General features: G+C 45.1%; 4 protein-coding genes and 1 pseudogene across 4 annotated transcripts; 3 read left to right on the top strand and 2 right to left on the bottom strand.

Annotated features, from left to right (window-relative positions):
* Positions 1-13,966: 13,966 nt before the first annotated feature.
* Positions 13,967-14,336, top strand: LOC143957038 (histone H4). Its single transcript, XM_077467178.1, has one exon. It carries the CDS (start codon positions 13,982-13,984, stop codon positions 14,291-14,293), a length of 312 nt encoding a protein of 103 aa, XP_077323304.1. The 5' UTR covers positions 13,967-13,981; the 3' UTR covers positions 14,294-14,336.
* A 2,341-nt stretch (positions 14,337-16,677) lies between these two features.
* LOC143957074 (histone H2A.J-like) lies at positions 16,678-17,102 on the bottom strand. Its single transcript, XM_077467211.1, has one exon. The coding sequence runs from the start codon at positions 17,085-17,087 to the stop codon at positions 16,692-16,694; it is 396 nt and encodes a 131-aa protein (XP_077323337.1). The 5' UTR covers positions 17,088-17,102; the 3' UTR covers positions 16,678-16,691.
* Positions 17,103-17,405: 303 nt separating this feature from the next.
* On the top strand, positions 17,406-17,786 carry LOC143957193 (histone H2B 1.1-like). Its single transcript, XM_077467340.1, has one exon. It carries the CDS (start codon positions 17,406-17,408, stop codon positions 17,784-17,786), a length of 381 nt encoding a protein of 126 aa, XP_077323466.1.
* Positions 17,787-30,823: 13,037 nt separating this feature from the next.
* Positions 30,824-31,234, top strand: LOC143957191 (histone H3-like). The gene has a single exon (XM_077467339.1). The coding sequence runs from the start codon at positions 30,824-30,826 to the stop codon at positions 31,232-31,234; it is 411 nt and encodes a 136-aa protein (XP_077323465.1).
* Positions 31,235-32,814: 1,580 nt separating this feature from the next.
* LOC143957036 (histone H1B-like) lies at positions 32,815-33,494 on the bottom strand (annotated as a pseudogene).
* Between the last annotated feature and the right edge of the window lie 27,454 nt (positions 33,495-60,948).

Below are 60,948 nucleotides of genomic sequence, written 5' to 3'. Positions count from 1 at the left end.
GACGAACCAGACCATTGAAATGGAAAATTAGTCTTAAGAAGCGCCAAGGTGTCATCTGACAGTGATACATTAAGGGCTTTGGATTTTGTCTGATTAACTTCTAGGCCAGAGATTTTAGAGAATTTATCAAGGAGATTTATTAAATTAGGGATGGAAATGTGTGGAGAGGTGATAAACAATAGAGCGTCGTCAGCAAACAGGCATAGTTTATGGGTGGTAGAAGCAACCTCTAGTCCCCTAATATCCGGGTGTGCTCTAATCAAAGCGGCCAGGGGCTCTATTGCTAAAGCAAAGAGTTGTGGCAACAGGGGGCACCCCTGCCATGTCCCTCTTCGTATTGGAAAACTTTGGGAGTTAAACCCAGAGTATGTCACTGATGCTCGCGGGTCGGCATACAAAGACATGATCCACTGTAGGAAGTGGGGGCCAAAACCCCAGCGTTTCAAGATGAAGTGGAGATAGGACCACGAGACTGTATCAAACGCCTTTCTGATGTCTAAGGATAGGAGGTGCATGGGGATGGAGCGCGTCCTCGCAAGGTGTTGTAACAAGACTACTCGGCGAATGTTATCGCTAGCTTGCCTACGGGGGATAAAACCTACCTGGTCTTTGTGAACCAGATTTCCTATGATCAGATTGAGACGTAATGCCAAGATTTTAGATACAATTTTTATATCTACATTTAGTAGGGAAATGGGTCGATAGTTGGACCATTGGGTGTCATCTGAGTTGGGTTTAGGAATCATAACTATCTTAGCCATTAGAGAGTCTCTACCAAGAGGTTGCTGCCTCAATAGGGCGTTAAACGAATTTGCTAATAAGGGAGCTAGGATATCTGAGAATTTCTTATAATAATTGCTAGGTAAACCGTCCGGGCCTGGGCGTTTGTGTGGCTTGAGCGATTTTATAGCTACAAGTACTTCTTCTGTAGTGATTAAAGCATCAATGGAATCTCTGGCTGTGTGGGATAGTTCAAGTAAAGACAAGTTCTGAAGTAGGGATTCAGCATGCTGAGGGGAGAACTGGGTTTTGTCTGAGTAAAGGTCAGCCAACTTCTCGTGGAATTCGGCTAGAACTTTGATGGGGTTGCTTGTGATGGGAATTCTTAGCGATTTTAAGTCTAATCGGCTTACGGGTTTTATCTGGTTGTCTGAGGCGTAGGGCCATAAAGGTATCCGGTTTATTAGCTTTGGTGTATATCATGTGACTAGACTTACGAAGAATCTTGTCTGCTGATTCAGCTAACAAAAGATCCAGCTCCAATTTAGTTTTTTCAAGGATAAGCTTATGGGACTCTGTCGGTGAATTTTGGAACTGGAGAAAATGTGAGTGATATTCTTCTTCTAATTTTTGCTGTCTGGCCTGTCGGTCTTTCTTAATATGTGTGGCTAGGGAGATGCAACTGCCTCGAATTACCGGCTTATGAGCCTCCCAGAGTAGCACCGGGGAGATATCTGCGTTGGAATTATGTTGCAAATAGTCTGTAAGAGCATAACGAATATCAAAGCAGTATGATTGATCAGTAAGGTGTGCTTCGTTCATGCTCCACGACCTTTCCTTGGATCTAGGGATCAGTGAGGCAATAGAAGTGACTACACCACAGTGGTCAGTCCAGGGAATCAGACATATGTTAGACTGGAGTACAACTGGGAAGGAGGCCACTGGTGTCAGAATATGATCAATCCTAGAAAATGAATTGTGAGGATATGAATAAAACGTGTAATTTTTTTTCAAAGGATTACATTCCCTCCAGGTATCTAGGAGGGAAGCCGAAAGGAACTGTTTCCGAAGCTGAGCCGAAAGGGAATGACCCTCAGGCGTATACGGCGATTTATCTATATGTGGTTGTAGGGTTAGATTGGAGTCCCCACAAATAAAAAGTGTACCCCTACTGTGGGTCTTAATAACCTGTAAAAGGTGCGAAAAAAAAGGGTTAGGGTTACCATTCGGGGCATAATAAGAAACCAAAGTGGTTTCAGTATCCTGGAGTAGGCCTACCAATATGATATACCGCCCCTCTGGGTCTTTAATTTCTACTGTGGGCGTAAAAGGCAGAGAATGATGGAAAGCTATCAATACACCCCTTTGTTTAGTGTCTGCAGAGGTCGTAAAGACCTGAGGATAGCGGGAACTGAAAAACTTGGGTGTTTGGGAACCTGAAAAGTGCGTTTCCTGTAAGGCAACTATCCCAGCTTTCAGAGAATGAAAATTTCGGAAGGCCTTAACCCTCTTACCGGGGGAATTAAGGCCTTTGACATTAAGAGATAAGATATTCAGAGGGGCCATCAAGAAACAGGGTGAGAAATATTATAGAGTAATATGTAAGGAGTAGGAACCGACCGACCAAAAAGAGATAAAAGAAGTGGAATGGAGGGAGGAAAGAAAGAACAGAGAAAGAAGAGAGAGGAGAAGAGAGGAAATCTGTCTGCAGGGCAAACCATGAGATGACAGAAACAGTCTGATACCAAAACGGGTTGCTCGGCCAAACAATGCTCAGTCCCCGGGGTCCAACACAGGCGGCCCAGGAGAGAGCGCATTAAGAGAGAGGGGAGCAGTGGCTGTTCTCCACCACCGTCGGGACAGCAATTGTACATAAACACTGCAATTTACAGAACCAGTAAAAAACCAAAACGAAAAAGGAAATAATATAAAAAATGAACATTAGGACTCATCTCAATGGACATGACACCCAGAGGTGCCGGACATAATATTAGAATGGTATATAGCACTTCACCAGGACAGGAATACAGGGGTCTGTGGAGGTGCAGGTGTATGAGGGTGGGGAAGAGGGGGAAAGGGGGAGGGTTAGTCAGGATAGGGAAGGATAGGCTAGGGAAGAGGGGAGAGGGAAAGGGGAGGGACGGAGGGCATCAGGAAAATTGGGAAGGGATAGGAGCCAGAAAAGGTGAGAGCTGAGGGGGGAGGGATAATGGGGGGCTGGTAGGTATATAGTAGATAACTAAAAGGAGCTAACATCATCTACAAATGTAATTGTTAAATCATGTATACATAATAATTGTGGGTATAACCTTACATCACTGGACCTATATAGTGCAGGTGTAAGGCTCCTTTGGCACAGTAATAAAAAGATAATCACAATACAAAGGACCGGTATGAGAGTTAGACTCCATGAAGGCACAGAGCCCTAGATCAAAAGAAAAAACGGTTAAAAAGTCAAAAGGTTTCAATTTAGGGGTCATCAGAGCTGAAAAACTTGGAAAAATAAAAATAAAAAGAAGAACAAACAAGATCAAGTACGTACGGAACAGCGGGTCGAAAGGATTCGGTGGAAGAAGTCCTCCGGAGTAGGGGACATCATTCATCTTCCGCTCGGATGTCCGAATCCTAGAAACCTCACAAGGAAATATAAAAATTTAGCGAGAGAAAACTGAAAAAGAAGGGGGTGAAAATTTCCGAGCAGTTAGTTCAGCACGGCGGGCGAGATTTGGGAGTAGAAGCTATGTCATCCGGCAATCTGGCGGGGGTTCCTTTGCGGACAGAAAACGGGCCAGGCTGGTTACGGTGCGGCGTAGCCGAGTAGGGATGCGCTGCCGAACGTGCTGGAGTGCGGGGCAGGCTGGTCTCCGAGTGTGAGTCAGGACGAACTAGATGAAGGCTTTCCAGCAGGCGTTGCAACGATTCCGGGGACGAGCAAGTGTGTTGCTGTCCCTGATAGGAAAACTGTATAGCAAATGGGAACCTCCAGGTGTACTTCATTCGGTGATGAAGTAAGATCTGTAGCTGTGGCTTCATGGCCCGGCGCTTGGTGATGGTAAGGGGAGCCAAATCCGAAAAAAGCTGATAAGTGTGGCCCTGAAACTGCAACGATTCTTTATTGCGTGCTGCAGTGAGTAGTTGCTCTTTCGTGCGAAAAAAATGCAGCTTAACAATGATATCCCTGGGAGGTCCGTCCGCCTGTCTGCGAGTCAATGCCCTGTGGATTCTGTCGAATTCTAGGCGTTCGATTGGTATGCCCGGGGCTAATTCCTGAAACATAGCCGTTACGAAGGACTGAACATCGTCAACTGTCTCAGGGATACCTCTTATTCTTAGGTTGGCTCTACGAGAGCGATTCTCTGCATCTTCCCATCTTGAGAGGAGGGTGACATTCTCCTCTCGGAGGGCAATTTGTTCTTGGGCTTGCTCCTGTAAGGTGAGTTCAATGTCATCCATTCTGGACTCCAAGGCAGCAGTACGCTGACCAATGTCACGTATCTCCCGCGAGAGTCTGTCAGTGATCTGCTCCGAGGTAACTTTCAGGGCTTTCTGTAGCATGGCTTCCATGTGTTTAAGAAAGTCACTGGGAATCATACTTGATGGTAACGAGGAAGCATCCGTGGGATCATGTATGCTGTCCTCATGGTCATTATCGCTGTCCGAAGTTTCGCGGCTGGGGGCGGAGGAAGCCCGCTGGATAGCAAGGGCCTTAGCCGCCATTTTAGACGAGGCACGGGCGAGGGCCTCCTTGATGGGTTTGGGTTTGTTCTTACCTCTGTGACCCGTGAGCACCATACCGTTAGATGCCAGGGTTTGCGAGGTGGAGATACAGTCCAATAAGACGAATGTTGTGGGTCCGGTTCCGTAGTTAGGTCCCGAAACAGTGGTGGAGAGTGCGGAGCCTTAGCAGGATGCGACCGCCATGCTAGACTTCGCGCATGCGCCCCGTCACCCATGCATTTCAAAGGGAAATTTTGAATAAGAAGCCAATCTTTTTCCTATATGAATTCCATCTTGGCTCATCTAAGTTCCAGTTGTTTTATACTCAATGGACATCCTACTATATATGATAGTTCAATTTGACCTTAGTGAAGTGCTGGAAATAATATAATATGGCACCAAGCTGGTCAGCCTTCCACCTATGCATTTCAATGAGGAATTTTGAAGAAGAAGGAAAGCTATTCCTATATGAAATCCATCTTGGCTCACCCAAATTCCACTTGTTTTAAACTCATTGCACATCATACTATATAGAATAGTTCAATTTGGCCTGAGCCAAGTACTGTAAATCAAAAATCATGGCACCAAACTGGTCATCCTGTCACCCATGCATTTCAATGGGAAATTCTGATTAAGAAGACAAGCTATTCCTATATAAAATCCATCTTGGCTCACCCAAATTCCACTTGTTCTACACTCCTTGGGCATCCTACTATATAGCATAGTTCAATTTGGCCCCAGCCAGGTTATGCACATTGTAAAGTATGGCACCAATCTGGTCAGCCTTTCACCCATGCATTTCAAAGGGGAATTCTGAATAAGAAGCTAATCTATTCCTAAATGAAATAGAATTTGGCTCAGCCAAATTCCACTTGTTTTATACTCATTGGACATCCTACTATATAGAATACTTCAATTTGGCCTGAGCCAAGTGCTGGAAATCATAAAATGTGTTACCAAACATGGCACCATGACAGCCATGCATTTCAATGGGAAATTTTGAAAAAGAAACCAAACTAATCCTATAAGAAATTGATCTTGGCTCACCCAAATTCCACTTGTTTTATACTCACTGGGCATCCTACTATATAGGATAGTTCAATTTTGCCTGAGCCAAGTGCTGGAAATCAGAAAATATGACACCAAACATGGCACCATGACAGCCATGCATTTCATGGGGAATTCTGAATAAGAAAAAAAAAAAGTTATTCCTATATGAAATAGATCTTGGCTCACCCAAATTCCACTTGTTGTAAACTCATTGGGAATCCTAATATATAAGATAATTCAATTTGGCATGAGCCAAGTGCTGGAAATGAAATGATGGCACCAAACTTGTCATCCTGTCACCCATGCATTTCAATGGGAAATTTTGAATAAAAAGCCAATCTTTTCCTATATGAAATCCGTCTTTGCTCAGCCAAATTTCACTTGTTTTATACTCAATGGGCTTCCTACTATATAGCATAGTTCAATTTGGCCCCAGTCAGGTTATGCACATTGTAAAGTATGGCACCAATCTGGTCAGCATTTCACCCATGCATTTCAAAGGGAATTCTGAATAAGAAGCCAAGCTATTCCTAAATGAAATAGATCTTGGCTCAGCCAAATTCCACTTGTTTTATACTCATTGGACATCATACTATATAGTATACTTCAATATGGCCTGAGTCAAGTGCTGGAAATCATAAAATATGTTGCCAAACCTGGCACCATGACAGCCATGCATTTCAATGGGAATTCTGAATAAGAAAAAAAAAAGTTATTCCTATATGAAATAGATCTTGGCTCACCCAAATTCCACTTGTTGTAAACTCATTGGGAATCCTAATATATAAAATAATTCAATTTGGCATGAGCCAATTGCTGGAAATGAAAATATGGCACTAAACTTGTCACCCTGTCACCCATGCATTTCAAAGGGAAATTTTGAATAAGAAGCCAATTGGCTTTTTTCCTATATGAAATATATCTTGGCTCATCTAAGTTCCAGTTGTTTTATACTAAATGGGCATCCTACTATATATGATAGTTAAATTTGACCTGAGTCTAGTGCTGGAAATAATATAATATGGCACCAAGCTGGTCAGCCTTCCACCTATGCATTTCAATGAGGAATTTTGAAAAAGAAGGAAAGCTATTCCTATATGAAATCCATCTTGGCTCACCAGAATTTCAATTGTTTTAAACTCATTGCTCATCCTACTATATAGAATAGTTCAATTTGGCCTGAGTCAAGTGCTGTAAATCAAAAATCATGGCACCAAACTGGTCATCCTGTCACCCATGCATTTCAATGGGAAATTCTGATTAAGAAGACAAGCTATTCCTATATAAAATCCATCTTGGCTCACCCAAATTCCACTTGTTCTACACTCTTTGGGCATCCTACTATATAGCATAGTTCAATTTGGCCCCAGCCAGGTTATGCACATTGTAAAGTATGGCACCAATCTGGTCAGCCTTTCACCCATGCATTTCAAAGGGGAATTCTGAATAAGAAGCCAAGCTATTCCTAAATTAAATAGATCTTGGCTCAGCCAAATTCCACTTGTTTTATACTCATTGGACATCCTACTATATAGAATACTTCAATTTGGCCCGAGCCAAGTGCTGGAAATCATAAAATATGTTACCAAACATGGCACCATGACAGCCATGCATTTCAAAGAGAAATTCTGAATAAGAAACCAAGCTATTCCTATATGAAATAGATCTTGGCTCACCCAAATTCCACTTGTAAACTCATTGGGAATCCTACTATATAGGATAATTCAATTTGGCATGAGCCAAGTGCTGCAAATGAAATTATGGCACCAAACTTGTCACCCTGTCACCCATGCATTTTAAAGGGAAATTTTGAATAAGAAGCCAATCTTTTTCCTATATGAAATTCATCTTGGCTCATCTAAGTTCCAGTTGTTTTATACTCACTGGGCATCCTACTATATAGGATAGTTCAATTTGGCCCGAGCCAAGTGCTGGAAATCAGAAAATATGGCACCAAACATGGCACCATGACAGCCATGCATTTCATGGGGAATTCTGAATAAGATACCAAACTATTCCTATATGAAATTGATCTTGGCTCACCCAAATTCCACTTATTTTTATACTCATTGGGCATCCTACTATATAGGATAGTTCAATTTGCCCTGAGCCAAGCGCTAGAAATCAGAAAATATGGCACCAAACATGGCACCATGACAGCCATGCTTTTCATGGGGAATTCTGAATAAGAAAAAAAAAAATAAGTTATTCCTATATGAAATAGATCTTGGCTCACCCAAATTCCACTTGTTGTAAACTCATTGGGAATCCTAATATATAAGATAATTCAATTTGGCATGAGCCAAGTGCTGGAAATGAAAATATGTCACCAAACTTGTCAGCCTGTTACCCATGCATTTCAAAGGAGAAATTTTGAATTAGAAGCCAATATTTTCCTATATGAAATCCATCTTGGCTCAGCAAAGTTCCAGTTGTTTTATACTCATTGGGCACCCTACTATATAGGATAGTTCAATTTGGCCTGAGCCAAGTGCTGAAAATCAAATATCATGGCACCAAACTGATCATCCTGTCACCCATTCATTTCAATGGAAAATTCTGATTAAGATGCCAAGTTATTCCTATATTAAATACATCTTGGCTCACCCAGATTCAACTTGTTTTACACTCATTGGGCATCCTACTATATAGAATAGTTCAATTTGGCCCCAGGCAGGTTATGCAAATAATACAGTATGGCACCAAACTGGTCAGCCTTTCACCCATGCATTTCAGAGGGGAATTCTGAATAAGAAACCAAGCTATTCCTAAATGAAATAGATCTTGGCTCAATCAAATTCCACGTGTTTTATACTCATTAGACATCCTACTATATAGTATAGTTCAATTTGTCCTTAGCCAAGTGCTGGTAATCATAAAATATGTCACTAAACATGGCACCATGACAGCCATGCATTTCAAAGGGAAATTCTGAATAAGAAACCAAGCTATTCCTATATGAAATAGATCCTGTCTCACCCAAATTCCATTTGTTTTAAACTCATTTGGCATCCTACTATATAAGATAGTTCAATTTGGCCTGAGCCAAGTGCTGGAAATAATAAAATATGACACCAAACTGGTCAGCCTGTCACCCATGCATTTCAGTGGGAAATTCTGAATAAGAAGCCAAGCTTTTCCTATATTAAATCCATCTTTCCGCCGATCATTTAATGCCTGTGCTTGGCTGGCTGAACTCCAAAAGGAGTTGAACCTGCCCAAGAACCGCCTTATATGTGACATGCCCACCAGGTGGAACTCAACGTTGGCCATGCTGCAGCAGCTGCACACACAGCAGAGGGCCGTCAATGAGTACCTGTGCGACTACGGCACCAGGAGCTTGTTTTTTTTTTCTCACCATGCCAGTGGGGCATGATCAGGGATGCATGCACTGTCCTGTCACCATTTGAGGAGGCCACAAGGATGGTGAGCAGTGACAGTGCATGCATCAGTGACACTGAACAAGAGGTTCACCTGTTGGAGCATACGCTGCGTGGAATAATGGACAGGGCACTTGAGACAGAACAGAGGCAGGAAGAGGAGGACTTCCTTGCCTCTCAAGGCCCCCTTTATCCAGACAGTGTTCCTGCTGTCCCACCCATCACACAGGAAGAGGAGGAGGAGGAGGAGGAGGAGGATTGTGTCAGCATGGAGGTGGAGGCTGGCACTCAGCATCAGCAGCAGCAGCAGCAGTCTTGTAGGGATGATTTACAGTCCCAAGAAACCATGGACTTGTACGTGGCTGGGAGGAGGTAGCTGCGGATCATCTTGTCCTTAGTGACCCAGAGGACTTCGGAATGAATGCCTCAGCTAACCTAGGCTGCATGGCCTCCCTGGTCCTGCAAAGCCTGCGGAAGGATCCTCGTATTCTTTGGATCAAGGAATTACCCATGCCATTTTTCTCAATGATTTTCATCCATATTGCTGGAACCATATATTACATTTAAAACACAAGCAGTTTGAAATGACTTTTTTTCCGTAATGTAATTTTGTGCAGGGACTGTTCTAAACACGGGAAACACGTGGCACTTCACAGGCATACTATAGACACCCCCCAGGCATGATATTTAAAGGAATATTTCACTTTTATTTTCACTTTAACCACTTGCTTACTGGGCACTTAAACCCCCCTTAGTCCCAGACCAATTTTCAGCTTTCAGCGCTGATGCACTTTGAATGACAATTGTGCGGGCATACAACACTGTACCCAAATGAAATTATTATCATTTTTTCCCCACAAATAGAGCTTTCTTTTGGTGATATTTAGTTACAGCTCAGAGTTTTATTTTTTGCTAAACAAACAAAAAAAGATGTAAAAAAAAAAAAAATCATGTTTAATAGTTTGTTATAAAATTTTGCAAACGGGTCATTTTTCTCCTTCATTGAAGTGCGCTGATTAGGCGGCACTGATAGGCTGCACGGGTGGGCACTGATGGGCTGCATTGGTAGGCACTGATAGGCTGCACTGGTGGGCACTGATAGGCATAGTTAAGGTGGCACTAATAGGCACAGATAAGGCGGCACCGATGGGCACAGATAAGGCGGCACTGATGGGCAAAGATGGGCACAGATAAGATGACATGGATGAGTGGCACAGATGGGTGGCACGGATGGGTGGCATGGATGGGCACTGATAGGTACCACTGATAGATGGGACTGATGGGCACTGATAGGTGGCACTGATAGGTGGCTCTGATAGGTGGCACTGCTGGGCACTGATGGGTGGCACTGCTGGGCACTGGTAGATGACACTGATGGGCACGGATATGTGGCACTGGGGTGCAGCACCTTTGAGACAGACTGTGGGCACTGCTGGGTGGCACTGTGGGCACTGCTGGGTGGCACTGTGGGCACTGATGGGTGGCACTATGGGCACTGCTGGGTGGCACTGACAAGGGGCACTTACTTTTTATATATGTGGCACTGGCAGGGGGCAGGTGGGCACTGGCAGGGGGCAGATGGGCACTAGCAGGGCTGGATCGGCTTTTTTTTCTCCTCGCGCTGACAGCGCGAGGAGGAATAATAGCTGATTACCGGCTCCGTTATATCACATGATCAGCTGTCATTGGCTGACAGCTGATCACGTGATAAGGGGTCGGGATCGACCCCTTGCACGGATCGGTGATCAGGTGAGTCTCATGGACTCGCCGATCACAGAGCGCGCCGCGCACGCCCCTCGGGGGGGCGCGCAGGCCACTCGTGCACGGGACGACGTAGTCCCGGAAAAGGAGATCCGCGCTGTAGCCGTCATTTGGCTATAGCGCAGATCTCAAGTGGTTAATCATCATTAAAATCAGTGCTCCTGCCAAACGCCCATTTTTAAAAACATTTTAAGCATTGACCCATGTCCCCAGGGGCAGGAGACAGGTCTCCAAACCCTTTTTAGGACTGTATCTTACATATTATCCATTAAAATTAGCACTTTGTATTTCAAACATTCGAGTCCCATAGACTTCAATGGGGTTCTGAAGTTCGTACGAATTTTTGTTCCGTTCGAAAGTTCTGGTGCGAACCGAACCGGGGGTGTTCGGCTCATCCCTTCTGTATGGTATATAGCAGTGATGGCGAACCTTGGCACCCCAGATGTTTTGGAACTACATTTCCCATGATGCTCATCCACTCTGCAGTGTAGTGGAGCATCATGGGAAATGTAGTTTTAAAACATCTGGGGTGCCAAGGTTCGCCATCACTGGTATATAGTCATTTAGGATGTAATACATAGAAATGTATTGAATATATATATATATATATATATATATATATATATATATATATATATATATATATATATATATATATATATATATATATATATATATATATATATATATATATATATATATATATATATATATATACTAAGACATTCAGACACTGGAATGATTGGGAATAAAATGGTTCGCAGATTTGGATTGGAGATCATGTGTAAACTCATTATGGTGATAAACACGTCCAATGATTTAGGAAACATTTTTTTTTTTAGGACTGTGTGCTGCCCGGGGTGATATTGTGATCAGATTTGTATGTATCTGATACTTTGTACATGTGAATTATGTTTATTATTATTATTGTTAATTAGAACTATAAGTACACAGAATGAGCTCAACCCCCCCCCCCCCCCCCCCCCCTGTACATTGATCTGCTGTTGATTGAAATAGATACAAATAGACAAAGATTTGTCTGGGCTGATTGAGTAGATACAATGTTTTGTTGTTCTTGCTTGTTTCCTCCATTGTGTTGAGGGTTAGAACTCCACGATCTTCTCTTTTTGTGACTTCATGTAAAGTAACAATATAAGGCGGGATATTGTGAAGGATCTTTTATTGTAACAATGTGTGAGTGCGGCATAAGTGTTATTCAGCTCTGCCACCTTGTGGTCATTTCTGATAGAACACTGGGGTGTGTGTGCGCAGTACAAGGAGGTGAATAGGGGATGTATATACAGACAGAAAGTGGAGATGATCTCCGCGATAAATCTAGAATAAGGATGGGAATAGAAGGGAGGTTTATTCACCCCCTCCCCAGTCTGAGCGATCTACTCCGCGTCTAAAGATCAATATTATTATTATTTTAGCATTGCCTCACAAACATGCTCTATATAGAGCGGGACATTCCTGGTTTCTATTCCTATTCTTCAATTAAGTTATATATTATTAATACTGTCAGATAAAGTTCCCTGTAAAGGCAAAGCCTTTGTCTTCTTATCACACTCAGGCTTGTAATAGAGGTGAGGAGTAATGACAGGAAATGTGATCACAGTACATCATTCTCTCATCTCTTTTCATTCCAATCATTCTATGCTGATTGTCTACTCACCGCTAAACCCTCCAACCAAAACCATCCACCCCTCCTTACCCGTCCGTCCTAACAGTAATTCAGAGTTTCTATGATTTGTATCATTTATTAGAACGTATTTCATGTGAAGGAACGATGTGATCTCCTTACAGGGACTGCTTTTAATTGTCCTTTAAATCTGCTGAATATCTTCTGGGGCTCAGAGATCATTCAATATTCAATACCAAACAAACATCCCCCAGCTGAAAGGAACACAGATCTCAGATCCTCCTTCACACTCTTTGGGAGGAAAATGCATTTTATTATCTGAAGAAATTGCCCAGATTTGTGATTGATGCAACTATTAAACTGATTCATTCAATTGTCCCGCCAGAATATCATGGAACCTTCCAATGATCTCAGATGGAATAATCCGACACTAAAACCTGATATCTCTTCCTTCGGGAACATCGATCAACGCTTCTCTGAATTGTCGGGCAGTTTATCTAACCAAGAATAATAAATCAATTAGAAATATGAATGTTACCATTTCTTCTAATCTTTTTCTCGTACTTCACAATAGAGAATCCGCCCTGCTAGAGAATGTTTTCTATAGAAATCAATGAAAAGTCTATAGAACAAGTATTTTCTGGGTTGAAAACCAAAAAAGATCTCAGAACACATTTCTTTGAAATTTTCATCAGAAAGACATTAATGGCTGATGAAGGAAATGCCCAACAGCTTTAATTGGCTCATATTTCAAACTGCTACATTCAAACTTGCCCGCCAGAATTCTTTAGAATGTTACAGACAAATAATCAGCCCTATTATACCGCCAAATCCGACACTGAGATCATCAGATGAGACATTTATCCAAGAGATATCATTGATGCTTTATTTTCATCCATTAGTCCGGAATAAATAAAAATGGAGTCCGAAGATTATTGAATAATAATATAAAACATTTCCATATGTGCTCTTTTATTCCAAGTCCTCAGAATTCAGAAAACTAAATGGGGAACTGTAATATATCTATATATATATATATATATATATATATATATATATATATATATATATATATATATATATATATATTTTTTTTTTTCCTTCTCTCACTGTCTGATATATAATTTATACATATAGCAGATTGCACATATTTTACACTTCCTATCCAAAGATCGATAAATATGATATTATTGATAAAAATAGGTAATAATCATGACATGCCAGACAAATATGTACAATTAATCAATAAAGATAATGTTGTGCGTCTGATGGATCACATCAGTTTCCATTCAGCAAACTATTGAAAAGCTTCTAATTAAATGAAATTCTATGCTGGGTAATAAATGACTAGACCCGCCCATTCTCCTCCTGTCTCCCATCAGGTCCGCTCATCCTTAGGAAGGAGAGACGTCAGAAGCAATGTGTTTCTTTGTTTCGTTTTCAAAATTATGTTTTAGAAATATAAAATTACTATGAACAATTGGAACTGCTGATTGTTTTTCTGTTATGAAGTGTTAAAGATTCGCATTCTCCGTGCAATAGAATATATAGGAGCCTTATAAATGAATGACATTCCCTCTCTTTTGTTTTTTAATAATAAATGGGAATGACTCTATCACCGGAAGGTTTCCATCAGGTCCGCTCAGGCTGTATATAAGGAGGGCAGGCAGACGGCTGAGCTCCGTTTCTGTTTGTGCAGGAAATAGTCGTCATGTCTGGTCGCGGTAAAGGAGGGAAGGGTCTGGGGAAAGGAGGCGCCAAGCGGCACAGGAAGGTGCTCCGGGACAACATCCAGGGCATCACCAAACCCGCCATCCGACGTTTGGCCCGCAGAGGGGGTGTCAAGCGCATCTCCGGACTCATCTATGAGGAGACCCGCGGAGTGCTGAAGGTTTTCCTGGAGAATGTCATCCGCGATGCCGTCACCTACACCGAGCACGCCAAGAGGAAGACCGTCACCGCCATGGATGTCGTCTATGCTCTCAAACGCCAGGGGCGCACGCTTTATGGATTCGGAGGCTAAACCCTCATAGACACCTACCTACTTCATCTACACAAAGGCCCTTCTCAGGGCCACCCACCTTCTCGTACAAAGAACTACATACCACTATTTACGTTATCAGGAGAAGTAAATGAAATCTAAATGACGCGTCGTACACACTTCTGTAGCGGGAGGGTTTGTTCTGGGGGTTGGACACGTGACATTCGCCCTATATAGGCGATCTAAGTGTGATCACACTAGGAGATGAAAGGGGTGATTGCTTTTAATTGGCCTATTAAAGATTCAACGCAAACAGCCGTTTGGGTTTGTTGGGAAACGTCCAGAACTGGGATCGGATCAGCTTTAGCTGGACATTTCTCCCCTAAGTCTAAAGCCCCATACACACGATTCGATTTTCTGCAGATATTTCTCTTCAGATTTACCTAAACCACGCAGTGTAAGGGCCTGCCTGATTGTTTACAAATTGAAACTTGAGGTTGAATCTCTTATTATATGGTTTTGATAAACAATCGAATAGCGTGTATGGCTCCTAAGAACGTTCCATCCAGAGAACCAGATCTATTGTAGCGCCAAATCTCAGCAGGAAACGGATGGAGGATTTCTGTACAATTATCATCGGATTCGTTCATTTGTTAGGGTGGAAGAAGTTTTCATATTTCATCCGGAGTACAGATTGTACAGTCTTGAAGATCAACTCTCTACCCAATTGGATACAACATTGGATAGATCATTTTGTTGTGTTCTTACGACTCTTTGGTAAAGCAGATCTCACGTGTACCTGGAGATTACATGGAAAACATGAATCTTTAACACTCCCTAACACCAGTTCCAATATTTCATATTTATAAAGATTATTTTGAAAAGGAAACAAAGAAATGTATTTTATTCCTACATCTCTCCTTCCTGGGTGTAAAGCTGAGCGGAGATGAGAAGGGCGGCTCTATTCATTTTAGAAGCTTTTAAATATTTTGCTGAATGGAAACCGATGTAATTCATCAGAAGCGCAATATTGTCTGTATTGATTCATAGTACATATTTGTATCTTTTTTTCAGTTACATAATCCTATGCAGATCTGATTATGTATTGTACATACTGTTATATATCTGGCAGTGTCATGATTTCTACCAGTCCATTCACATTATATATATATTCTCTAAATGTAATATGGGGGAAATCTGTTACTGCTACATCTGATAGAGGCCAATCCCATGATCCTATACAGATCTCATGACAAACCTATTCTTCCAATTCTTTTTCGGAGAGAACACAAATCAACAGTTACTATTGTTAATATTTATAAAAGATTAGTAAATAAATGTTTCTAAGATAATTACTTAGAAACATTGTTAATATTTTGCTGATTTCTCGTTACAGTGGATAACGATCTGTTTGTTTTATTGATTCATTGTACATATGTATCTGGGAGTGTCATGTTTTCTACCAGTCCTTTCACTTTTTAGAAATCTAGTAACAGAGAACATATTTTACATCATTCAACAATCTTCTGAATCGATTTCTATTCCAGACTAATCGATGAATCAGTTTGGGAACAAAGCGCTGATGATATTTCTCAGATAATTGTCTCATCTGATGGTCTCAGTGTCGGATTTGGCGGTATAAAATGACCGATTATTTGTCTGTAACGTTCTAAAGAATTCTGGCGGGCAAATGGGGAATGTAGCAGTTTGAAATATGAGCCAATCAGAACTGTCGGCGTTTCCTTCATCAGCCAATGATGTTTTTGATGAGGAATCCAAAGAAATGTGTTCTGATCTTTCTCCGTTTTCAGCCCAGAAAATGCTTGTTCTGTAGACTTTTCATTGATCTCTATAGAAAACATTCTCTAGGATTCTGTAAACCCCGGGAAATATAATATGTCAGCGCGTTTATCAAGTGTCTGGAATGTTCCCCGGAAGAATTTAAATTTTGTTTCATTACATTTCTGTGTCAGGTTAGCCGATCTGAGATGATTGTGAGGTTCTATTTAAAATGAAGTGAAATCCGTTCCATACCCCGCCCGGCATAATAGGAACATTCTGAGATCTGTGTTCCCGATCAGTCGGAGGATGATTGTTTTACTACAATTTTCTGATCTGTATTAGATTCAGCAGAACTAGTTTGAAGGACAATGCCGATCAGTCCCTATAAGAGAACCAGGTCCTCCAATAATACATTGCAGGCTCTTTATATGTAGTAATTGTCCTCCCTGTACAGATCTCCTGTACTAGAAGTGTGAATAAATAAGAATGTATTTCCCGTGTAAAGCTATGCAGACAATTGAGGGCTGATTGCATGCGATGTGGTAGACACAATGAGGGGTGTGTGGGGGGCTCTTTGTAGAGAGATGTGGGGGGCTCTGAGAAGAGCCTTTGTGTTGTAGAAATGAATGGATTTGGGAGTAGAAAGGAGTTGTCGGGATTACTTGGATTTGGCAGCGGCCTTGTGGCTCTCGGTCTTCTTGGGCAGCAGCACGGCCTGGATGTTGGGCAGGACTCCTCCCTGGGCGATGGTGACGCCGCCCAGCAGCTTGTTGAGCTCCTCGTCGTTGCGGACGGCCAGCTGGAGGTGTCGGGGGATGATGCGGGTCTTCTTGTTGTCGCGGGCGGCGTTGCCGGCCAGCTCGAGGATCTCAGCCGTGAGATACTCGAGGACGGCGGCCAGATAGACGGGAGCTCCGGCCCCGACCCGCTCCGCATAGTTGCCCTTCCTGAGCAGACGGTGAACACGACCAACTGGGAACTGCAGACCAGCCCGGGATGATCGGGTCTTGGCCTTAGCCTGAACCTTGCCTCCTTGTTTTCCACGGCCAGACATTGTGAGATTCTTCTGTTACTCTGCTAAAGATCGCTCATTTCTGCAGCTTCCTTATGTTTATACAGTCAATGCTCTGACATCATACACTGTGGTTGGTTAATTTCCAAGCCAGCCAATTATGTTCTGACTTGTTTCTACACCAATCAGTAAACGAGCAAGGGAAGCAAAACACTCCTCCCCACCACATGACTGAATCCTCCAATAGAAGCGTGAGGAGGGAAGAGACTTCATTTGCATAGGACGCCTATAAAAGCAGCACATGAGGGCGGCTCCAGCACACATTCCCTCCACACAGCGGAGATCACATTAACCCTTATCATGCCTGAACCAGCCAAGTCCGCCCCGGCGCCCAAGAAGGGCTCCAAGAAAGCCGTGACCAAGAGCCAGAAGAAGGACGGCAAGAAGCGGAGGAAGAGCAGGAAGGAGAGTTATGCCATCTACGTGTACAAGGTGCTCAAGCAGGTCCACCCCGACACCGGCATCTCGTCCAAGGCCATGGGCATCATGAACTCCTTCGTCAATGACATCTTCGAGCGCATCGCCGGCGAATCTTCCCGCCTGGCTCATTACAACAAGCGCCGCACCATCACCTCCCGGGAGATCCAGACCGCCGTCCGCCTCCTCCTGCCCGTAGAGCTGGCCAAGCACGCCGTCTCCGAGGGCACCAAGGCCGTCACCAAGTACACCAGCGCCAAGTAATCCCCCATCATCATCATCCCAACACAAGACACAAAGGCTCTTCTAAGAGCCGCCCACCATTTCCATCAATGAGCTCTCATCACATTTTATCGCAATTAAAAATTCTAAATACATTAAATGAAAAATCAACCGATTATACCGATTGTAAAATCTAATGAATTTGGACATTTGAAGCTGTGTTATAGTAAGAAATACTATATATAATAATAATCCCAGTACAAACTGGTGTTGCAGATTCCCTTTATTCAGAAATTCCTGACATTTTATTTCCATCCAATCACATTGCATATCTTTCCATAGCTCCGTATAGAAGACATACATTTTCATAACCACTAGGTGTCAGTGTTGCTCCTCCTCAGAGAACACATGGGAACTTTATTTTTTTTTCGTAAATTGAAAGCGGATATCTATTTATATAAGGATGATGCGTATATAATCTTATTTTCCTGTCGCATCATGGCAGCATACACCTATGGGTTGTGGCTCCGCCCCCGCAACCTGATAGGACCGTTTAACTATTAAATCTTGAGAGGGCCCCTGCTTCAGCATTCTCCTTTTTTTCCTCACCTGAGAAGACCGGACATCACCCCTTACCGCTATCGCCCCAGCCAGGTTCAAGCCTCTCCTGGGTGGAAGTCCTACCTGTACAGCCTCTAAATGAGCTTAATGGAGGAATCCCCACTCTGATGGTCTCAGGGGTATCGTTATTTATCTTTACAAATCTTAAACAGATTTATTATGCAGCGGCCTCTAACCTGTGCTTTCTAGGTATTTTCTGTTCCTTTCCTGTCAAGCTCTGTAGAACCTTGCTCCTCGGGCGCCGATGATTGATCTCCTCTACGCATGCGCTGGCGTTCAGTGCCTCGTTGTATTGCCGGTTCGCCACTTTCCAAAATGGAGCCGAACGTCGTGGGACATTTCTGCGCATGTGCGGGATGACGTCGGCGTTACGACGGCATTAGCGCGGGGTTTAAAAATGGCATTTTTGCTTTGTGTACCGTGGCTGCTGCTTCACGACCAAGATCGTCTTCGTCATTCCGATCGTTTCTTACATATCGTTTCCTTCGGATCTCAGGTCAGTCTCTTCGTTTCTAAAGTTATTTTTCTGCAACTGGCATATCTCCCTACCTGTCTTTGCACACTGATTTCCGTTCGTTTTTAGGATTCACTCTTCTTGGAGGCCGCTGCCCCAGCAGACCATCGCCAGCCTATTAGGTAAGTGGGGTCAACATGGTAAGTACGAAGAGGAAAAAGAGAGCCTGTCACTAACGCTGTCTAAATTGCACAGCCCTATCAGGTCATCCAGATCGTCGCACTCAAGGCGCTCAAGAAGAAGCCGCTCAAGTCATAGACGGGACCGAGACCATAGCAGAAGCCGCTCAAGGCGCAGAGAGAGCGGAGATCACAGGAGGAGGCGATCAAGGTCCTACTCCCGACATGGACACTCCTACCACAGAAGATCCCCTACTAGCAGACACTCTTCTCGCGCTCAAAGTCTCCATCCCTCTGGAAACTCATGCTGGGTTTGTGGCGCAATAGCACTCCCAGATAAGCTGGCCTGTCGTTCATGCTTCAATGAAGCAACAAAAGACAGGGAATTAGATCCTAGTACTCCAGCTACTGAATTGCCCCTCCAAATCGCAGGACCGGAAACTAGCAGACCTTTGCAAGGCACCACATCTGCTGTTCCCTCCACTTCAAGGATGTCAGATCCTTTGTCAGATAATGATGACATTGACGCCTCTAACGGCTTCGACTTTGCACTAGTTGAACCCTTCATTAAATCAGTGAAGGAAGCGATCAATTGGGTGGAAGAAAAACAAACTCCTCAGAAGCTGAGGAAATATTTTCCAAATCTCAAGAAAGATCCTGAGACCTTCCCATTTATTGAGGAACTAGAGGATTTGATTAAAGAGGAATGGCAAAAGCCGGATAAGAAGATCAGTCTAACTAACAGGTTAGCAAAACTTTATCCCCTGAAGGAGCCTAGTGTCACTCCATTAGTGACCCCGCCAGTGGTGGATTCTTCTCTGATGCGTCTTGCCAGACATGTGACACTTCCAATCGAAGATGCGGTTACATTTAAAGATGTACTAGATAGGAAAATTGACCTAGATCTGAAAAGATCTTACCTATCAGCAGGAGGCGCATGCAGACCAGCTGTGGCCCTAGCAGCTGTGGGTAGAGCCATTTCCAACTGGTCCGCCAATACCGAGAGACTGGTGTCAGAAGGAGGGGAACAAGAGAAGGTAATCTCAGCCCTACAGGATCTCTCGCAGGCGACTTTGTCGCAGAAGCCTCTGTAGATATAATTAAATCTACATCTAGAGCAATGCTGAGCTCAGTAATGGCCAGAAGGGCACTTTGGCTGAAACCCTGGTCTGCAGACCCATCCTCGAAGACAAACTGGTGCAAGATTCCCTTTGACGGAGCAAATCTCTTTGGAGAAAAGCTAGATTCTGCGATTTCTAAAGTTACCGGGGGACAATGGACACCACACTTAAGGACATGTTAGTGTCCCTTCGATCTACGCTACATGCGGATATTATTTCTATGGCACAACAATTTAAATCTGAGGTGACTGCGGTGGCTAAGAGAGTCTCACACATAGAAGTGAAAATGGGCGAATTTGCTACCACTTTTAATGACCTGGTGGACGCTCACAATGACCGTGATGACGAGATAGCAAATATGAAGGCTAAAATCGCGGACCTCGAGGACAGGTCGAGACGCAATAATATTAAGGTGCGGGGCATTCCTGAGTCGATTGCCCCACAGGAGCTGCGGAGTTACTTTCTTAACTTAATGCGTGTGGCGCTCCCAGATACTCCAGCAGAGGAACTGGTGGTGGACCGTATCCACAGATTGCCAAGGCCCAAGAACATCCCGTCCCACCTGCCTAGAGACACTATCGTCCGAATACACTTTTATCACGTAAAGGAAAACTTTGTGATGGTGACGAGACAGAAGGAAAATCTGCTTACTGAATTTAAAGAATTGTCTTTCTTCACAGACCTTTCGGCCTACACCATGCAGCAACGCAGACAATTGGCTACCATCACAAAGCCTTTAAACAACCACCGTATCCCCTACAGATGGATACACCCAGCCAAACTACTTGTTACCTACGATGGGGAATCACACCTGATTAAGAATGTTGAAGAGGGCATCCGCATACTGGAATCATGGCAGATTCTTGGCCCACCGCCCGTGGACCAGGTGAATACAGGATCCAACACCTCCATACGTCCTAGTCTGTCAGCTGAAACAGGGTGACTAAACTTTACTTGCCTATTACCTGGATCGCTCGAACGCCTGGGAAAAATGGCCTTAAGTAATTTGCTTCAGTTTCGGTACTTTGAGTTATATCACTGACCACTCTCGCCCCCCGAGAGTTAGCGGTTTATACCAGCACAGATTCCATCAGGAATCGCAACATATTTTTTATACTTGTGTTTTTCTTTTTTCTTTTTCTTTGTTTGATCTGACTCCCTTAGTTGGGCCCTACATCTATCTTCCCCTCCCCTATCCAACTCTTGCAGTCTCAAGTTTATCTTGTTTTCTTCGTCTGGAGAAACAGTTGCTACTACGACCAATTGGTGCCCTGACCCACACGGTCGCCTACTTCACAACGAGTTATTTATCCCTGAACACAGCTCAGAGTAACGTACCATGTCCTTCTCTATTGCTTCACTGAACGTTAAAGGCCTTAATAGCCCCCAGAAACGCCAATTCGCATGGAGGGAAGCTGCGAATCTACGCTGCGACATCATATGCTTCCAAGAGACACACCTTATGCTGGATAGACATCCTCCCTTTTCCAATCGCAAATTCCCACATGTGTTCCTGGCATCGGGTCCCAAAAAGAAAGCAGGAGTAGCGATTGCTATTAAGGACTCTATCTCGTTCTCATGCATTGACACCTACCTAGACCCCTCGGGGAGATTTCTAATTCTTATTTGTGAAATAGATCAACAGAAATATACTATTGTCAATGTGTACCTTCCCAATGTTCACCAACTTAAGTTTATGCGGAAAATTTGGAAGAAGGTTTCTGGTTTGAGACAGGGCTATGTCCTTATCTGCGGTGACTTCAATGCAGTCCCTGGAGGTGAGCTGGATGTATCCGGCCCCCAGAGGAAGAAGTCCCGTAGATCCAACCTCAGGAACTTTCTATCCTCTTCTGATTTACATGATGCTTGGCGTTGTCAGCATGCTTCTGAAAAGGATTTTACTTTTTTTTCTAACGTTCACCACACTTACTCTCGTATAGATTTCTTTTTAGTAGACAAGTTTTTACTGCAAAAAGTAGTACGATCTGATATACATACCATTACTTGGTCGGATCATGCTCCGGTGTCCCTGAGGGTGGGGGGTCGTGGTGCCGAGACGCGAGCGAACAGATGGCGGAATGATATATCTATCATTTCTCAACCCACAAATTTGAAATTAATAAGGGACAAATTAACTGATTTCTTTGAGATCAATGCTCCTTCGGTATCGGACCCCTTCACCCTTTGGGGCGCCCACAAGGTTTACATGAGAGGTATACTGATACAATTAAGTGCACAAACTAAGAGACGGCGGGCGGAGCGGCTTAATTCTCTGCTACAAGACATAAATACCCTAGAAGAGTCTAATAAACAGTTGTCTACGCAGAGGACGAGGGATGCTTTGTTCTCTGCACGACAAGAGTTGCGTGCGCTTCTGGTCTCCCAACAGGTAAACCATTTTCGCATCTTGAAATCTAATAACTACCGCTATAATAATAAAGCAGGTAAATTACTAGCGAACCAGCTCAAAGACAAATTTTCCCACCAAAGGATTGGCAGCCTGTTCAATCCTATTACTCAGCAGAAAGTACATAACCCAAAAGACATTGCTGATGCTTTCAGTGATTATTATGAGTCTCTCTATAACCTTAAAGATGACCCGAACACGCATCAACCCCCAGATAATCTAATTACAAAGTTTTTGGAGGAGGTCGACCTTCCCAAAGTTTCCCAAGAAGACCTAGACGAGCTAAACCTACCTTTCACGATCCCTGAAATCCAATCAGTGCTTAAAGGTATGCCTCATAACAAGGCACCAGGCCCAGATGGGTATTCGTCAGAATATTACCAGTTATATCAGGTTGAGCTATCCCCATATCTTAAGCAGATTTTTGACGCCGCAATGTCCGCCGCCGCTTTTCCAAAAGAGATGCTGACGGCCTCAATTATTACCATTCCTAAAGCAGGTAAAGATACCTCCCTGCCACAGAACTATAGACCGATATCTTTACTGAATGTTGATGTTAAAGTGTATGCTAAACTAGTGGCCAACAGACTAGCAAAACTTATACCCAATCTTATTAATCACGACCAAGTGGGTTTTGTTCTGGGTCGTCAGGCTCAGGATGCCACTAGGAGACTGATTGATTTGGTTCACTCAGCTGAGCGGTCGAAGGAACCTTCTCTGCTTCTATCACTAGATGCAGAGAAGGCCTTCGACCGCATTCATTGGGGGTATATGACTCAAGTTTTACAGAAGTTTGGACTGATGGGGGGGATACGGAGGGCCATTTTGGCGCTCTACTCCTCCCCATCTGCATTTGTGTTTGCAGAAGGGATGTTCTCTAAGAATTTTGCTATAACAAATGGCACCAGGCAAGGCTGCCCGTTGTCCCCGATCGTCTTTGCCATGGTGATGGAACCTGTGGCGGAGATGATCAGGAGACACCCCGGTATTCAAGGCGTCCCCGCTCAGGGGGTGCAACACAAAATCTCGCTATTTGCGGATGACGTCATTTTGACGTTGTCCAACCCCTACCAATCTCTGACAGCAGCTCAGGAGGTACTGACTAAATTTGGTACAGTAGCATATTACAAGATTAATGAAAGTAAGTCATGTATCTTAGGTTTAGGAATCACTGCCCGTTTACAGACAAACTTACAAAGAGACTTCCCATATCCTTGGTCTTCTGACTATGTCCAATATCTAGGGACTCACATAACTCCCACCACGACGAAACTGTTTCACGCGAACTTTCCTCCATTGCTGGACACTTTCCATGGTGAAATGACTAAACTCCAGAAGCACTTTTTGTCCTGGCACGGTCGTTTAGCGGCCTATAAAATGCTGCTACTCCCCAAATTAACATACTTATTCAGAGCCTTACCGATAGTTATTCCCCCCTCTTTTTTCAAGACCCTTCAAAAACAAATGTTAAATTTCATTTGGGCGGGGAAAAAAGCGAGATTTACGTCTACTATGCAGGGCAAAAATAAACAGGTGGGAGGTATAGGTATCCCGGTTCTCCAAGACTATGCAACCGCAGCCGTGCTGGACCAGATAAGAAGCTGGATCTCTCTGGCAGATCCCAAACCTTGGTGTCAATTAGAGCAAGCATGGGTACACCCTAGAACATTGAACTCTCTTTTAATAGCTTCTAGTATTACCAAATCCAACATTGAGATAGATCACCCCACTATACAAGCCTCTCTACAAGCGTGGAGCAAGCTCCTAGCGCTGTCACACGATGCAGACAGACTAACGACGGTCCCCATTCCTTTAAAGACACTCCAATGGCTGATACCTAATATCTCCATGAAAGTATGGCTCAACAAAGAGATTAATACGGTCCAGGAACTCATGGTAGGAGACCGCATTCTTTCCTTCCACGACTGCTGCATTAAATATAACATCCCCCCGACTGAATTCCTGACCTACTCTCAAATTGCGTCTTGGTGGCATCAATCGGGCTCCACTAACTCCTTAATCCCCTCAAAGGCGTGGGAGTGTTTAAAGTCGACCAGCCCCAAACCTAGAGGCATCACTATATTGTATGACCTCCTGAATAACAAATCTTCTTTTGTTAAATTTGGACACTTGGTGAGATGGGAGTCAGATCTCGGGAAACAATTCACGGATAGACAATGGTTATCAGCAATTAAAGACAATATCCGATTCTCAAGGTGTTCGAACTATTGGGAACTAGCGATTAAACTCACAGCCAGATGGCACTTTACCCCCTATATCGTGGCTAAATTTTCAGAGGGACAATCCAATCTTTGTTGGAGAGGATGTGGCCAGGTAGGCACACTTATACACATGTGGTGGGCATGCCCACACTTGCGGAGCTTTTGGAATGAAGTGTTCAAACTGGTGGCGTCAATTACAGGAGTTCTTAACAGACCATCTCCCGAAAAAGCGTTGCTGAGCATAGATATGTCGGTCTATCCCGTACCACTGAGAGCCATAGCTATGAACATCATATTAGCAGCGAGATCCCTGATAGTACAAAGCTGGAAATCAAGGGACATACCCACAATGCGGGAATTGATTACAAAGGTCACTATTATTTCGGCATATGAAAAAATATTAGCGTATCGTGATGGTACAGGTGCGAAATACAGGGCATATTGGTCCGCCTGGAACTGTCGGTTCCATGATACTGGTTGAAAAGCATAACTGCAACTGATTGTAGGAATAATTTGGTACAGACTGCCTCTCTTCCATTCACTTTCTCCCTCCCTCCCCCCCCCACTCTCTTTACCCTCCCCTTCTTTTCCTGTTCTAAAATGTTATAGTTCTATATCTCTCGACCTAAGGATTGTGAAAGCTACTCTGATTATCTGGATCTCATTTCCATAACGCATTATGCAATGTAATAATAGGTCTCACAGAATTCAGTTTGCAAAGATTGTTATTTGGTTATTGGGTATCATTCTTACGACTTCTATATGTACGTAGTTATAACATTGTGCTATTGTTCCTAGGCAAATCTGTATTTCTGTACCCCCCTTTATTCTTATCAATAAAAATCTATTTGAGTAAAGTTACCGGGGGAAAATCGGGTCTGATCCCTTCAGATAGAAGATCTAAACAGCAAAGACCGTCAGCCCCCAGACGTAACCTCCCAGACAAATATAGGGAGGCAAGATCCTATAGACCTGGCAAGGAGTACAGGAGAAACTGGAAGAACCCTCAATCATCCTTCCTCAAGCTCCAGAAAGCCAAGACCCCTACTTCAGGGGATCAAAAGTCTTTTTGAAGGTGCGCCCGCCCAACCAGCTGTAGTAGGAGCCAGGCTAAGGTTGTTCAAGCAGGTATGGGCGGGGACAATAAAGGATCCATGGGCAGTGGCGACTGTCCAATTCGGACACGGATGGAGGTTCCGAAAGCACCCAAGGGACCATTTCCGAATAACAAGGATACCATCATCTCACCAAAAGAGAGTACTACTGAACGGATATGTTCAGGACCTAATCCAGAAGCAAGCTATAAGGGAAGTTCCTCTACCACAGAGAGGGAGAGGATTCTATTCTCCTCTATTTCTGGTAAAAAAGAAGACAGGAGACTTACGTCCTGTCATGGACTTAAAGAAACTCAATCACCGAATCCTGGTGGAGGCATTCAAAATGGAGAGTCTGCAGACAATCCTCCAGGCCATCAACATAGGAGATTGGATGCTCTCCATCGATTTACAAGACGCCTACCTGCACGTTCCCATTCACACCTCATTTCAGAAATTTCTCAGTTTTGTTGTAGGTCATCAACATTTCCAATTCCAAAGTTTCCCGTTCGGAATATCCACTGCTCCAAGAACATTTACAAAAGTGTTACTGCCAGTAATTGCCCTATTAAGGGAGCAAGGCCTGAGGGTGCACCACTACCTAGACGATATCCTTCTCCTGGCCGACAACCGAGATTCCCTCCTACTTCACCGCGCAATCCTAATTTCCACCCTGCAAAAATTTTGGTGGCTGATAAATTGGGGGAAGAGCAGTCTAAATCCCACACAGCGAATGATTTTTCTGGGGGCAGAGCTGGATACCCGACTCAATACAGTAGAACTCCCGGAGGAGAAAGTTCCCATCCTAATCCAGAAAGTAAAGAGGTTACTCGTGGCCACTACCATCCCCGCCAGGGAATGTCTCAGTATTTTAGGGTCATTCTCGGCGACTATCCCAATGGTACAATGGGCCCAGTGGAATGCCAGGCCTCTTCAAATATCATTCCTCAAACAATGGAACGGCGTGTCAATGACCCAGCCGATAGTGATCCGGGAAGAGGTGAAGCAATCGCTATCATGGTGGACAAAACCACACAATCTGAAGAGGTGTAAACGCTTAGTCCTTCTCTCTCAAGAAGTAATCACCTCGGATGCCAGCATGGAAGGATGGGGAGCACACTATCGTCACCACGCAGCCCAAGGTTGTTGGCCATTCAGGACACACGATGTGGTTTCCAACTTATTGGAGATGAAAGCAGCATTCCAGGCACTACTAGCCTTCAGCCCATTTCTGGAGGGAAAAGATGTCCTGCTAAAGATGGACAATCGAGTGGCTGTGGCCTATATCAACAGGCAAGGAGGCACCAGGAGTCGCTCCATGTTGCAAGAAGTCCAACCAGTCTTCCAATGGGCGCAACTGAATTTAACCAGTCTCAGGGCAACATACGTACCAGGTGTCCAGAATTAGATAGCAGACACCTTGAGTCGACAGTTCGTATGCAACCACGAATGGGCCCTAAGCAGTCAGGCCTTTTCTCTGATAACAAAGACTTGGGGGGTTCCGGATATCGATCTGGCAGCAACTCCAAACAACGCAAAGTGTCAGAGGTACCTGGCGAGAGTTCCCTTTCCTTCGGCGGAAGGCACGGATTGTTTACAACACAACTGGAATTTCCACCTAGGTTACGTGTTTCCACCAACTCCAATCATATCGAGGCTTCTACTCAGACTCAGGAAATCAAGTGCCACAGTTTTAGCAGTCCTGCCCTTTTGGCAGAGGAGGCCGTGGTTCACGACCCTACTCCAATTGAGTACAGCAGAACCATTGCCGCTCCCTGTGACAGCGGATCTACTCTCTCAAGGTCAATTCCTCCATCCATGCCCAGAGAAGTTACACCTAACAGCATGGAGACTGAAAGGGCTAGGTTCATAGCTCACGGATGTTCCCACAAAGTGATAAACACCCTTCTCCAAGCCAGAAGGTTTACCACTAATAACACTTACAAGAGAATCTGGGATAAGTTCCTCTCGGTCGCACAACAACAAGCCTGGGACCCTTCATCCCCTACATTTGCTCAGGTCCTAGAGTTCCTTCAGCTAGGTCTTGACAAAGGTCTTGGTTCAAGCACCTTGAAAGTACACGTATCAGCTCTATCTGCCATTACGGGGGTGAAATGGGCTCAAGAACCTCTTATTTCTCAATTCCAGAAGGCTTGTCTAAGATTGAGACCTCCCAGAAAGCCCTCATTTCCAACTTGGGATCTTTCGATAGTACTGGACTTCCTATCCCATGACCCATTCTTTCCAGTTGAAAAAGCTTCCCTTTGGAATCTAACCCTCAAAATCACCTTTCTGATAGCGATTACATCAGCCAAGAGGGTGTCGGAAATGCATGCACTAATGGCAAAGGAACCATACCTTACCATCTACCCAGACAAGGTAGTTCTGAAACCTTCAGACCGCTTCGTCCCCAAAGTGGCTTCCTCCTTTCATTTTAATCAGGAAATATGCCTTCCCACTCTTTCTACAGAGCAGGGCGGCCCTCATCCACTGGATGTAAAATCTAACTTACTGGCCTACCTCTCGAAGACCAGTGACTTCAGGAAAGTGGAAAACCTCCTAGTCATCCCTCATGGCTCCAGAAGAGGACAGGCAGCTACTTCCCGCACCATCGCAGCATGGCTTGTGAAAATCATAAAGAAATCCTACTCTTCTAATCAAGCTCAGATACCTGAGGGCTTAAAGGCACACTCTACAAGGGCAATGGCAACCTCCTGGGCAGCCTTCTGCAAAGTGTCCTCAGAAACCATCTGCAAGGCAGCCACATGGTCTTCAAAAAGTACTTTTATATCCCACTACAAAGTGGACTCCGCTAGGTTGTCCACGGTGGATTTTGGTAGAGCGATTATTCAGTCCAATTCCTCCATTCCTTGTAAATAAACTTTTTCTGCTTAGACCCACCCAGTTTTGCGAGTTATTCCCCATAGGTGTATGCTGCCATGATGCGACAGGAAAACGGAAAATTGTATACTCACCTTTCTGTAATTTTCCTTTCCTGTTGCATCTCATGGCAGCATACAGATGCCCACCCGTCTAAGGTGAGGTATCTATATATTGAGAATGCTGAAGCAGGGGCCCTCTCAAGATTTAATAGTTAAACGGTCTTATCAGGTTGCGGGGGCGGAGCCACAACCCATAGGTGTATGCTGCCATGAGATGCAACAGGAAAGGAAAATTACGGAAAGGTGAGTATACAATTTTCCGTTTTGTATACATCATTTTCACCTACACGTTTACTTTTTTGTTTTATGGACTATGTAAGACTGTACAAGGCATGCTAATGTCTGCAGAGACACATAAAAGGGGATGCTTACTTTTACGACATCGTTTAGGGATCATCTGCTTAGAAATATTACTTATACATCACATTGTGTTTGATTCAAATGTGTCATATAGCATTTATTTTCTTCATGGGAGTCCAACTATTATACATGATCATCTCACCTTAGATGGGTGGGGGATTTAGATCATCAGCTGGGCACACATTGACTTTCCTGTTGTGTATCTCTCTATGTATATAAGTATGTGTGTGTGTGTGTGTGTGTGTGTGTGTGTGTGTGTGTGTGTGTGTGTGTGTGTGTGTGTGTGTGTGTGTGTGTGTGTGTGTGTGTGTGTGTGTGTGTGTGTGTCTTTTCTCTAATAAAAAAAAAAAGGAGTATTTGGTAAATATCAGGTGCCTCAGATTACAATACTCAGATTGGAAAGTGACGGTTACAGGGAACATTTAACCCTCTTAACTCCCTCCCTCTGTCATCTAATTTGCTGAGATATGGGCAAACATAATGCAATCTCAATGTTTCTAAAGCTTACACTGATAAGGATTTCTAATCTTTCATTATAAAAACATTTCTTTAGATTGTAAACTCCATGAGCAGGGTCCCTCCTATTACTTGTGTATTGAAATCTATTGTGATTGAACTATCACCATTTTTATTGTAAAGAGTTGTGTAAACAGTTGGCATTATATATATATATATATATATATATATATATTCTGTATTATATTAATGTTAGAATAATTCGTATTAAAGTCGAACACACCAGCGCCAAGTAATTCCCCGACACCCCCCATCATCCCAACAGGACAAAAAGGTTCTTGTAGAACACATACACCATATCAGAGCTGCGATTTCATTGTAAAGTAAACATGATGAAGATATGGTGAGCAATATGGTTCAAATAATGTTTTTAGTGAATTTTCTGACAAAACCTTAATGCAAATTCATCAGATTAATTATGCAATCTAGATGTCGCCCGTGTCCATTCCCTCCAATTTCCCGGTATGAGTTCTAATTCTGTTCCCAAAGATCACGTTGTAATCATCTATTTTTCCTATAAGTGGGATTCGGAAAGAAAACAATGAAATCTTATTGTAGCGCTTTCTAGATCCCAGCACAGAAGCCATTTCTCTTGTCACCAGCAGATGTCAGTGTTGCTCTTCCATAGAGGATACATTGGAGCCGATTAGTTGAATTGTATCCACATGGATCTGATGGAAACCAATGGGAACACCAACCGATCCAAGATGTGCTGGGGGGACACGATTCATTGTCTGCTCAGCGATCTGTCCCTTCATGTTAGTACAGAATTGTGCTGGACGGAACAAGCTGTACAAGTCACCTTTCTACTTGTTATTCACTAAGAACGGAATAATCCGATCAGTGAGAATTTTCTGTCATCTCATTTATTATGGAGACAAGCAGTCCAATGTCAGAGCTCCTAATTCTTACACATTGTATGATGTGGAGGAACTCCCCTCCCCCACCCCACACAAAGAAGGTAACTCTACTAACACAGATAACAGACAGATCATGGCGGACATTTTAAAAATGCCGCTTTTAAAAAAAAAAGTAAACCAATCATGAAAAGGGGTGTGTTTTAGTTGTCCAATCAGAAGGCAGTGATGTATATAGACGCCGCACAGCCTGTGTTCTCACACTTGTAATGTATTCCTTGTGGAAATTGGAAGCATTGATCGGCCATGGCAAGGACCAAGCAGACCGCTCGTAAGTCCACCGGAGGGAAAGCTCCCCGCAAGCAGCTGGCCACCAAAGCCGCCCGCAAGAGCGCCCCGGCCACCGGCGGAGTGAAGAAGCCTCACCACTACAGGCCCGGCACTGTGGCTCTCCGAGAGATCCGCCGCTACCAGAAATCCACCGAGCTGCTCATCCGCAAGCTGCCCTTCCAGCGCCTCGTCCGAGAGATCGCCCAGGACTTCAAGACCGACCTGCGCTTCCAGAGCTCCGCCGTCATGGCTCTGCAGGAAGCCTCTGAGGCTTATCTCGTAGGACTCTTCGAGGACACCAACCTCTGCGCCATCCATGCCAAGAGGGTCACCATCATGTCCAAAGACATCCAGCTGGCACGCCGCATCTGCGGAGAGAGGGCCTAATACACCCCCCACCGACCTCCTCATCGCCACCCCACCCCACACAACAAAGGCTCTTCTCAGAGCCACCACATCCTCCTCAGAGAGCTCCATACTATCTCATCGCCACTACATCATACAAATCCTTCCCACCACATCTCTTCATTCTTCTCACTCTTCTCTGCACGCTGATCTCTAACATTTCTAAGACGATTACAAAGTAACAATTCTCACTTCTCTAGGAAGAAGAGCTTTTCTCCTGCCGATCTTTTCCCACCATAATACAATGTAATAATATATAGGAGAGGAAGACAAGTTCCTAGAAAGATTCTCTATACTTATCTCATTACCAGATCGGGGAAAGGAAATGTGTTCAAGATAAATAAGAAGTCACCTCCTCCCTCCTGTACACAGATCCCGGGATCACCTCTTTCTCCGCTCCGGTGTATAAATCATACAAATGACTAGTAAGAAATCTCACTCACTATTCATTCTTCTGTAGGAAGAAGACATTTCCTCTCCCCGATCTATCAGGAACCTCTCCTCTGCTATTCTACAACTTTCTCCAATCTCTTCCCCCCACACACACACCGATCACATTGTTACACCTTCCCATCAGCACATCTTACACTCTCTTCTTTATTCTCATTCATTATCTACAGAAGACAATTATTGGCACCCTGCAGAGATTTGTACATTTCTCATTGCAAGCGTCAAATTATTTTATGTCAGCCAATCAGCAGATAGTGTGTGCGAAACACCCTCCACTATCTGTTGCGACAAATTACATATATTCCGATCAGCCAATAAGACTATTATCATCATACGGGGAACTTTCTAAAAGTGGAGCCGGGAGATAAAATTTCTAACCTGAATGTGACATCGGGGCTGCTAATCCTCTTCATAATTTGGGTAAAAAATATGGAATTCTATGACAGTGGAGAGTCCATTCTCCGCATAACACAATGTTCTTGTTGCTGATCATTCTAACATTACCGATCAGTACAATGATTTCCCTTCTACCGATCAGATGACATATTGTAGTGTGAATGTCTCTCCCCCGGGGAGACCCCACAGCCAGTGTGCGGGAAAACCTCCAGGTCTCCTATCTTCACATGACAGATGTGGGTGGGATGGGGCCCCTGAAACGATCCTTTATAGCAGGAGGGATTTCCGATCTACAGGATCTCTAGTGATCATTTGTGGGATTTATCATAAAATGTAATCGGGGATTCCCTGCAAGGGACAAATGTACAATGTGTGATGGGAACATCTCACGTGTGTAAAAGCTATGCGGCCCCTGGTGGCTGTAGGTAGGCAGGTGTGGCTCTGTTAGGAGGAGGTGGCTGTAGGTAGTCAGGTGTGGCTCTGTTAGGAGGAGGTGGCTGTAGGTAGGTAGGTGTAGCTCTGTTAGGAGGAGGTGGGTGTAGGTAGGTAGGTGTGGCTCTGTTAGAAGGAGGTGGGTGTTGGTAGGTAGGTGTGGCTCTGTTAGGAGGAGGTGGGTGTTGGTAGGTAGCTGTGGCTCGGTTAGGAGGAGGTGGGTGTAGGTAGGTATAGCTCTGTTAGGAGGAGGTGGATGGCTCTGAGAAGAGCCTTTGAGGGGGTGGAGATGAGGGAGGTATTCTTATTTCTTCTTCGGAGCGGCCTTCTTGGGCTTGGCTGCTGTCTTGGCTTTAGCCGCCTTCTTAGCCGGACTCTTGGCGGCTTTTTTCGGCTTGGCTGCAGCTTTGGGCTTCTTGGGGCTCTTTGTCGCCTTCTTGGCGGGAGCAGCTGCAGCCTTTGCCGGTTTCTTGGTGGCCTTCTTGGGGCTCTTGGCGGCTTTGCTGGGGACTTTCTTCTTGGGAGACTTGGCTGGCTTCTTGGCGGCTGCAGGTTTCTTGGGCTTGGCCGCAGCCGATGGCTTCTTCTTGATGGTGACTTTCTTGGCCTTGTCGCCCTCTTGCTGCTTCTTGTTGATCTTGAAGGATCCGGAGGCTCCATGTCCTTTGACCTGGACGAGGCTCCCCTTAGTCACCAGCGCCCTGATGGCGATCTTCAGGCGGCTGTTGTTCTTGTCCACATCGTATCCTCCGGTGGCCAGGAGCTACTTGAGGGCGGCCAGGGAGACCCCGCTGCGCTCCTTGGAAGCGGCCACGGCTGTGACGATGAGGTCGGACACGCTGGGACCGGGCGGCTTCTTGCTGCCTTTCTTGGCTCCTCCGGCTGCCGCCTTCTTAGTCGCCTTCTTCTTGGTGGCGGGCTCCGCTGGAGGAGCGGCGGCTGGGGCAGTCTCAGTCTCAGTCATGATTCTCAATGATGAGGTTTTGAAAATAGATCAACACAGTAGTGATGTCCAGTTCATGAACGAATCGTTCTTATGAATCGGTTCTTTTTAGTGAACTGGATGAATCGATTCTTTTCAGTGAACTGATTCGTTTGAAACAGTTCACTCTGCACTCAGTACATAGCAGAGCTGGCAGTGGTAATCCGCCCCTCCCTGCAACCAATCAGCTGACTCCAAGCACAGTGACACTCAGGAACTGGATACAAACTTAAAACAAGAGCAAGGAGTACACAGTACACCGAGTTAAAGAATCGTACAAGTTACCGAGTTAAAGAATCGTACAAGTTACCGAGTTAAAGAATCGTACAAGTTACCGAGTTAAAGAATCAGATCAGTTTTTAGAACCCAGTACACTGAAAGAACCACAAGTCACCACCAGTAAAACAATACACTAAACCAATGAGGTAGCAGCAGTGATCAGGTGGTACGGACAGCCTAAGTCCCTTTCACACTCGTGCGACTTGTCCTGCGACTTGAGACTGCAAAGTCACATGACAAGTCATAACCCGTGATTTCCAATGAGTTCAGTTCATATCTGTGTGACTTCAAAGTAGTTTTTGTACTACTTTTGTCCGACTTTGATGCGACTTGTGGCAGAGACCTCCAGATTACACAGACATTGCTTCAAGTCGTGGCAAAAATCATGGCAAAAGCACTTGACTTTCAAGTCGCACAAGTGTGAAAATAGCCATAACGATTGAATTTTACTACCAGGGGTACTTCGCCCATGGTAGTGGTAGTAAAATCTGATCATCATTCCTGCGCATGCGCTGTAAAGACTATGGGAAAATATGATGGCTAGCAATGTTACCTGTGAAGTTGGCCCATCAGAATGCAGTTCACATGCACAAAAACCCGCTTTTCATTTAGGCTCCATTTCCACTTGTGCAACTTGGCCTGCGACTTTGTACTCTATGATTTCCAATGAGTATTATTCGTATCTGTGCGACTTAAAAGTAGTCCCTGCACTACTTTGGTCCCACTTTGATGCAATTTGAGATCCATAGACCTCCGGAATACACAGGCATTGCTTTAAAGTTGCATCAAAATTGCAGCAGAATTGTGCAACTTTCAGGCTGCGTTAGCCTGAAAAGCCTGAAAGTTGCACGATTCTGCCACGACTTGAAGCCATGCCTGTGTATTCTGGAGGTTTATGGACCTCAAGTCACATTAAAATGGGACCAAAGTAGTGCAGGGACTACTTTGAAGTCGCTGTGACTTGAAGTCGCACAGATATGAATGGTACTCATTGGAAATCGGGTACTTCTTGTCATGCAACTATGCAGTCCCAAGTCGCAGGACAAGTTGCACACGTGGAAACAGAGCCTACATGAAAAGGGGGGTTTGTGTGCATGTGAACTGCATTCTGGGGCAACTTCACAGGTAACATTGCTATCCATCAAATTTGCAGAAACCTAGGCTCAGGGCCAGTTCACACTGCTGCATAGTGCAAAATCGCATGCAATGTCCGTGCAATGCGATTTCATCCATACAGATAGTATGGCTGAAATCGTATCGCATTCGGACTAAACTCGCAACAGGACCCTTTTTTTGGTCCGCACCAGAATCGGATCGCATAGCACCCATGTGATCCGATTCATGTCCAAACTGACACTTTGCAGTGCAACATGCGAGCTGAAATGGGGATGTCATTAACATTGTATGACACTCCCCAGCAGTTCGCATATGTCGTTGTGAACTGTCGTGCGAGTCGGGTGCGATGCAGGAATCCGTAGTGGAATTGCAGGGTTCCCGCATCGCACAAGTGTGAACCCACCCTAACACAGCTGTTTGTGCATCACCAAAATTCATGACACTGCGCTAATCTGACAATAGAACAATTGTCAATTGACAACAATTGTGCTCTGCGCCGATGAACAAAATCAAAGTAAACATCCCCAGGACCTGCCAACCTTCTGTGTGAATCAGTCTTCTGATTCTAATCATTTAGGAAGGTTGAATCAGAGCTTCAGTTCACTTGCTTGTCAGTAGACTCAGCAAGTGAACCGAAGAACCGAAGAATCGATTCATTGAATCGGTTCATTTCAGTGAGCAGTTCGAAATGAACCGATTCACTTTAAAGTGGAGGGCCACCCTGAAAACCAAAAAATGTAAAAAATTACAAAAAAATCAAAAAAAAAAAAAAAATGATTTTTTTTTTTTTTACTTACCAGAAATGCCTGTTGCTAGGCACTTTATCCTAATCTTCCTCCTCCGTGGAGATCTTCTGTCTTCTCTCTTCGTCGCGGCGTCTTTTGGGTAATGGGTCGTGCTGTGTTCTGGGAACTGTGTGTTCCAGAACACAGCGCGTCCCATTCAGAAAGCGCTGCGGGACTCGCGCATGCGCAGTAGGAAACGGGCAGTGAAGCCATAAGGCTCCGCTGCCTGTTTCCCTTAGAGGGAATGGCGGCGCCGGGACCCGAGAGCCGAGGGACGGGTCGGCCTCGGGCGGCCGACATCGCGGGCGCCCTGGACAGGTAAGTGTGTTTATTAAGTCAGCAGCTGCAGTGTTTTCAGCTGCTGACTTTTTTTTTTTTTAACCGGCCCTCCTCTTTAAAAATCCGGACTTCCCATCACTACAACACAGTTTATGTGTGGTGCTCTGGCTTATATAGAGACGTTCTGCACTTCTATTGGTTGATATAGAACTTGCTTTCTGCACTGCTATTGGTTACACGTTAGAAACACGCCCACTGACTGTCACTCCAGTGTTGGGGAATCTTCTCTCGCTTGTTGTGTTTCTCTGGCAGACAGAAAAATTATTATAATAAGAAATAAAAGGATGTCCAATCTTAATCGGGGACCCGATCTGCTCACTGGACTGTCACTTACCGATCTGTCACTTACCGCTCTCATGATCTGCTCAGGAGGCTGCACACAAAGGCTGCAAACACATCCATCCTCCTGAGTGTGTGTCCCATTCTTCCTTCTACCTGCTTTTCTACACACATTCTCATCAGAAAACAATCTTCTCACATCTCCCACTACAATTGTCTTCACATTAGATGAGTGAAGATCAGGGAACATTTCCCTCTAATACAGAACTCTGCTCATCTATAGCTGAGTAGAAGGAGCCGGGAACAAAAACATCAGCCGGTGCCATGAGAACCTTGTGTGATGTGATCGATAGGGATGACCTTCATGTTCGAGTCGAACATACATTCATAGTTACATAGTTACATAGTTAGTCAGGTTGAAAAAAGACACAAGTCCATCCAGTTCAACCTTAAAAACAAATAAATAAAATAAAAAATAATCGTACAATCCAGATACCCAATTTTATGCCCACAATTGATCCAGAGGAAGGCGAAAAAAAAACCCAGCAGAGCATACTCCAATTTGCTACAGCAGGGGAAAAAAATTCCTTCCTGATCCCCCAAGAGGCGATTGGATTTTCCCTGGATCAACTTTACCTATGTTAGTTACCTAGTTATATTATGTACCATCAGGAAAGTATCCAGGCCTTTCTTAAAGCAATCTACTGAACTGGCCAGAACCACCTCTGGCGGGAGTCTATTCCACATTTTCACAGCTCTAACTGTGAAGAAACCTTTCCGTACTTGAAGATGAAATCTCTTTTCCTCTAGACGTAAAGAGTGCCCCCGTGTCCTCTGGGTTGACCGTACAGAGAACAACTCAACACCAAGTTCACTATATGGACCCCTAATGTATTTGAACATGTTGATCATATCCCCCCTTAATCTCCTCTTCTCAAGAGTGTATAAATTTAGTTCCTCTAATCTCTCCTCATAGCTGAGTTCCTCCATGCCTCTTATCAGTTTGGTTGCCCTTCTCTGCACTTTCTCCAGTTCCAGACATTCGACTCGAACATCGGTTGTTTGCATGTTCGGCGAATACCGAACGTTATGGGCCATTCGCGCCAAATTCGTGTGGCACTCACTGCCCACAATGCACTGCGCCATCGCAGTGCTTTGCTGGCTCATGATTGGGCAAGCATGCACTATGACCCCGCATGCTTGGCCAATCACAGCGCCAGCAGCAAGGAGAGCCATGATTGGCCACAGGCAGGATGCCAGTGGCCAATCATAGCTCAGGCTGTGTAGTTCACGACCCACACCATATAAGGCCGCCAGCGCGACAGCCTTGTGTAGTGTGTTGGCGTCTGTAGGAGTTAGTGGGTGTTCTCTGTGTGCCTTCAACACAGTATACACCGTTCGTTATCGGCCAATTTTGCATTCTTGCTCTTGTGTAATTGAGCTGTTAGCAATCTGCAGGAGTTTGTGGGTGTTGTCTGCGTGCCCTGACCGCAGTATACACCATTATATCCACCTATATAGCTAGCAATATGCTCTTCTGTAATAGAGCTTGCAGTCAGTTGTAGGAGATTGTGCGTGTTGTCTGCGTGCCATGACCACAGTATACACCATTATATCCACCTATATACCTCTTCTCTAATTGAGCCATCTGCAGGAGTTAGTGGGTGTTGTGTGCCTCTAGCACAATATACACTACCCAATTGCTGGTTTTCCCATCTCCCTTCAGGCCATTACCATGTCTGGTAGGCCAACAAGGAGAGGCAGACAGGCGCGAGCCGATAAAAGAGGGCAAGCAGGCTCTGTGTCTAGAGACACCAGTGCTGGTCGTGGACGCGGTGCTTCGTCATCATCAGCATGTGGCCATGGGACATGCTTGTCCTTCTTTTCGGCAGCTGGACTTGTTGAGCCGCATCATGTCGAAGACTTGGTAGAGTGGATGACCCAGCCCTCTTCACCCTCCTCATCCTCTGTCACCCAGGCTCAGTGTACTAGCAAAGCAGCTGCCAACGCATTGTCTTCCCTCGTCTCAATGTCATCATCAGTGACTCCTTCCCTAGACCCACCACGTCCTCCTGAGGAGTCCCCTGAACTCTTTGAGCACAGTGTTGGGTACATGCTCCAGGAGGATGCCCAGTGTTTTGTAGGCTCTGATGATGACACTCAGCTAGAGGAAGGCAGTAGAGAGGGGATGCTCAAGAAGGACAGCAATCTGGCAGTCATGTTCCACAAGCTGCAGCATACTGCCAGGTTTTCTCCAGCAATGAAGAGGGAGGGGGTTATGAGGGCACTGACTCCATGTGGGTGCCTGGTAGGAGGGAGGAGAAGGCGGCACATGTCCAACGAGGCAGGATGCCCTCCGGGGGCCAGCTTAGGGGCAGCACACCCACACTGCAGACCTCCGCCTGTTCAGGGAGCTGCGCATTATTCTAAAAGTTCTTTGGTGTGGGCCTTTTTTGAGACGAGTGCATCAGATCGCACCGCTGCTATTTGCAACATATGTCTCAAGCGTATCTCGCGTGGCCAAAACATCAGCCTCTTGGGCACCACATGCTTGACCAGACATATGTTGACCTGCCATGCAGCTCGTTGGCAAGCGTACCTCAAAGACCCACACCAAAAAACAAAGCGGACCTCTCCTTGCTCCTCATCAGCTGGGATCTTCAACCCCACTAGACCTTCATTCCTCTCTGAAACCTGCTCTGAGAGGAATGAAGGTGTAGAATTAGGTGTGTCACAGCCAAGTGCTTGCAGGCACTCTGCTAGCAGTACACCAACGTCCAATTATAGCAGGCAAATTTCCCTGCCCCTGCTGCTGGACTGTCGAAAGAAGTTCACTCCCAGCCATCCACATGCCCAGCAGTTGAATGTTAGCTTGGCTAAATTGCTAGCACTTCAACTGCTGCCTTTTCGGTTGGTAGACTCGGCCCCCTTCCGTGAGTTTGTACAATGTGCGGTTCCTCAGTGGCAGGTCCCCAAGCGCCACTTTTTCTCACGGAAGGCGATTCTGGCTCTCTACCGGCATGTGGAAGGCAATGTCCTTGCCTCGCTGGACAGGGCGGTCAGCGGTAAGGTGCATATTGACATGCCCACCAGGTGGAACTCAACGTTGGCCATGATGTAGCAGCTGCACACGCAACAGAGGGCCATCAGATGAGTACCTGTGCTACTACGGCACCAGGACAGGGTCAGGGGAGCTGGGTTTTTTCTCACCACGCCAGTGGGGCATAGCTGCGGATCATGTTGTCCTTAGTGACCCAGGGGATTCCGGACTGAATGTCTCAGCTAACCTACGCTGCATGGCCTCCCTGATCCTGCAAAGCCTGCAGAAGGATCCTCGTATTCTTCGGATCAAGGAGAGGGACCATTACTGGCTGGCCACTCTCCTTGATCCACCCTACAAGGGTAAGGTTGCCGACCTTATCTTGCCGTCGCAGAGGATGAGACATCTCCGGGAGGCCTTGCAGAAAGGTCTGTGCAACGCATTCCCAGAGACTGGGAGGTTACAAACTCCTGGTCCTGGACAACGTGTTGCTGAGGCATCGGTCAGAAGGAGCGGTGGAGAAGGTGGCCGTCTGACTGATGCATTCAGACAATTTTTTAGTCCGCAGCCCCAAGGTATGATCGGTTCCAGCAACCATGGCCAGCGTCTGATTTACATGGTGCTGGAATACCTAGGGGCAAGGTCAGACTTGGACACCTTTCCCACCGAAAATCCTCTGGCTTACTGGGTCTTGAGGATGGATCACTGGCCAGAGCTTGCACAGTATGCAATGAGCTACTGGCCTGTCCTGCATACAGCGTTCTTTCGGAACGCTCCTTCAGTGCTGCTGGTGGTTTTGTTACCGATCACAGGGTGCGCCTGTCCACTGACTCGGTTGATCGACTGACCTTCATAAAGATGAATCAGTCTTGGATCACCCACAGCTACCAAGCACCTGAAGCTGATGTAACCGAATATTTTTTTTTTTTTTTTAAATATCACATCCCTTCAAGACTGCCTATGATGATGCTGAGTGACTGTCCTGTTATGTTGATTGTCCTCTTCCTCCTCCACTGATATGTTGGAAGAACATTTTTTGGTTCTGGGTGATGCCACCAGCCCAATTTTTCAGCCCCTGTTTAACAGGGGCGTTTATTTACAATTTTTGATGCAATGCTTTGCAGCAGGGCTCATTCCTGCACTACAACTAGAGTATATGGGAGAGGTTGCAGTGTTGTGGCACCAGCAACAGTGCCTAAGGCCCAATTTTTCAGCCCCTGTATAACAGGGGCATGTAATTCCAATTCTTGATATGATATTTCACAGCAGGGCCCGTTCCTGTGCCCACCGAGAGTAACTGTGGGGACTTGTAGTGTTGTGGCACCAGCACCACAACCACCAAAGGCCCAATTTTTCTACCACTGTTCAACAATTGCATGTAATTACAATTCTTGATATAATCGTTCACAGCAGGGCGCTCCAGCGTCCACCAAGAGTCACTTTGAGGGCTTACAATGTTGTGGCAAAACCAACACCTTGTTCCGCCATTTCTGCAGAGCATATAGGACAGGCCCCTACTTTCAAACATCCAACTTACAAACGTCTCCTACTTGCAAACGGAAGGAGACAACAGGAAGTGAGATGAAAAAAGACGGACGGCAAAACAAATTATACAGGGGTGATAACCCTTCCCTATGTTTTCCAAAATGCTTAAAAATAGATTTTTTGACTGGAGCTACACTTTAAAAATGTACCAGTTCAAAATTACATACAGATTCCACTTAACACAACAAACCTACACAGTCCCTGTCTTGTTTGCACCGCCTGTATACTGCTGTTCTGAGTATATAGGGCCTGGGGGCCCCACATCTTTAATATGGGTACGGGGTTCCCCTGAATATCCGTACAAGACCCAAAGGGGGTGGTAATGGGCAGGGGGGCTACCCATGCCATTTCCTCAATGATTTTCATCCATATTGCCGGAACCAGATATTACATTAAAAACGCAAGCAGTTTTAAATGACTTTTTTTCCTTAAAATGTCATTTTGTGCAGGGACTGTTCTAAACACGGGAAACACGTGGCACTTCACAGGCATGCTATAGACACCCCCAGGCACGACATTTAAAGGAATTTTTCAGTTTTGTTTTTGTTTTTTCACTTTAATCATCATTAAAATCAGTGCTCCCGCCAAAACGGCTATTTTAAAAACATTTTAGGCATTGACCCATGTCACCTGGGGCAGGAGCCAGGTCCTCAAACCCTTTTTAGGACAGTATCTTGCATATTAGCCATTAAAATTAGCACTTTTTAGTTCGAACGTTCGAGTCCCATAGACTTCAATGGGGTTCTAAAGTTTGTACGAATTTGCGGTCCGTTCTGATGCGAACCGAACCGGGGGGTGTTCTGCTCATCCCTAGTGCCCACACAATGTCCCCAAATTTGTGTCCCCACACAATGCAAACACATAGTGTCCCCACACACGTCCCTACACAGTAAAAACACATGTCCTCACATACGTAGCAATAAAATCACATGTCTCAATGATTATCTGCACACAAATGTCCATGATCATCTGCGAACATCTGCCCGTGATCACACATACCAATTATTATACACTTAATGGGATTTTTTTTTTAACAAAGACATGTAGCAGAATACATTTTGGCTTAAATTTATGACAAAATTTGATTTTATTGGATTTCTTTTAAAATAGAAAGAAGAAAATATATATTTTTTTGGTCCAAATTTCCACTCTTTTTGCGCTTATATTGAAAAAAAATACAAAAAAAAAAAAAACAGAGTTGTGAATAAATACCACCAAAAGAAAGCTATATTTGTGTGAACAAAATGATAAAAATTTAATTTGGGTACAGCGCAGCATGAACGCGCAATTATCATTGAATTTGCGAGAACGCTGAAAGCTGAAAATTGGTCTGGGAAGGAAGGGGGCGAAAGTGCCCGGTATTGCTGTGGTTAATCCCCACGATTTTATTTTTCATTTTCGCTAAAAAAATGAAAAAAAGACTGAAAATTCTTGAAAAAAAAGTTTTCTTTGTTTTGGTTATATTTTTTTTTTTTTCTCCATCACTGATGAGGTAGCACTAATATGCAGCACTGATTGGCATCACTGGTGGGCCTGCAACAAAAAAGAATAAATGCAAAAAAATGTGCATTTTATTATTTTTTTGTGAATAGGTGAACTTATCCTTTAACCACATCCTTCCCAGCCTATAGTAAAATGATGGCCAGGTAGTGGCTCTCCCGTTCTAACTGGACAACATATGATGCCCTTCAGAATGAGAATCACTGATATGGATCGCTGATGGGGCTTCACTGATTATCAGTACAGACCCCCCTGTCAGGAGAGCCACTTATCGGTACTCCTTCTCACGTCCTGTCAGTGTGAACAGAGGAATGCCGATCACTGGCACTTCCTGGTTAGGTGATTGGACACAGCTGATCACATGGTAAAGAGCCTACGTCATAGGCTGCAGTGGCTCGTTCTGAAGGACGTCATATGTTGTCCAGTCAGAACGGGAGAGCCACCACCTGGCTATCATTTTGCTATATGCCGGGCAGGATGTGGTTTAAGGATAAGTTCACCTTTTCACAAAAAATTATAAATACAAATTTTTTCTGCAGGTAAAAAAATGTGCATTTATTATTTTTTGTTGCAGGATCCTGGAAAGCATTGTAATAATGATCAGAAGATCGCTGATGCCATGCAGGTTTCCTGCAAACCTGTCAGTGTATCGGCTTGCTTGTACCTCGTATGAGAGAAGCTGATTCATTCTTCCCGGAAGAATCAATGAACTACCACAATTATAACCGTGGCGATTAACCACATCAATACCCGGTACTTTACTGACGAGTCTGGGTGGGTGGAGCCATGCACAGACACATTAAAAAAAAAAAACATTTGACAGCTAGCGGGTGGAGAAGATTCCCTGGTTGCGATCACAGTGGGGGAGGAGGGGGGGGGGGCGATGTATATTTATAACATGGTACATCCCAAATATAGGTGTAACATATTATGAAAGGTGAACATATCCTTTAACCACTTCCCGCCTGCGCTATATCCGAAAGACGGCTACAGCACGGATGCTAACTGCTGGGAGGGTGTCCCCGGACGCCCTCCTATTTACTTCCCCTTTGCGCGCCGCCGCGGGTGCGCATCGGGGAAGTTCTGTGCTGGCCGTGTCCCTTGGACACAGCCAGTCACAGATCGCTGTAAACGGCCAATCACAGCGGCCGTTTACTGCGTGATCGGCGTGTCCAATGAGAGATGATCTCATATGTTAACATATGAGATCATCTCTCAGCGCCGCTCTCCCTCCTCACACAGAGCGTGTGAGAAGGGAGAGATCAACGGCTGCAGCAGCCGTAAGTAAAAAAGTAAAAAAAAAGTGCCATCCATCCCAGTGCCATCCTCCCACAGGGCCATCCGCCCCAGTGCCATCCTTGACCAGTTCCACCTGCCCCCAGTGCCATCCTTGACCAGTTCCACCTGCCCCCAGTGCCACCTGTTAGTGCTATCTGTCCCCAGTGCCACCTGTTGTCAGTGCCATTTGTCCCCAGTGCCATCTGTCATCAGTTCCACGTATAAGTGCCATCTGTCATCAGTGCCACGTGTCATCAGTGCCACATAGTGCCACCTGTCATCAGTGCCATGTATCAGTGCATTTGTCATCAGTGTCACCTGTCAGTGTAACGTGCCATCTGTTGTCAGTGTCACGTGTCATCAATGCCACTTATCAGTGCCATCTGTCATCAGTGTCACGACTCATCGGTGCCACGTATTAGTGCCATCTGTCATCGGTGCCATGTATTAGTGCCACGTATTAGTGCCATCTGTCATCAGTGCCACGTATTAGTGCCACGTGTCATCAGTGCCACGTATAAGTGCCATCTGTCATCAGTGCCACGTATAAGTGCCATCTGTCATCAGTGCCACGTATCAGTGCCATCTGTCATCAGTGCCACGTATCAGTGCCATCTGTCATCAGTGTCACGTGTCATTGTCCTGGTGCTCCAGGGCCTTCAAAAGTGTAATAGGTAGTCAACAAGTTAGATGTGTAATTTATGCTCCTAGAACACGTGATGGCGCTCCCTGCATGTTGGACCTCTCTATGTGGCCAGGCTGTGAAAAAGTCCCACACATGTGGTATTGTAATACTCAGGAGGAGTAGCAGAATTTTTTTTGGGGGGGGGGTGTCATTTGTGGTATACACATGCCATGTGAGAGAAATAACCTATTACAATGACAATTTGTGGGGAAAAAAAAAAATCTTAATTTTGCAAAGAATTGTGGGAAAAAATGACAGCATCAAAAAGCTCACTATGCCTCTTACTAAATACCTTGGAATGTCTACTTTCCAAAAAGGGGTCATTTGGAGGGTATTTGTACTTCCCTGACTTGTTTGGCTCGCAAGCAGTGAGATAGGCCACCAGTACATCAGATGTGATCAATTTTGTATGATTCGCACCATAGCTTGTAGACTCTCTAATTTTCCCAAAGACCAAATAATATCCACTAATTTTTGCCACTATTATCTAATATCCACTATGTTTACCAAAGACATGTAGCAGTATAAATTGTGGCCAAAATTTATGAAGAAAAATTAATAATTTGCATAATTTTGTCACAGAAACAAAGAAATATGCGGGGGTTTTTTTCGAAGTTTTGGGTCTTTTTTTATTTATAGCGCAAAAAATAAAAACCCCAGAGGTGATCAAATACCACCAAAAGAAAGCTCTATTTTTGGGAAAAAAAGGTCAAAAAATTCATTTGGGTACAGTGTTGCATGACTGAGTAATTGTCATTCAAATTGTGAGAGCACTAAAAGCTGAAAATTGGTCTGGGCAGGAGGGGTGTTTAAGTGCCCAGTAGGCAAGTAGTTAAAAGGACTTGTCAGTGCAGAAATATGGGTGCGGCCATTGCTGACTGTCATCCTGATCCTAGTTCACTATTCAGTGAGTTGCTGAGCTGGTACAACCTTGAAGGATGGCTTTTCAGATGTCGGTGTATGAATGCTTGTTCCAGGTTAGGGACTCACTGGATGGTAAAGCAGGGATAAGGATGAACGAAAGGTACTAATGCGCTCCACCTAACTACTACTAAGTATCTCAAAAAAATATATTAATAAAATATATTAATAAGGAAGCAGCCAGCAAAAAATAGTGATCTCTACACCAAAACAATATAGGTAAAATAAATAGATGCATGGGCTCTAACTTTTGTTATCCTTTAAATCTTTCTTTTAAAAACAAAAATGGTTTGTTCAGTTAGGGCCGGTTCACACTGCGACGCGAGGCGAGGCGACACGGCTCGCCTCGCCTCGCTCCCGCAAGTCGCCCCCATACAGTGCTATGGAACCGTTCTGAGAGGAGCGACTCGAGTCGCTCCGACTCAGAAAAAAGGTTCCTGTACTACTTCGGGGCGACTTCGGGGGCGACTTGCATTGACTTCTATGCAGAAGTCCTCTGCAAGTCGCCGCTGACCCCCCCTGCAAGTCGCGGCGAGGAAGTCGGAGACGCCTCGCCGCGGCTCGCAGTGTGAACCGGCCCTTACACTGTTTTCCATCAAGTCTCCACACAAACTCCTCGGTTGTTCTACCGGGTGTGTTACTCTCATCCACAGTTAGTTCCCATATGGGGTGGATGCTGTTACCAGAGACTTGATGCACGTTTCTAGGTTTACATTTTATCCTTTTTGACCTGTAATGGGTTTTAGTAGCTACTGCTGTTTGGGGTATTCATATCCATCACTATTACGCCCACTACTCTTATGTCCCAGTCTTCTAAGCAACATGATAGACAGTAGTGGACCCCATGTAATTCATTACCCCACTTATATTGCTCAATTATTTGTTCTCTCCCCTTTTATAAACAATAATTGTTCCAGGTATGCTTCCTCACCAAATCTCTAGGCTTAGGTATTACATTGACTATGTATTTGCATTGTATGTCTCTGAGATGATACATTGATGTTTATCTTTTTGCTTATGTATGCTCTGTTTGTTATATTTCAAAACCACAATAAACTATTTTGAAAAAAAAAAAAAATAAATAAATAAATAGATGCGGCGCTACCCAAACAACAAAATAAATATATTACTAAAGTGCAACAGCTGCAATAGATCTATAATCTATTGCAGCTGTTGCACTTTAGGGATAAGGATGACCACTTCGGTGAAGAATAATCATTACTAAAGATCTTAAAATGTATGTCCACTTTTTCAGCCAAATTGAGAGAACACCTACTTTATATTTGACACATGTCCCCAATCACATAATATAACGTACAAAAAATATTTAAAAAGTGCTGGTTCCTTCTTTTTAGATGCTGTAGTCTTGACCTTCCAGAAAGGTAACATTCTTGGTAGTTCTCTTTGTTTAAGAGGGGGATGCCGCACCGCTGGGGAATACCTGATGTAAGGGGACACACACCACTGGGGCATACCTGATGTAAGGGGACACACACCGCTGGGGTATACCTGATGTAAGGGGACACACACCGCTGGGGCATACCTGATGTAAAAGGGACACACACCGCTGGGGCATGCCTGATGTAAAAGGGACACACACTTCTGGGGCATACCTGATGTAAGGGGACACACACCGCTGGGGCATACCTGATGTAAGGGGACACACACCGCTGGGGGATACTTGATGTAAGGAGAGACTCTGCTGGGGAAACTTGATGTAAGGAGGGACTCTGCAGGGGGGGCACCTGATGTAAGGAGAGACTCTGCCGGGGGACACCTAATGTAAAGAGAGACTCTGCTGGGTGGACACCTGATGTAAGAAGAGGTTCTGCTGGGGACACCTGATGTAAGGAGGGACTCTGCTGGGGGACTCCTGATGTAAGGAGAGACTCTGCTGGGGGACTGCTGATGTAAGGAGAGACTTCTGGGGACACCTGATGTAAGGAGGGACTTTGCTGGGAACACCTGATGAAGTGATGTAAAAAGTGACACACTCAGAGCTCCCACTGATTCTACATTATGGTGAGTTGAACTATTTCATTTTATATTACAATGTAATAATGCGCTTCAATCACCCGGACACCAATAGAACCATGGTGCCGTGATGATTGAAACACTAACATCAGGTTTGGAGTATCTTTATCTGCTGATTGTTAAATTCTGGAATACACATATTTCTATTGTGTTATAGGATCTGGCCTGCTGTCCCTCCATCCCTTTTTCTTTCCTTCCTTCTCTCACTTCCTCTCTTTCTCCCTTTGTTTTCTCCCTCCATCCCTCATTCAGCTAAGACTCTAACCATACCCCTTTGAGTCACGCCCCCTCCAAGCCCAACCATGCCCATTTCCCTGCACACCATATTTTTCTATTCCCACTACGTCACACCTACACACAAATGCCTAACTCCCTATTTATTATAAGACTCCGCCTACAAACAAATAAAGCATCCCTTTACATTTTTTTCCCAATGTTGGCAACTATGAAAATGTGGAAGTAAAAAATGCCCCTTTGTTGGTGTGAGTGGAAGGAATAGTGCCCCATTCTTGTTGTCAGTGGGAGAAATGGTTAGTCCATCATTGTTGGTGTCAGTGGCAGAAATGACGCCCCAATGTTGGTGTCAGTGGGGGGAATAGTGCCCCAAGGGCTGGATAAAAGCAAACAAAGTGCTGCAGTTTGGAAACCACTGCCCTAACTAAACCTTTGAATCCTTGAAGTGGTGTTGCCACCCAAAAAAAAAAAAAGCTTAAAATTCATAAACAAAATGTAAAAAAAAAAAATAATTGGGAAAAAAAATTACTCACTCTCTAAATGCCTGTTGCTAGGGGGTCCCTCGTAGTCTGCCTCCTTCAGTGCCCAGGCTAGTAACATTTCCCCTCAGCGCCGCACAGTCATCTGGGATCTGTCATGTGTCCCAGATGACTGTGTGGTGTATCACGGCACGCGGTGCTGCTCGTGCATGCGCAGTGGGTGCCCGGCTGTGGCTTCACAGTAAGAATGCCGACGCCGCGAGTGGAGGGGGGCTTCGTTCCCCCGCATCGCTGGACCCTAGGACAGGTAAGTGTCCGATTATTAAAAGTCAGCAACTGCAGTATTTGTAGCTGCTGACTTTATTTTTTTTATTTATTTTTTTAGGGGGCACCCCACTTTAAGCTTATTTCCAGGTCTTGGGGAACACCTGTGAAAATGACTTAAACAATGCCCTTTACATTGTTGGTCAGTGGGAAAAATTACCCCCTTACAGTGGTGGCCAGAATGCCACCCTAAAAAAAATTGATATCATGCCACTGACTCTACAGAGTGACGTTGGTCCTGGAACTGTACCATCAAATGGGAGGTCGATCAGCTATGGCTCCTAGAACCCCTAGCAACCTCTGGAGGAACCTTGGCTGAGAATGGCTATACAAGTGGATACTACTGAGTGGAGGGGCATTTTCTGCTGTTTTTGGACATCCTGTACCCCAGCCCTTCCTTCCTATGGGCATTTTACAGAGGTGGTAAAAACAGGCAGCTGAGCCACCATTTTAGCGCCCCCTGACCATCCACCTAAAGCCTAAACATGCCTTGACTCATAGGCTGCAAAAAAACTTAACACAGCTTTATTTTCATCCATTAGTCCGGAATAAATAAAAATGGAGTCCGAAGATTATTGAATAATAATATAAAACATTTCCATATGTGCTCTTTTATTCCAAGTCCTCAGAATTCAGAAAACTAAATGGGGAACTGTAATATATATATATATATATATATATATATATATATATATATATATATATATATATATATATATATATATATATATATATATATATATATATATATATATATATATATATTTTTATTTTTTATTTTTTTCCTTCTCTCACTGTCTGATATATAATTTATACATATAGCAAATTGCACATATTTTACACTTCCTATACAAAGATCGATAAATATGATATTATTGATAAAAATAGGTAATAATCATGACATGCCAGACAAATATGTACAATTAATCAATTAAGATAATGTTGTGCGTCTGATGGATCACATCAGTTTCCATTCAGCAAACTATTGAAAAGCTTCTAATTAAATGAAATTCTATGCTGGGTAATAAATGACTAGACCCGCCCATTCTCCTCCTGTCTCCCATCAGGTCCGCTCATCCTTAGGAAGGAGAGACGTCAGAAGCAATGTGTTTCTTTGTTTCGTTTTCAAAATTATGTTTTAGAAATATAAAATTACTATGAACAATTGGAACTGCTGATTGTTTTTTTCTGTTATGAAGTGTTAAAGATTCGCATTCTCCGTGCAATAGAATATATAGGAGCCTTATAAATGAATGACATTCCCTCTCTTTTGTTTTTTAATAATAAATGGGTATGACTCTATCACCGGAAGGTTTCCATCAGGTCCGCTCAGGCTGTATATAAGGAAGGCAGGCAGACGGCTGAGCTATATATATTACATGGCCTGGAAGGAACATGTTCCCTTTTTTTACTTAGATTCCCGTGCCAAGCTGACCAGGAATAAACGTGACAAAAATGTAAATGTCCAATGGCCTATAAGATCCTACTGTTATGTTATGTAGCACACTCAATCCTGGACAAAGGGTTTGACAAGTGTCAAACCACTGCAGTGGCCAGGCTGTGTGTACAACCCCAGTACTCCTTTCCAGACTTAGGGTATGTACTACTGGCCCTTTCCCTTCAAATCTACCCTCCTCCTTTCTCAGCACAGACTTGGGACCGGCCATGGTGGAGTTACCAACGGTGTGGTATGCCAGGCTGTGTGTGTACACAACCCCAGTACTTTCCAGACTTAGGCTATGTAGCACACTCAATCATGGACAAAAAAAATTGACAAGTGTCAAACCACTGCAGTGGCCAGGCTGTGTGTACAACCCCAGTACTCCTTTAGAGACTTAGGGTACATACCTCCTTTCTCAGCACGGACTTGGGACCGGCCATGGTGGAGTTACCAACGGTGTGGTAAGCCAGGCTGTGTGTGTACACAACCCCAGTACTTTCCAGACTTAGACTATGTAGCACGCTCAATCCTGGACAAAAAAATTGACAAGTGCCAAACCACTACAGTGGCCAGGCTGTGTGTACAACCCCAGTACTCCTTTAGAGACTTAGGGTATGTACTACTGGCCCTTTCCCTTCAAATCTACCCTCCTCCTTTCTCAGCACGGACTTGGGACCGGCCATGGTGGAGTTACCAACGGTGTGGTAAGCCAGGCTGTGTGTGTACACAACCCCAGTACTTTCCAGACTTAGGTTATGTAGCACACTCAATCCTGGACAAAAAAAAATAAGTTTGTGTTCCCTCATGTGTATGTTTTCTAACTGTAAGGTCTTCCAGACAATTCATCACACTGAGCGAACAGGTACTGCTGTCTGTCCTCCGTAAAGGGGTATACCCTCTTCCCACACTTTACAGTAGAGACTACGCACACCAGACAGGACAGCAGAGAAAAGATGTACAGTAAACATTACTGTCATGTAATGTAGTCCTAAAGTGGACTGTACAATCTCTTTTTAGCCCTTTGCACAGATAACTGCCTAAAAGCTCATTGAACAATGGTTATTGACCCTCCTCCTTTCTCAGCACGGACTTGGGACCGGCCATGGTGGAGTTACCAACGGTGTGGTAAGCCAGGCTGTGTGTGTACACAACCTCAGTACTTTCCAGACTTAGGTTATGTAGCACACTCAATCCTGGACAAAAAGTGTAACGTGTCAAACCACTGCAGTGGCCAGGCTGTGTGTACATCCCCAGTACTCCTTTAGAGACTTAGGGTATGTACTACTGGCCCTTTCCCTTCAAATCTACCCTCCTCCTTTCTCAGCACGGACTTGGGACCGGCCATGGTGGAGTTACCAACAGTGTGGTAAGCCAGGCTGTGTGTGTACAACCCCAGTACTTTCCAGACTTAGGTTATGTAGCACACTCAATCCTGGACAAAAAAAAAAAAGTTTGACAAGTGTGTTCCCTCATGTGTATGTTTTCTAACTGTAAGGTCTTCCAGACAATTCATCACACTGAGCGAACAGGTACTGCTGTCTGTCCTCCGTAAAGGGGTATACCCTCTTCCCACACTTTACAGTAGAGACTACGCACACCAGACAGGACAGCAGAGAAAAGATGTACAGTAAACATTACTGTCATGTAATGTAGTCCTAAAGTGGACTGTACAATCTCTTTTTAGCCCTTTGCACAGATAACTGCCTAAAAGCTCATTGAACAATGGTTATTGACACTCCTCCTTTCTCAGCACGGATTTGGGACCGGCCATGGTGGAGTTACCAACGGTGTGGTAAGCCAAGCTGTGTGTGTACACAACCCCAGTACTTTCCAGACTTAGGTTATGTAGCACACTCAATCCTGGACAAAAAGTGTGACGTGTCAAACCACTGCAGTGGCCAGGCTGTGTGTACAACCCCAGTACTCCTTTAGAGACTTAGGGTATGTACTACTGGCCCTTTCCCTTCAAATCTACCCTCCTCCTTTCTCAGCACGGACTTGGGACCGGCCATGGTGGAGTTACCAACGGTGTGGTAAGCCAGGCTGTGTGTGTACAACCCCAGTACTTTCCAGACTTAGGCTATGTAGCACGCTCAATCCTGGACAAAAAAATTGACAAGTGCCAAACCACTACAGTGGCCAGGCTGTGTGTACAACCCCAGTACTCCTTTAGAGACTTAGGGTATGTACTACTGGCCCTTTCCCTTCAAATCTACCCTCCTCCTTTCTCAGCACGGACTTGGGACCGGCCATGGTGGAGTTACCAACGGTGTGGTAAGCCAGGCTGTGTGTGTACACAACCCCAGTACTTTCCAGACTTAGGTTATGTAGCACACTCAATCCTGGACAAAAAAAATAAGTTTGTGTTCCCTCATGTGTATGTTTTCTAACTGTAAGGTCTTCCAGACAATTCATCACACTGAGCGAACAGGTACTGCTGTCTGTCCTCCGTAAAGGGGTATACCCTCTTCCCACACTTTACAGTAGAGACTACACACACCAGACAGGACAGCAGAGAAAAGATGTACAGTAAACATTACTGTCATGTAATGTAGTCCTAAAGTGGACTGTACAATCTCTTTTTAGCCCTTTGCACAGATAACTGCCTAAAAGCTCATTGAACAATGGTTATTGACACTCCTCCTTTCTCAGCACGGACTTGGGACCGGCCATGGTGGAGTTACCAACGGTGTGGTAAGCCAAGCTGTGTGTGTACACAACCCCAGTACTTTCCAGACTTAGGTTATGTAGCACACTCAATCCTGGACAAAAAGTGTGACGTGTCAAACCACTGCAGTGGCCAGGCTGTGTGTACAACCCCAGTACTCCTTTAGAGACTTAGGGTATGTACTACTGGCCCTTTCCCTTCAAATCTACCCTCCTCCTTTCTCAGCACGGACTTGGGACCGGCCATGGTGGAGTTACCAACGGTGTGGTAAGCCAGGCTGTGTGTGTACAACCCCAGTACTTTCCAGACTTAGGCTATGTAGCACGCTCAATCCTGGACAAAAAAAATGACAAGTGCCAAACCACTACAGTGGCCAGGCTGTGTGTACAACCCCAGTACTCCTTTAGAGACTTAGGGTATGTACTACTGGCCCTTTCCCTTCAAATCTACCCTCCTCATTTCTCAGCACGGACTTGGGACCGGCCATGGTGGAGTTACCAACGGTGTGGTAAGCCAAGCTGTGTGTGTACACAACCCCAGTACTTTCCAGACTTAGGTTATGTAGCACACTCAATCCTGGACAAAAAGTGTGACGTGTCAAACCATTGCAGTGGCCAGGCTGTGTGTACAACCCCAGTACTCCTTTAGAGACTTAGGGTATGTACTACTGGCCCTTTCCCTTCAAATCTACCCTCCTCCTTTCTCAGCACGGACTTGGGACCGGCCATGGTGGAGTTACCAACGGTGTGGTAAGCCAGGCTGTGTGTGTACACAACCCCAGTACTTTCCAGACTTAGGTTATGTAGCACACTCAATCCTGGACAAAAAAAAATAAGTTTGTGTTCCCTCATGTGTATGTTTTCTAACTGTAAGGTCTTCCAGACAATTCATCACACTGAGCGAACAGGTACTGCTGTCTGTCCTCCGTAAAGGGGTATACCCTCTTCCCACACTTTACAGTAGAGACTACGCACACCAGACAGGACAGCAGAGAAAAGATGTACAGTAAACATTACTGTCATGTAATGTAGTCCTAAAGTGGACTGTACAATCTCTTTTTAGCCCTTTGCACAGATAACTGCTTAAAAGCTCATTGAACAATGGTTATTGACACTCCTCCTTTCTCAGCACGGGCTTGGGACCGGCCATGGTGGAGTTACCAACGGTGTGGTAAGCCAAGCTGTGTGTGTACACAACCCCAGTACTTTCCAGACTTAGGTTATGTAGCACACTCAATCCTGGACAAAAAGTGTGACGTGTCAAACCACTGCAGTGGCCAGGCTGTGTGTACTACCCCAGTACTCCTTTAGAGACTTAGGGTATGTACTACTGGCCCTTTCCCTTCAAATCTACCCTCCTCCTTTCTCAGCACGGACTTGGGACCGGCCATGGTGGAGTTACCAACGGTGTGGTAAGCCAGGCTGTGTGTGTACAACCCCAGTACTTTCCAGACTTAGGCTATGTAGCACGCTCAATCCTGGAGAAAAAAATTGACAAGTGCCAAACCACTACAGTGGCCAGGCTGTGTGTACAACCCCAGTACTCCTTTAGAGACTTAGGGTATGTACTACTGGCCCTTTCCCTTCAAATCTACCCTCCTCCTTTCTCAGCACGGACTTGGGACCAGCCATGGTGGAGTTACCAACGGTGTGGTAAGCCAGGCTGTGTGTGTACACAACCCCAGTACTTTCCAGACTTAGGTTATGTAGCACACTCAATCCTGGACAAAAAAAATAAGTTTGTGTTCCCTCATGTGTATGTTTTCTAACTGTAAGGTCTTCCAGACAATTCATCACACTGAGCGAACAGTTACTGCTGTCTGTCCTCCGTAAAGGGGTATACCCTCTTCCCACACTTTACAGTAGAGACTACGCACACCAGACAGGACAGCAGAGAAAAGATGTACAGTAAACATTACTGTCATGTAATGTAGTCCTAAAGTGGACTGTACAATCTCTTTTTAGCCCTTTGCACAGATAACTGCCTAAAAGCTCATTGAACAATGATTATTGACACTCCTCCTTTCTCAGCACGGACTTGGGACCGGCCATGGTGGAGTTACCAACGGTGTGGTAAGCCAAGCTGTGTGTGTACACAACCCCAGTACTTTCCAGACTTAGGTTATGTAGCACACTCAATCCTGGACAAAAAGTGTGACGTGTCAAACCACTGCAGTGGCCAGGCTGTGTGTACAACCCCAGTACTCCTTTAGAGACTTAGGGTATGTACTACTGGCCCTTTCCCTTCAAATCTACCCTCCTCCTTTCTCAGCACGGACTTGGGACCGGCCATGGTGGAGTTACCAACGGTGTGGTAAGCCAGGCTGTGTGTGTACACAACCCCAGTACTTTCCAGACTTAGGTTATGTAGCACACTCAATCCTGGACAAAAAAAAATAAGTTTGTGTTCCCTCATGTGTATGTTTTCTAACTGTAAGGTCTTCCAGACAATTCATCACACTGAGCGAACAGGTACTGCTGTCTGTCCTCCGTAAAGGGGTATACCCTTCTTCCCACACTTTACAGTAGAGACTACGCACACCAGACAGGACAGCAGAGAAAAGATGTACAGTAAACATTACTGTCATGTAATGTAGTCCTAAAGTGGACCTTACAATCTCTTTTTAGCCCTTTGCACAGATAACTGCCTAAAAGCTCATTGAACAATGGTTATTGACACTCCTCCTTTCTCAGCACGGACTTGGGACCGGCCATGGTGGAGTTACCAACGGTGTGGTAAGCCAAGCTGTGTGTGTACACAACCCCAGTACTTTCCAGACTTAGGTTATGTAGCACACTCAATCCTGGACAAAAAGTGTGACGTGTCAAACCACTGCAGTGGCCAGGCTGTGTGTACAACCCCAGTACTCCTTTAGAGACTTAGGGTATGTACTACTGGCCCTTTCCCTTCAAATCTACCCTCCTCCTTTCTCAGCACGGACTTGGGACCGGCCATGGTGGAGTTACCAACGGTGTGGTAAGCCAGGCTGTGTGTGTACAACCCCAGTACTTTCCAGACTTAGGCTATGTAGCACGCTCAATCCTGGACAAAAAAAATGACAAGTGCCAAACCACTACAGTGGCCAGGCTGTGTGTACAACCCCAGTACTCCTTTAGAGACTTAGGGTATGTACTACTGGCCCTTTCCCTTCAAATCTACCCTCCTCATTTCTCAGCACGGACTTGGGACCGGCCATGGTGGAGTTACCAACGGTGTGGTAAGCCAGGCTGTGTGTGTACACAACCCCAGTACTTTCCAGACTTAGGTTATGTAGCACACTCAATCCTGGACAAAAAAAATAAGTTTGTGTTCCCTCATGTGTATGTTTTCTAACTGTAAGGTCTTCCAGACAATTCATCACACTGAGCGAACAGGTACTGCTGTCTGTCCTCCGTAAAGGGGTATACCCTCTTCCCACACTTTACAGTAGAGACTACGCACACCAGACAGGACAGCAGAGAAAAGATGTACAGTAAACATTACTGTCATGTAATGTAGTCCTAAAGTGGACTGTACAATCTCTTTTTAGCCCTTTGCACAGATAACTGCCTAAAAGCTCATTGAACAATGGTTATTGACACTCCTCCTTTCTCAGCACGGACTTGGGACCGGCCATGGTGGAGTTACCAACGGTGTGGTAAGCCAAGCTGTGTGTGTACACAACCCCAGTACTTTCCAGACTTAGGTTATGTAGCACACTCAATCCTGGACAAAAAGTGTGACGTGTCAAACCACTGCAGTGGCCAGGCTGTGTGTACTACCCCAGTACTCCTTTAGAGACTTAGGGTATGTACTACTGGCCCTTTCCCTTCAAATCTACCCTCCTCCTTTCTCAGCACGGACTTGGGACCGGCCATGGTGGAGTTACCAACGGTGTGGTAAGCCAGGCTGTGTGTGTACACAACCCCAGTACTTTCCAGACTTAGGTTATGTAGCACACTCAATCCTGGACAAAAAGTGTGACGTGTCAAACCACTGCAATGGTCAGGCTGTGTGTACAACCCCAGTACTCCTTTAGAGACTTAGGGTATGTACTACTGGCCCTTTCCCTTCAAATCTACCCTCCTCCTTTCTCAGCACGGACTTGGGACCGGCCATGGTGGAGTTACCAACGGTGTGGTAAGCCAGGCTGTGTGTGTACAACCCCAGTACTTCCCAGACTTAGGCTATGTAGCACGCTCAATCCTGGACAAAAAAATTGACAAGTGCCAAACCACTACAGTGGCCAGGCTGTGTGTACAACCCCAGTACTCCTTTAGAGACTTAGGGTATGTACTACTGGCCCTTTCCCTTCAAATCTACCCTCCTCCTTTCTCAGCACGGACTTGGGACCGGCCATGGTGGAGTTACCAACGGTGTGGTAAGCCAGGCTGTGTGTGTGCAACCCCAGTACTTTCCAGACTTAGGCTATGTAGCACGCTCAATCCTGGACAAAAAAATCGACAAGTGCCAAACCACTACAGTGGCCAGGCTGTGTGTACAACCCCAGTACTCCTTAAGAGACTTAGGGTATGTACTACTGGCCCTTTCCCTTCAAATCTACCCTCCTCCTTTCTCAGCACGGACTTGGGACCGGCCATGGTGGAGTTACCAACGGTGTGGTAAGCCAGGCTGTGTGTGTACACAACCCCAGTACTTTCCAGACTTAGGTTATGTAGCACACTCAATCCTGGACAAAAAAAAAAGTTTGTGTTCCCTCATGTGTATGTTTTCTAACTGTAAGGTCTTCCAGACAATTCATCACACTGAGCGAACAGGTACTGCTGTCTGTCCTCCGTAAAGGGGTATACCCTCTTCCCACACTTTACAGTAGAGACTACGCACACCAGACAGGACAGCAGAGAAAAGATGTACAGTAAACATTACTGTCATGTAATGTAGTCCTAAAGTGGACTGTACAATCTCTTTTTAGCCCTTTGCACAGATAACTGCCTAAAAGCTCATTGAACAATGGTTATTGACACTCCTCCTTTCTCAGCACGGACTTGGGACCGGCCATGGGGGAGTTACCAACGGTGTGGTAAGCCAAGCTGTGTGTGTACACAACCCCAGTACTTTCCAGACTTAGGTTATGTAGCACACTCAATCCTGGACAAAAAGTGTGACGTGTCAAACCACTGCAGTGGCCAGGCTGTGTGTACAACCCCAGTACTCCTTTAGAGACTTAGGGTATGTACTACTGGCCCTTTCCCTTCAAATCTACCCTCCTCCTTTCTCAGCACGGACTTGGGACCGGCCATGGTGGAGTTACCAACGGTGTGGTAAGCCAGGCTGTGTGTGTACACAACCCCAGTACTTTCCAGACTTAGGTTATGTAGCACACTCAATCCTGGACAAAAAGTGTGACGTGTCAAACCACTGCAATGGTCAGGCTGTGTGTACAACCCCAGTACTCCTTTAGAGACTTAGGGTATGTACTACTGGCCCTTTCCCTTCAAATCTACCCTCCTCCTTTCTCAGCACGGACTTGGGACCGGCCATGGTGGAGTTACCAACGGTGTGGTAAGCCAGGCTGTGTGTGTACACAACCCCAGTACTTTCCAGACTTAGGTTGTGTAGCACACTCAATCCTGGAAAAAAAGTTTGACAAGTGTCAAACCACTGCAGTGGCCAGGCTGTGTGTACAACCCCAGTACTCCTTTAGAGACTTAGGGTTTGTACTACTGGCCATTTCCCTTCAAATCTACCCTCCTCCTTTCTCAGCATGGACTTGGGACCGACCATGGTGGAGTTACCAACGGTGTGGTAAGCCAGGCTGTGTGTGTACAACCCCAGTACTTTCCAGACTTAGGCTATGTAGCACGCTCAATCCTGGACAAAAAAATTGACAAGTGCCAAACCACTACAGTGGCCAGGCTGTGTGTACAACCCCAGTACTCCTTTAGAGACTTAGGGTATGTACTACTGGCCCTTTCCCTTCAAATCTACCCTCCTCCTTTCTCAGCACGGACTTGGGACCGGCCATGGTGGAGTTACCAACGGTGTGGTAAGCCAGGCTGTGTGTGTACACAACCCCAGTACTTTCCAGACTTAGGTTATGTAGCACACTCAATCCTGGACAAAAAAAAAAGTTTGTGTTCCCTCATGTGTATGTTTTCTAACTGTAAGGTCTTCCAGACAATTCATCACACTGAGCGAACAGGTACTGCTGTCTGTCCTCCGTAAAGGGGTATACCCTCTTCCCACACTTTACAGTAGAGACTACGCACACCAGACAGGACAGCAGAGAAAAGATGTACAGTAAACATTACTGTCATGTAATGTAGTCCTAAAGTGGACTGTACAATCTCTTTTTAGCCCTTTGCACAGATAACTGCCTAAAAGCTCATTGAACAATGGTTATTGACACTCCTCCTTTCTCAGCACGGACTTGGGACCGGCCATGGGGGAGTTACCAACGGTGTGGTAAGCCAAGCTGTGTGTGTACACAACCCCAGTACTTTCCAGACTTAGGTTATGTAGCACACTCAATCCTGGACAAAAAGTGTGACGTGTCAAACCACTGCAGTGGCCAGGCTGTGTGTACAACCCCAGTACTCCTTTAGAGACTTAGGGTATGTACTACTGGCCCTTTCCCTTCAAATCTACCCTCCTCCTTTCTCAGCACGGACTTGGGACCGGCCATGGTGGAGTTACCAACGGTGTGGTAAGCCAGGCTATGTGTGTACAACCCCAGTACTTTCCAGACTTAGGCTATGTAGCACGCTCAATCCTGGACAAAAAAATTGACAAGTGCCAAACCACTACAGTGGCCAGGCTGTGTGTACAACCCCAGTACTCCTTTAGAGACTTAGGGTATGTACTACTGGCCCTTTCCCTTCAAATCTACCCTCCTCCTTTCTCAGCACGGACTTGGGACCGGCCATGGTGGAGTTACCAACGGTGTGGTAAGCCAGGCTGTGTGTGTACACAACCCCAGTACTTTCCAGACTTAGGTTATGTAGCACACTCAATCCTGGACAAAAAGTGTGACGTGTCAAACCACTGCAATGGTCAGGCTGTGTGTACAACCCCAGTACTCCTTTAGAGACTTAGGGTATGTACTACTGGCCCTTTCCCTTCAAATCTACCCTCCTCCTTTCTCAGCACGGACTTGGGACCGGCCATGGTGGAGTTACCAACGGTGTGGTAAGCCAGGCTGTGTGTGTACACAACCCCAGTACTTTCCAGACTTAGGTTGTGTAGCACACTCAATCCTGGACAAAAAGTTTGACAAGTGTCAAACCACTGCAGTGGCCAGGCTGTGTGTACAACCCCAGTACTCCTTTAGAGACTTAGGGTTTGTACTACTGGCCATTTCCCTTCAAATCTACCCTCCTCCTTTCTCAGCATGGACTTGGGACCGACCATGGTGGAGTTACCAACGGTGTGGTAAGCCAGGCTGTGTGTGTACAACCCCAGTACTTTCCAGACTTAGGCTATGTAGCACGCTCAATCCTGGACAAAAAAATTGACAAGTGCCAAACCACTACAGTGGCCAGGCTGTGTGTACAACCCCAGTACTCCTTTAGAGACTTAGGGTATGTACTACTGGCCCTTTCCCTTCAAATCTACCCTCCTCCTTTCTCAGCACGGACTTGGGACCGGCCATGGTGGAGTTACCAACGGTGTGGTAAGCCAGGCTGTGTGTGTACACAACCCCAGTACTTTCCAGACTTAGGTTATGTAGCACACTCAATCCTGGACAAAAAAAAATAAGTTTGTGTTCCCTCATGTGTATGTTTTCTAACTGTAAGGTCTTCCAGACAATTCATCACACTGAGCGAACAGGTACTGCTGTCTGTCCTCCGTAAAGGGGTATACCCTCTTCCCACACTTTACAGTAGAGACTACGCACACCAGACAGGACAGCAGAGAAAAGATGTACAGTAAACATTACTGTCATGTAATGTAGTCCTAAAGTGGACTGTACAATCTCTTTTTAGCCCTTTGCACAGATAACTGCCTAAAAGCTCATTGAACAATGGTTATTGACACTCCTCCTTTCTCAGCACGGACTTGGGACCGGCCATGGTGGAGTTACCAACGGTGTGGTAAGCCAAGCTGTGTGTGTACACAACCCCAGTACTTTCCAGACTTAGGTTATGTAGCACACTCAATCCTGGACAAAAAGTGTGACGTGTCAAACCACTGCAGTGGCCAGGCTGTGTGTACTACCCCAGTACTCCTTTAGAGACTTAGGGTATGTACTACTGGCCCTTTCCCTTCAAATCTACCCTCCTCCTTTCTCAGCACGGACTTGGGACCGGCCATGGTGGAGTTACCAACGGTGTGGTAAGCCAGGCTGTGTGTGTACACAACCCCAGTACTTTCCAGACTTAGGTTATGTAGCACACTCAATCCTGGACAAAAAAAAAAGTTTGTGTTCCCTCATGTGTATGTTTTCTAACTGTAAGGTCTTCCAGACAATTCATCACACTGAGCGAACAGGTACTGCTGTCTGTCCTCCGTAAAGGGGTATACCCTCTTCCCACACTTTACAGTAGAGA

Source organism: Lithobates pipiens, unplaced genomic scaffold, assembly GCF_037356315.1.
Source record: "Lithobates pipiens isolate NorthernLeopardFrog02 unplaced genomic scaffold, aLitPip1_a1.2 Scaffold_51, whole genome shotgun sequence".
In the NCBI taxonomy this organism is placed as follows: Eukaryota; Metazoa; Chordata; class Amphibia; order Anura; family Ranidae; genus Lithobates; species Lithobates pipiens.
This window is presented reverse-complemented; position numbering and strand designations above follow the sequence as displayed.

What these genes read in the sequence shown, in the direction of transcription:
- LOC143957038 (XM_077467178.1), top strand. Translation starts at nt 13,982, where the DNA reads ATGTCTGGTCGCGGTAAAGGAGGGAAGGGTCTGGGGAAAGGAGGCGCC.
- LOC143957074 (XM_077467211.1), bottom strand. Translation starts at nt 17,087, where the DNA reads ATGTCTGGCCGTGGAAAACAAGGAGGCAAGGTTCAGGCTAAGGCCAAG.
- LOC143957193 (XM_077467340.1), top strand. Translation starts at nt 17,406, where the DNA reads ATGCCTGAACCAGCCAAGTCCGCCCCGGCGCCCAAGAAGGGCTCCAAG.
- LOC143957191 (XM_077467339.1), top strand. Translation starts at nt 30,824, where the DNA reads ATGGCAAGGACCAAGCAGACCGCTCGTAAGTCCACCGGAGGGAAAGCT.